Raw genomic sequence first — 72,089 nt, 5'->3', positions numbered from 1 at the left:
TAAGCACTGAGCCACGATGGGAACTCCAGGAAAGTTTTGATTTGAGGGAAAACAATAGGAATTGGACCAAGACCACAGATACCTCTCTTGAGGAATTTTGTTGCAAAAGTCTTTAGAGAAGTAGAACAATAGCAAAATGGGAGGTTGCATTTAAAGATTTTAATAAGAGAGGAGCCGTAGCAAATGGTAAAAGCTGTGGGGAATGACACAATGGAGAGGGAACATGGATGATGTGGAAGAGAGAGGGAAAAGCTGGAATAGTTTTTGTTTGTTTGTTTTTGTTTTTGTCTTTTTGCCTTTCTTGGGGCTGCACCTAAGTTCCCAGGCTGGGAGCCTAATCAGAGCTGCAGCTGCCAAGCCTATGTTGGAGCCACAGCATAGCAGGATCTGAGCTGCATCTGCAACCTACACCACAGTTCATGGCAGCACCGCATCCTTAACCCACTGAGCAAGGCCAGGGATCAAACCTGCAACCTCATGGCTCCTAGTCGGATTCATTAACCACTGAGCCACGACAGGAATCCTGGAATGGTTTTTGAGTGCAAGAGTAAAGGCTTATAATGAGTGAGGTAGGGGTTTGGTTAGATCTTTATTACTTTGGCTTAGAAAGAAGAGAAGAAACTTCTTATTTTGCCGTCTTAAGCCAGAGTTCTGTATCTATTTTCAAAGTGGTTTGGCATCTAGTTACTTTTATGTGGTTATTGCTCTTGCTTGATATTTTGATTTTGCTTGATAAGATAAATGGGCAATATTGTATTTTTACTCTTGTCAAGGAGGTATGCTATAGAGAAGAACAAGAAAGAATGTTTTAGTTCTGGGTTCAAAAATGAAACTAAACTTTATTAGTTACATGATTTGGTTTAATGCATAGATTGAAATTATGCTCTGAAAGCAGTAATTACTCTGCAAAGTTGTTCTGAGAATTCAGTACAATAATATGCAAAAGAACTGATTTCCAAAATGACTTTATTTTCACATTTTAAAATATTTTAAAAGAATTATCAAAATTTCTTTCTAAAATTATTTTAATATATTTGATTTATAATGTGTTAGTTTCAGGTGTATAGCAATGTGATTCAGTTATACACGTGTATATATAGTATGTATATAAATACATACTATATATATTCTTTTTTTATATTCTCTTCCATTATAGGTTATTTCAAGATACTGAGTATAGCTCTCTGTGCCATATAGTAGATCCTTGTTGGTTATCTATTTTATATATAGTACTATGTATATTTTAATCCTAAACTCTTAATTTATTCATACTCCTTCCTTTTTTTAACTGTAAGTTTGTTTCCTGTGAGTCTGTTAGTCTATTTATATCTTGTAAATAAATTGTTTTTTAGATTGTACATACAAGTGATATATATTTGTCTTTCTCTGTCCTACTTACTTCACTTAGTATGATAAAATTTAGGTCCATCCATGTTCCTACAAATGGCATTATTTCATTTTTATGGCTCGGTAACATTCCAATACATGTATATGTATGTGTATACATACATATATGTGAACACTGAGGTGCATGTATCTCTTTGAATTGTGTTTTCTCCAGATAAATACCCAAGAGTGGGATTACTGGATCATATGGTAGTTCTATTTTTAGTTTTTTAAGGATCCTCCATACTGTTCTCCATAGTGGTTTTACCAATTTACATTCTCAACAGAGTAGGAAGGTTCTCTTCATGCTCTCTCCAATATTTATTATTTGTAGACTTTTTTTTTTTTTTTTTTTTTTTTTTTTTTGTCTTTTCTAGGGCCACACATGTGGCATATGGAGGTTCCCAGGCTAGGAGTCTAATCGGAGCTGTAGCTGCCAGCCTACGCCAGAGCCACAGCTCACGGCAACGTGAATCCTTAACCCACTGAATGAGGCCAGTGATGGAACCCTCAACCTCATGGTTCCTAATTGGATTCGTTAACTGCTAAGCCACGACAGGAACTCCATATTATTTGTAGACATTGGGATGATGGCCATTCTGATCTGTGTGAGGTGATACCTCATTGTAATGTTGATTTGCATTTCTCTAACAATTAGTGATGTTAGAGGAATGCTCAAAATTTCTGTTCTCAAGGTTTTAAAAATATTTTTCTGTATTTTTCATGTTCTTAAGATGAATATGTACTATTTAAATTATATAAAATATTTGAAAATGAAAATGATCACTTTAAATTTTGCTGGGGAATGCATATTCGGTCACCATAAAATAAATAGTTAAAGTACTTCTAGAAGATGGCAGAAGTTCACTTTATCATAAGAAAATTACAAACCTTTTATTTCCTCAGCAACAGTTTCTTTGCATGGCTACACTGGGAAAAACCAAAATTATCATAGGCAATAACTCCCAGGCCAAGTAATTTCAGTCTTGGCAGCATCACTTGGTCATTGCCCTCTAGGGTCATAATTAACTTCTACTCTTACTGTGACATTGTTTATACACAGAGGTGTGTGTGTGTGTGTGTGTGTGTGTGTGTGTGTGTGTGTGTATGTGTGTGTGATGATCCTGAATAGGATCTGGTTGATTTTTTTGTGGAGATCATATTTGAATCTTTAGGAGATCTCTTAGTTCCCTTGGCAAAACAGGTAGGTGAGAGGGTAAAAATAGTAAGAAAATCAGAAAACAAAGGTTTTGATGTTCTAAGGATAGAGTTGGTTTTGATGAGATTAAATTTTTCTCAAATCAGATCCCATTACAGCAGTCTCTTTTATTGGGTTTCTCCCCCCCACTTCTGTCCAGTTTATCTATCACACTAACAAATAAATCATTTTCCTCAAACTTGGATCTCATCATTGATTCCTTCCTCCTAAGTCTTTGCACCCCTTTATTTATTAACTGTACTCAACCATCTCAAGTTAGCGACTGAGGTCAAGTAAAACTAGTCTCAACTTTCTCATCTTAGTTTTGACTGTTGTCTTAAACAATTTCCATTCTCCAGGCAACCTTCATTCTTTACCATTATCCCAGAGTGCCTTGAATTTACCTGTCATTTCTCATTTCGTACCATCTGCTTGAAATAATTCTTCAAACTCTCTCTGTATATAGTATAATATTTATTATTACAGAAGCTCTTCTCAATGCTACCTTTTCCACTTTGTCTTTTCTGATCACCACAGCTGTAGGCTTCTCCTACTTTACTCGGTGTTACTAAGTCTGTAACATTCATCTTACTGTGCCTTTTAGATTTATTTAAAAGGTTAGTTAGACATTGTCTTTCTAAGCAATGGGCACAGACTACCTATTCAATAAATAAATTTTCATTAATAAAACAATTAAATAAGAAGCCATGTTAGAACAAAAATGAAAGAACTAGGACTACATTGGCCTCAGTTGCTATTTACATCTGTGACTGATTTTTTGACATGTGTAAATTGTTTTTGTGTTTTCCACTTGTGTTGCCAACAGCTATGACTAAAGTATGCTAAATGGATCTTGAAAAAAAATGAGAGTTTGGGAGGAAAATTCTTATTTCCTGAGAGACAGGCATTTGTGGGTTTGCTTCCTCTTCCTAAACAAGTTTATATGAATTTTTATCTGGTTAAACACATCCTTTGAAAATTCTATGAAGCATCCCCTCCCTCATTCATATGAAAATGTTCAGTTTTATCTGAGGTGTAGTAGTTTTTAATGAGAATTTATCCATGGTTTTGGCTGTAAGGCAAGAAGTGTTGGGGAAGTGGCACAGACTGATTTACTACTTGTCAGAAAACAAACTTCTCACAGAACAAGCCCTGTGTCTCCACCTAGGAGTAAGATCGTTCTTGCAAAGTATTCCTAATGAAGACCTTCAAGCTGCCTGGACACCAGGAAACCTAACAGCACCAACTCTACTTAATTATCTTAGATTAATAAATTCTGAATTGAAGATTTTTTAGTATGTGGAACATAGAACTGGGATATATAGCTTATATGTCTTACAGAGGATATATGCTTACATATATAAGGACATTACCTTACAAATAGTCCTTGTTGTCTCTTAGGCACCACTTACTGTGCCCTTGCTATTAAGGTAGGTATGCACTAGGTATTTGTTAGGCATAGCATATCACCTAGTTCCCACCATACCCTGCAAGGAAGATATTGTTCTCTCCCTTTACAAATGAGAGAACAGGCTCGGAGAGGTTGAGTAACTTTTCCATACTCACATTACAAATGAGTAGTGGAGTTTGGGTTTGAAGACAGCCCTGATAGACTTCAAAATCCAAGCTACTTATAGCTCTGCTGTAAGCCTCTCAGTCAGGGTAGCAGTTGTGATTTATGTTTGCATTGCATTGTAAAACACGTCTTTACATTCATTATTATGTGTGATATTCACAGAAATTGTGTGAGCCTGGCTAGGCAGGTACTGAAGAAATTTGCCTTTTCAAACTGAATCTTTTGATTAGAGGTGGGGGTTGGATCTTTTATCTGAACTCTTCTGAGTTTTCTCCCTCAGTATGTCCTTGTATGTTCCCCCTTTTCTCTCTCTCTTCCTTTTATTATCATTATGCATATTTCTTCTAATTTCCTCTTTCTTTGTGTCTTTCTCTGTTTTCATTTGTTATTACTACTTTCTTTGATCCCTTTTCTTTCTACCTCTCAGAATATTGCCAAGCTTCATGAGATTGAGTGTCAGATGTAGAGAAAAGTTCCTCTTATCCCAAAGCAAGATGAGTTGTTCGGATGGGATGCCCCTGGATAGAGGCTGTTAGTTGTGGTTGCTGTCAATTTTGAGATGAGAGATGTTTTTCTTTGCATGTGGCATCTATATGAAAAGATGGTGTAGAGAGAGGAGTGCATTGGAGTTATGGCTTCTGAAGTGTGGAGGGTTTATTATCCAGACTATCATTCTGGAAGTATATACTCACTTTTGAACCTGGTTATAAAATTTCAAACCTGATATGCAAATGAAAGTTTTAAAGCATTATGGTTAATAGCAAAAGACTCCACAGATTACAGATGAAAGTGTTTAGCATTCATATATAAAAGGACAGATCGCATTCCTTCCTCTTGCTGAAATTCTTGACTTCATTAGATAATACTGGTCCTTCTTTTGAATTTTCATTGTCCCCCCCCAACTCCTTCAACAAATAAGTTTCTCTACTGTTTGTATGGCAATAAGCATATTGCTTTATATTTTACTTATTATATGTGCAGTTTATGTCTTTCCAGTGGATTAGTGAGTTTGTGACTTATGGAAGTTAGAAAAAAAAATCTCAGACCATTTATCACCTGAAACTGTCAAGAAAGGCTTTATGAAATAATGGAGATTTTTTTTTTTTTTTTTTTTTTTTTTTTTTTTTTTTTTTTTTAGGGCCACACCTGCAGCATGTGGAGGTTTCCAGGCTGGGGATTGGATTGGAGCTATAGCTGCCAGCCACAGCCACAGCCACAGCTCTCTCTCTCTCTCTCTGTGTGTGTGTGTGTGTGTGTATGTGTGTGTGTGAGTGTGAGACTGGGTCACTTTGCTGTATATATTGTTCATTGTATTCTCTTATGGTCTTTTGTATTTTTGCAGTATCCATTGAAATTTCTCCTTTTTCATTTCTTATTGTGTTTATTGGGGTTGTTTCTCTCCTCTTCTTGAGGAGAGTGAGTTTGGCCAGAAGTTTGTTCAATTTTTTTTACCTTTTCAAGGAACCAGCTCTTTGTTTTATTGATTTTCTTTTTCTGTTGTATTTTGAACCTTTTTTTTTTTATTGATTTCCTCTCCAATCTTTATGATTTCCTTCCTTCTGCTGACCTTAGGTTCTGTTTGTTCTTCTTTTTATAATTCATTTAGGTCATGGGTTAAGTTGTCAATTTGAGATTTTTCTTCTATTTTGAGGAAGCCCTGTATCACCATGAATGTCCCTCTAAGCACTGCTTTTGCAGCATCTCATAGATTTTGAATGCTTGTGTCTTCATAATCATTTGTCTTGAGATATTTTTTGATTTCCTCATTGATCCATTGGTTTTTTTAGTAGCATGTTGTTTAGTCTCCATGTAGTCAGGATTCTCTGATTTCTTTTCCTGTGATTGATTTCTAGTTTCATGCCATTTTGGTGAGAGAAGTTATTTGAAATAATTTCAAACTCTTACATTTGTTGAAGCTAGTTTTGTGCCTGGTATGTGTGAGTACCATGTAATTTTCAATATAAAAGTTTCTCAATTTCTTGGTTAAATTTATTCCTAGGTATTTTATTCTTTTTGATGCAATTATAAGTGTTATTTTAAAATTTTTATCTTTTTGATAGTTTGGTATTACTATATAGAAATGTGACAGATTTGCTGATTTTGTATCCTTCAAATTACTGAATCTATCTATTCTAATTATTTTTGATGGCTCCTATAGATTTTCTTTATATATAGTTTGATGCCACCTTCAAATAGTGGCAGTTTACTTCTTTCCTTCCAATTTGGATTCCTTGTAATTATTTTTTTCTTTTCTGATTGCTGTGGCTAGGATTTCCCACACTATGTTGAATAAATATTAAAATAGTAGGTATCCTTATCTTATTCCTGATCTTAGAGGAAAAGCATTCAGCTTTCACCATTGACTGTTATGTTAGCAGTGGGTTTGTCATATATGACCTTTATTATGTTGAGATATGTTCCCTCTGTGCTCACTGTTGATAGTTTTTATCATAAATGAATGTTGAATAATATGGTCTCTTGAGTTATGCTTCTGTCTTCATCATCAGCAGCATCATTATCATGAATATTTAGTAAGTGTGTGTGAATAATTGTATTATCAGGTAGTTGTCATATGTAATATAATAATGCAGTATAAATACAAGCCTACCTCATATTATTGTGCTTCACTTTATTGCAATTCACAGACACTGCATTTTTCACAAATTGAAGGCTTGTGGCAACAGTGCATTGAGCAAGTCTGACAATGCAATTTTCCCAACAGCATTTGCTCAGTGTATCTATGTTGTATTTTTGTAAATATCACAATATTTGAAACTCTTTAATTATTATAATATTTTTTATGGTTATTTATAATCAGTGATTTTTTAATGTTGGTACTATGACTTACTTAAGGCTCAGATGATGGTTAGCATTTTTTAGCAATAAAATTAAATTAAGTTTTATTAACTGTTTTTCTTTTTTGACAGAGTGCTATTACACACTTAATAGACTACAGTATACTGTAAACATAAATTTCATGTGCACTAGAAAACCAAAAAATTAATTTGTCTTGTTATTTTGTGATAGTCACTTTATAGCAGCTGTTTGCACCAAATCCACAATGTCATCAAGATGTGCCTGTAATTAATACCGCTAATATCGCTTATAATCACAATTTATTTCTCATTTTTTTTTAGTTCTATTATTTTAGCAGCAGCCCTGTTGGTTGGACCAATGGATGGATGGAATCACTCAGTTGTGTCTGAGTTTGTGTTTCTGGGACTCACTGATTCATGGGAGATCCAGCTTCTCCTCCTGGTGTTCTCCTCTGTGCTCTATTTGGCAAGCATGACTGGAAACATCCTCATTGTGTTTTCTGTGACCACTGATCCTCACTTACATTCCCCCATGTACTTCCTACTGGCCGGTCTCTCCTTCACTGACTTGGGTGCCTGCTCTGTCACCTCACCCAAGATGATCTACGACCTTTTCAGAAAGTGTAAAGTCATCTCCTTTGGAGGCTGCATTGCTCAGATCTTCTTCATCCATGTTGTTGGGGGTGTGGAGATGGTGCTGCTCATCGCCATGGCCTTTGACAGATATGTTGCCATATGTAAGCCTCTCCACTACCAGACCATCATGAGCCCACGAATGTGCCTTTTGTTTCTGGCTGCTGCCTGGGCCCTTGGTGTCAGCCACTCACTGTTCCAGTTAGCATTTGTTGTTAATTTACCCTTCTGTGGCCCTAATGTATTGGACAGCTTTTACTGTGACCTTCCTCGGCTCCTCAGACTGGCCTGTATGGATACTTACAGACTGCAGTTCATGGTCACTGTCAATAGTGGGTTTATCTGTGTCGGTTCCTTCTTCACACTCCTCATCTCCTACATCTTCATCCTGTTTACGGTTTGGAAACACTCCTCAGGTGGTTCATCCAAGGCTCTCTCCACTTTGTCAGCTCACGTCACTGTGGTACTTTTGTTCTTTGGTCCAACCCTGTTTGTCTATACCTGGCCACACCCAAATTCACAAATGGACTAGTTTCTTGCTCTCTCTGATGCAGTTCTCACTCCTTTTTTGAATCCAGTTATCTATACATTCAGGAATAAGGAGATGAAGGCAGCAGTGAAGAGAACTTTCAGACTATTAATGATTTTTTGAAAGATATCATAAATAATTTTGTAAGGACTTTATCCTGATCATCATATCACCTGTGTCTTAAAGTTTAGAATTAGCTTTTTTAGTGCATTAGCAGTTAATGTAAATGCTAACCACACTTTTTAAGAAAGATATTTCCACCTAAAAGAATGAAGGTTTAGATAGAACTTAATTCAAAACTTACTTATTTACTTTGGGTTGCATATATATGTAGTAATTATAGTCATTTTGTTCAAGCTAGTTTCTTTGCCTCCTCTTTCTCTTGACTGTAAGTTTTTATTGTTTCAATTTATCCATATATTTACTGATAATATGTCCTTCCAGGTAACTAAGATGCTCATTATTCACTTGATATTGATAATCTCCATATGTACCAATAATGGCTCTATTTCTCCTTCCTTTGGTTAGTTGGAAAATATTTATATTTCAACCAATTTCTTCAGGCTTATTTTACCAACTGTCTCTTTATAATTTTGAGGATATATTTATGTTTATCAGGAAAATTTTCTATTCAAATTCTTTCTCAAATAGTTAAAAACAATCTTATTCCAGACTAGAGGAATGCTAATATCTCCTGTTTCATTGAAGTCTGTCTTCCTGCCTCTTTTCTTCCTGCTTTTTCTCTTAGATAACTGTCCCATGATCACTCAATGTATTATATATTCATAATGTAGACCCTGCTGGGAAGAATTTTGAAAGCCTAAATTAATGATGTCAACTGGTTTCCTTTTTTTCACATATATATGCATAACCATGACCCAGTAATTTGTTCTTTCTTTTATCTATTCTCTAAAATTATTCTTTTGCTTTCTCTCTATTTTTGGCATTGTGTTTATTCTCTACCTGGATTTATTTCTAGAAATGCATGGAAGCACTTCAATATGTATAGTCAAGAGGAGTTATAACTGGAGAGAGATATGACTCAAATACACAAAATAAAAACTTTAAGAAATTTTGTAGTGCCTTGTAAAAATCATTGTGAATTTTCAGTGCTTGCCAAATGTCATAAGCCCAGTACCCTATTCTTTCCATTAGTTACATCTAAACAATCTAAAAAATATAAAAACTATGTTAGGGAAGAAAAACAAAATTACTGAGAAATTGCAGAAGGGAATCAAAACTTTAAGAAGCAGTCCAGAATTAGATATTCTTTTTAAAATTTTTTGTTTTTATCATTTCTCTGTATTTCTCATAACTTTTACATGGGAACAGGCCCCACATTCAAAGCTATGCTTTCATTATACAGGCATAAAAAATTTAAGAGAAAACTAAACCTCTGGCTAGGGAATTGGGGACAGTGTTCCCTGTAAGTTAGAGAATGTAAGAGACATACATATTTTTATTTTCTGTTTTCTTTGCCCTATTCCAGGGGACTCATTGTTGCAGAGGTATGGGAGTAAAACTTAACAAAAAAGAAGATGATAGAGGAGCCCTCTGATTGTTTAAAAAGTGTGAAGGAAATTCCCATAATTATTTTCTTTCTTTTTTTTTTGCCACATTATCCCAAAGACAGTTAATGAGTTACAGCTCAGTAGAATTCAGGCAGCTGAAACTCCAAAAGAAACCCCAGATTTCTAGTCGGATGATGCTGAAAAGGGGCCCTGCAAGTATAAGAATATGTAGAAGACTCTTGGAGATGAGAAACCTGGAGAAAAATTCCCTAATTTAGTGTTTGCAACAGCACACATCTGCGAGTGATTCTTAGCTGTGCATATGTGAAAAAGATGCAGAGAAGTATATAGGACCTTTTAGAAGTTATTTATTTCAACTACTACCAAAAATTGTAGACTACCTAATGAGTGTCACACATGTGGGGCAGACTCAAAGCAGCATAGCAAAGGCTTTGAAACACACTGATATTGGAACTGCTACTAACAGGAGGTGCAATAGAACTTGTGGTCAGAAACTTATTTGTTGCCTACTAAAAGAGGCAAACAGCAACAAAAAAATTCTCCAGAGGATCTGAACAGGCCAGAATTTCACAAAATAGTATTCAAAATACCTGAGATCTAAATCTTAAATTAATTGACATATAGCAATCAAGAAAGAGTGATCAATATTCAAGGGAAAATATAATTAATAGATGTCAACACCAATATTACCAAAATGCTGGAACTGGCAGACAGATACTTTAAAGCAAGCATTAATACTATGATTTATGAGGTAAAGTAATGATGCTTTAAATGAATAGAAATATAAATGATCTGAGCAGAGATATAAAACTATAAACAAGAGTTATATGGAAATTTTAGAACTTTGAAATACAATATTTGAAATGAAAATTTGTGGAGTGGGATCTACAGCAGATGAAAATGGCAAAAGAAAGAGATAGTGAGCTTGAAGATAAACCAATGGAAATAATCCACTCTGAAGAACAAAGATTAAACACATACACTCTAATGGACAGAGATTAAAAAGATTCAAAAGGAAATGAACAGATTCTCAGAGACCTGGGAACAAAATGAAAAGGTCTAACATTCCTTTCTTGAAGTCCTAGAGGAAGAGAAGACATAGATTAGTATAGAAAAAACTTTTGAGGAAGATGATTAAAACCTTTCCCAATATGTGGAAAGACAAATTTGCAAACTCAAAAAGCTCAGTAAAACCAAACAGGATATGCTAAAAAACAAAACAACAACAAAAAATGTCCTAATCATTATTATAAATTTTCACAAAACTTAATACCAAAAAAAAAATGTTGAAGGCAACCTGAGAAAAAAAGACACATTATGTAGAAGGTTAATGATACAAATGTTAACAGACTACTTAGAGAAAAACATAAAGGAAATCTCAGTGAAACTTCAGGAGGTATAGGAATGGTAAATCTCTGGATAAATACAAAGAGATTGCTTTTCTCCTCTTAAATACTGTAAAATACCTACATATGTCGAAAGTAAAGTTGTAACATTAAATCATGTGATTTTTCAGATATGGAAAATCCAGATCATGGAATTTGTAGATGTACTACATATGACAACCATAGCGTAAATTGAGGCAGGTATAGAGAACTCTATGTTAGGTCTTTTACATTGCGCTTCAACTAGTAAAATATTAAATTTGAGTAGACTATGAAAAATTAGAAATGTGCATTATAATCTCTAGAGAACCACTATACAGCAAGAGCAACAACAAAGAGTTGTAGCCAAAGTCAATACAAAATTTAAGTCAAATCTTTAACAATACTCAAAAAATCCAAAAAGGATGCAGGAAAGGATAAATTAAAAAAAAAAAAGAACCAAAGGGAAAACCAGAAAATAAATGATAAAATTATGATAAAATTATTTTAATAATTTCATTAAATATAGAGGTCAATTAAAGTATTATCAGATTATATGCTAACTATAAGAAACCCATTTTAAATATGACATATATATATGTTAAAAGTAACAGGATGAAAATATACCATGTAAATGCTAATCAAAAGAAAATGGGTTTGGAAAACAGTATGGAGCTACCTTATAAAACTATACATAGAGCTACCATATGACCCAGCACTCTTGGGCATATATCCAGACAAAACTTTCCTTGAAAAAGGCACATGCACCTGCATGTTCATTGCAGCACTATTCACAATAGCCAAGACATAGAAACAATCTAAATGTCCATTGACTGATGATTGGATTAAGAAGATGTGGTATGTATACACAGTGCAATACTACTCAGCCATACAAAAGAATCAAAATAACGCCATTTGCAGCAACATGGTTGGAACTAGAGACTCTCATACTGAGTGAAGTAGGTCAGAAAGCAAAAGACAAATACCATATGATATCACTTATATCTGGAATCTAATACACAGCACAAATGAACTTTTCATAGAAAAGAAAATCATGGACATGGAGAACAGTCTTGTGGTTGCCAAGGGGGAGGGGAGAGGGAGTGAATGGGATGGACTGGGAATTTGGGGTTAATAGTTGCAAACTATTGCCTTTGGAATGGATCCTGCTGTATAGCACTGGCAACTATATCTAGTCACTTATGATGGAGCATGATAATGTGAGAAAAAAAATGTATATGTATATGTGTGACTGGGTCACCTTGCTGTATAGTAGAAAATTGACAGAACACTGTAAACCAGCTATAATGGAAAAAATAAAAACCCTTATTAAAAAATGGGAGGGGTTATGTTAATAACTAACAAAATAGACTTCAGAACCAAAAAGTTATCAAGGAAAAATATGGGCATTGCATGATAATAAAATGGTCAAGACGATATAAAAATAGTGAATGTGCAAGTCACTAATTATACAGCTTCAAAATACATGAGATAAAACTTGGTAGAATTGAAAAGAAAAGTAGTCAAATCCACGCTCATACTTTGAGACTTAGATAATTCAGAGAGATTGATAGAAAAGTTATACAGAAAATGCACTTAGGACAAAGACCTACATAATGCAATCAACCAATTTGATCTAATAATTATTTGTAGAGCAAGCTACCCAACAACAGTAGATGGTATACATTTTTTTCAGTTGTACATGGAATATTTATTTTTATTTTTTTATTTTTTTTATTACAGCTGGTTTACAGTGTTCTGTCAGTTTTCTACTGTACAGCATGGTGACCCAGTTACACATACAAGTATACATTCTTTTTTTTCACATTATCATGCTTGTACATGGAACATTCTTAAAGATAGATTATATTCTAGAGCAGAAAGCAAATTTAACCAAAGTTAAAAGAATTGAAATAATTCTCTAATAATAACAGAATTAAACTGAAAATTAATAGACTGATATCTGAATAAGATCCCCAAATATTTGGAAATTAAATAAAAACATCAACTAATACATTGGTCAAAAAAAGGAAATTGAAAATATTTGAGTTGAATGAAAATGAAAATACAATATCAAAATGGTGGGATGCAACTACAGCTGTGGTTTAAAAAGTTTATACTATTAAATGCTAACATTGCAAAATAAAGATGTTAACTAATACTCTAATATTACATTTTTAAGAATTTATGGTAAATCAAATACAAATAAGTCAAAGGGAAGCAACAATGATAATAGAAAAATTATTAAATCACTGTGCTGTACACCTGAAACTTACATAATGTTTTAAATCAACTATACATCAATTAAAAAATCAGTACCTAAGAAATCAAAGTTTAAAAAGTTGAGTTTGGAGGATTTTTATCTATGTTTCCAGTTTAGAAATTCTCTCATACTCTGCTATGAGACATGCAAAATCAGGAAAGGAATAGACTTGTTTCTTAACCGAGGAGTGGAATGTATATTTAGTGTTTTGGGGAAATAACTGAGAGTACTCCTGTTATAGAAAAGCTATAAGAATCACCTCTCTGGAGTTCCCATTGTGGCTCAATGGTAACTAACCCGACTGGTATCCATGAGGTTGTGGGTTTTCCATTCCTGGCCTTGCTCAGTGAGTTAAGGATCTGACATTGCTGTGAGCTGTAGTGTAGGTGGCAGGACATTGCTGTGAGCTGTAGTGTAGGTGGCAGATGTGGCTCTGATCTGGTATTGCTGTGGCTGTGGTGCAGGCATTCAGCTAAGCTCCAATTTGACCCCTAGCCGGGGCAGTTCCATATGCTGTGGGTGTGGCCCTAAATTAAAAAAAAATTAAAAAAGAATCACCTCTCTGATTCTAATAAACCTGCCAATGTACAATATTTAATCACTTCTTCCCAAGAGCCCCCAAATCTCATCTTGTTGTGGCATTAGCTCAAAGTCCAATACTTTGCCATTTAAATAAGTTTATATGATATTCAAGTGTATATGATTCCTTAGATACAGCTCTTTTTAGTATGGTTTTTCTTGATCCAAAGATAAATTTTTAGCCATCGGTTCCCAAACACTAATAAAATGGCAAGACATAAGGGTAACTACAGTAGATAATTTTATTTAGGAAGTTTGGAACTACGTTTAGAAATGATAGAAACATAGTCATCACTGTAATGTTTTACTGGGTTTGTTGTTTGGTTAAGTGGGAACATCAAAATAAAAGTGGGCAAGGGAATTGACTATACAGATTAATCTGAGGAAGGGAGTGAGGAAGGATATCTGGGGAGTGCGAACAATAAAAAAAATGTGGTAGGACTATTGGACTGGGGGTCCTAGTAGTGGTGAGGAATTTTTAGATTTAAAGCATTAGATAGAGTGAGTGCATCTAAATCCATTACAAGTACTGTTGATTGTCTCTCCTAAACATATGGCAAACACCTATGTCCAAAACTCCTATACCTAGCCTAATCAACCACATTTCTTATCTTGACAAGGTGTTACTTTTAAGTGCTCTTACCTGCATCGTCTGTTCTCTTTCAAATCCATCTGTACACGGTAGCCTGGTGATATTCATAGATGTCAAGTCTGGTCAAATCACCTTCTTCGAGGAAGATTTTTATTCTTCCGTAATTTCTCATTCTCCTAGGAACAGTATTCTGCTAAATATTTCAGCGTTATCCTGTATAAGACATATATCCAGTATGGTTCCAGGATATTGTATATCCAATATGGTTCCAGGATCCAAAACTCCCAGTGCCCTCTCTGGCCTCATGGGGGGAGAATAAATATTTCCCTCTTCAGGGAATCTTTTGTCTTCCACTACTAGTTAACTTCTATTTATCATTTAGTTTTAGCTCTAGTATCACTTCCTCAGGAAAACCTTTCTTGATTTTCTTGCTTACATCAATTCCTTCTAATAATTTTCAATCTATTGCAGAGTAATTTTCATGCTTGCAATTGCACATTTGTGTGAATGTTTGATTAATATCTAACTCTCTAGTATATAAAACCCCAAGATGAGAGAACTGTGAATCACTGGCACTTGGCACACTCCTGACATACAGGGGCTCAATAAATATTAGTAGGATGAATGAATGAATAAATTTTCTGCATCATTTAAAATATTTTATTGCATTAAGATTTCTCTCTATATGTTTCATTTCTTTTGTGTGTCCATGCTTCCTTTTAATTTGAAGGTTTATAGTTACTTTTAGTTATTCATTGCATGCAACGTATTTAATGCTATAATTTCATTACCTCAAAGACAGTATCCATTAACTCCTCACTATGAAATAGAAATTACTATACTTTCCTTTAATCCTTTAGCCCCTTTATCTTTCCCTCTTCATGATTTAATTTTGATTTTATTATTCCTAATTCTTAAAATCATTACCTTTATGTTTTAAAATAATGCTGAATCATTCTTAATAATTGTTAATTCTCTCCTACTGTGAAAAATATGGAAACTAGAATATTACTGAAATAGTATTTCATTTTTTGTTATTAATATAATTACTCTTTTAAAATATATTTACTATTTTATTGAGATATAACTTACATGTAACTTTTTTACACTGCCATGTTTTGTAGCATTTGAATTCTGTTATTTAACCACAATCCCCTGAATTCTTTAAAATTAGACTTCATAACTCACTATTACCATGTTATCTTTGCTTTTTGCTTAGTAGAGTTTATTCTCTTGTCGTTTCTTCAGTAGCGCCTCATGGGAATTCTGTTTCCTAAGTTTTTTTGTTTGTTTTGTTTTTGTAGGCTGTTTATTTTGTGCATATGGAGTCTGGTAACTTCAGCTGAATCTGCCTTGATGTGGCCCATGTGCTAACATTTTTTTTTTCTCCTGGAACATGATAAGCCTTTTTGTCTGTATATTCTATGCTTCTTTCATTTCACGAGAAAGTTTTCTTTTATCTTGAGTGTTTTCCTTCACTAAATATTGTGAACTCTTCTTAAGGAACACTATTTTTTAAAATTTATTAGATGTTATTTTACTCTATATTTTCTCTAATTCTTTTAAACTCTGTTTTTCTATTTTAGAATATTTAAATTCTCACTTTTTTCTACTTTTTTTTTGTTGTTCTGGCTTTTTTGTCTCTTTTTTAGGGCCACACCCTGGCACATGGAGGTTCCCAGGCTAGTCATCTCATTGGAGCTGTAGCCGCTGGCTTCTGTCAGAGCCACAGCAACACATGATCCAAGCCGCATATGTGACCTACACCACAGCTCAAGGCAATGCTGGATCCTCAACCCACTAAGCGAGGCCAGGGATAAAACCCACATCCTTATGGATGCCAGTCGGGTTCATTAACTGCTGAGCCACGATGGACACTCTGACTTTTTTCTGCTTCTAGTGATCTTCATTTCTATCATACTTTCATTTTTTCATTTACTTTTTGAGTTTTTCCAGTTTATTTTTATCATTTCATATTTTCTGATTTATTTATTTTTACTCACATCTTCTAAATGTCATTTCAGAAAGAAGACATCTTTAAAAATTCATTGAAAAATTGCTAATAATTTATACTACATCATGGCATAACTTTCTGTTATGTGTATGCTAATAATACCTTATGTCATGTTCCCCTTTGTTTTGTATTGAAGTATATTCATAAAAGTCATCACCTGCTTTAATAAAATCATTGTGATATAATATATAATCATTATTATCAATATTTTATATACTAGATATTTGAAGGGATATCTTGAAGGAGGAGGTAGGGGTGATCAAGCCACATGATAGAAGGAAGCAGCTGAGCTTTAGAATGCTATCTTCAAAACACCTCTTGTCTGTTAGTATGACTCTCTCCTGGGCTTTTGGGCTAACTACTGGTCAGAGCATAGTCATATTTGTTAATTTTTGCTAGATATCTTATGATTTATCAATTCTTCTAATTATATAATGGGAATTTTCAGTCGTATGGTTGCTTCCCCCCTGCTCTTGCCTTGATTTTTCTTCCATTACATTATACACATGGCCTAATTATTTCAAAGGTGCTACATCTGCATTTTTCTCTTTAAGTTCCTTTCCCTATCACTTTCTGGTGAGGATTCACACACTCAGATATTTATGTTCAAAGTAAAGCTCACTGGTTTATTCTCAGTGTATCCACTCCTTTTTTTTTTTTTTTTTTTTTTTTTTTGTCTTTTTAGGGCCACACCCACGGCATATGGAAGTTCCCAGGCTAGGGGTCTAATCGAAGCTGTAGCCTCCAGCCTATGCCAGAGCCACAGCAATGCCAGGTCTGAGCCACAACTGTGACCTACCCCACAGCTCACAGCAACGCTGGATCCCCAACCCACTGAGTGAGGCCAGGGATCGAACCTGCAACCTCATGGTTCCTAGTTGGACTCATTTCCACTGCGCCATGATGGGAACTCCTCCACTCTTTTTTTGAGACTGCTGAGCTTCCTGACTAGCTCAAAATCTTTGGAGGCATGTATTTTCTTTTGGCGTTCATTCTTGTCCTATTTTAATTTTTATCTTACATAAGTTCTCCTTCACATATTATGGCTTGAAGTTGGAGATAGGCTATAGCTTACATTTATGTTTCTTCTCCTGATTTAAAAGAATAGAGAGGAAGAAGCATCTCAAGTTTGAAATCTTAGACTGGAAGTCTGAATTTATTTACATAATTGAGGTTGACCTACTGCTTTATTTTTTCTCCTGTACATGTATAAAATTTGGATTCTGGATCATATGTGCTTCATGAATGTGTTAGGTAATGTTGACTTTCCTATAATTTAAGGAAGAAAGAGAAAAAAAACTTGAGAAAGTCCTAAATTCATATATAAGCCAACCTTTTAAGATCTATGTGATTTAGATGCTTTGTCTGAAATTAGGTGGCAAAAACTACACCTGCCTCACAGTGGTTGTGAAGACCCAGTAGAAAAGGTATGAAAGTGTTATTTTTGAAGTTATTTAAATATCATTTTCTTATGTAGTCTCTCCACTTTTTCCCATGAAATACTGTATAGTTTTATCTCTATATATTCTTTATATTTTTAATATATTATGTGCTTAAGTTAGATATTACTATGGTAATCAACTACAATTTAGAAATGATTAAATGAGTAAACATTTTAAAGGCCACCTTTAAAATGTTGCTCTGGAATTCACCTTCAATTATCATAAAATAAATAGGTCAAGTAGCTCTAAAATATGGTCAGTTGCCTCTTTGTAATAAGAAAATTAAATATCTCTCATTTCTCATTAACAGTTTCTCTGCTTGGATGCAGTGGGAAAACCAAAACAATCATAGGTGTTAATTCCCCAGGCCAAGTGATTTCAGTCTCACAGTCCCAGATCTTGGTGGCCTCACTTGGTCACTAACCCCTGGGGCTATTATTAGTTGCTGCTCTGACTGTTTTAGCTATTTGTGTATGTCTGCAATGATCCTTCATAGGATCTGGTTGATTTTGGGGAAACTGTATCTGTCTGAGTCTTTAATGATACTTTCTTTTAGTTCCTTTGGTAAAACAGGTAGGTGGGAAGAACAAAAATAAAATCTGTAGTGATTAAATTACTGAGCCAAGGTTTTTATGTTCCAGGAAGGCAAAAATTCAGTTTTCCTCACCTCACTGGGATGTTAGCCTTTTCTGTGGCAGTTTTCTTCTGGCACTAGAAAAGGAGAATGGAGCATGGATCAAGTCCATGAAGAAAAATCACTTGTATGGGCAGTTGAGGCTATGAGTAAGGGAAAGTGTACATCATCCCTTCAAAGAATGGGAATAAAGCTGTAGCCAAATAGCAAGGAAGACCCAGGAACACTCAGAGTTTATTGTATGATTATTCATCTTCTTTTCCAAGTATTCCATGTGTTTGGCCTTGTTTTAAAATTTTTATTTTTTTCTTCTCCTGTATTTTTCTTTTGGGCCTGTGGGATATGGTCAGTCTAGCCACGTGGTTGGTCTATCCACTGCCTAGAAACCTTTCAACCCTTTGTAACCTTCTCACCTGCTATTTCACTCCTCAGCCCTCATCATCCTAATGGTCGAAGTTCCTTTTGGTTGATTTCAAGCTACTGAATATTGTTGGTGTTTGTTACCATAGAGTGGCGTGTAGGTTATTTGAAAACTTTGTCAATCCAGCCCCTAATGGGGGCTTTTCATTCATTTGTTCTTTGACAGCTCTATCACATTCATTATATTATTCCTTCTTAAATGAACACATTTGATATTTACAATGTGTGCTTATGATACACCAGTCCAAATCACCCATTTGCAAAGTAAAACATTTATGTCAATTGGTATCTCAACTTTCATATATTTCTTCTACTTTACTCTATCATCCCTCTTTTTCATTGTCACATTGCTCTACTCCCTCCCTTTATTCTCTGTTTTCATCCTCCATTCTTGATTCATTCTCTCTTTTGGCCTCTGGCCAGGGATTGGCTGTCCCCTTACCTCTGTGATTGCTCTGCCTATTTCATTGATTCCTATGCTTCCTTTTACACTATTACGTGACATTCTACATGGGTGGATCTCTGCTTTTTTTCTTTTCTTTTTATCCTCTATAGCCTGTCCTTCATAGAATTAACTATTATACATTCATTTATTACTCTTATATGGATTATTACTCAGTTATGTATTGAATCTATACTTTTTTCCATGTTTCCTTTCCTGTGTTTCAATCTGGATATCTCACTTGTACCTGAAACTCCAGTTGCTTGATATGATTGTGATAATCAGTTTTCTTCATTCCCACAAATTCCAGATCGAACTATCTTCTTTTTAAAAATTAACCCACCATTGTCCTATTCATACACAAATCTTTGACTTTACTCTTCTTCATGCTCACTCCACTTTTAATCACTCACCAATTCCTGTGGGTTTTTACTTCTCAATATTTCTGTCCTCTGAAACTGTGTAGTCCTGGTGCATCTGCATGTGCAGTTCTAGTCCCAGATTTGCTTTAATTCATCATTCTCTTAAGAGGATTCCTTATCCCATTTTTCTGTCCTCCAGTCGAAGTATCATGTTTATAAATAGAGCATCTTCATTTATAACTGGCCTCATCATCAATTCTTTGCACCCACTCCTTCATTGACTCCCTACACTTATTTAATAATTCTTGAATATCTCAGATTATTTCTCATTGTCAGGCACAAACTGATCTCTACCGATCTTTGTTCTTTTCTCCAAAACATCACCTTTGCTATAGACAATCTGTATGCTTCACTATTAACCCAAATGAATACTAAACTTATCTGTTTTTAATATTTTACAATCTGCTTGCAATGACAAACTTTGTGTATTGAAATATTTACCATCTCTTAAAGCTATACAGAAATGCCCCATTTGATATGCTGCATTTTCCCATTCTTCTCATATATTAGAGGATCTATTCCACTTCTGTGACCTGCACTTCATAATGCTTTGTGTGTACGTAATATAGGGATTGACTTTGGACAATGTTAGTCTTTCATGAAATCTGGCACATAGAAAGCAAATCCATATTAAATTAAGAAAATGAATAAGTGAGAAGAGAATGGGAGTAGAACATAACTAAGACTTTGGTTTTGGATAACCACCTGATTTTATAATGTGCCTAAGCTACCTCTGTTTTCTCCACTTATATAATTTAATTGGAAGTAAAAATTAATAATTCTATCTACCTTATGAAAATGGAAGTTTAGAGAAAATTCTGATATCCTGAATATCTGGTATTATGTAGTTTGTCTTCCTTAGCTCAGCAGATCAATATGTATTTGTGCCAGATCAATACGTATCTGATGGGCACAGCCTTCAGAAATCCCTTTAAGCACCTGCCATGGCCCTTTCTTCCATCTTGCCTCTCTCTTACCTTTAAAGACAAGGGAAATATCCAATGTTGTCTAAGGTTGTCAGGAAAAACAAATTTTTAATGGGGGGAATTAAAACTAATGGCTTTGGATTATGGGGATGGCAATAGTGGAGGGAACACAGCTTGATCAGAACACAAAGCCTCTTTTTTGCATCCCTTAGGTAGTCTTTGATTAATATCTTTACTTAGGAGAAAAATTATTTAGAAAACATACTTCAGTGATTGGATAGAAGTGTTTACTTAAAACAAGGTCAAGTTTCAATATTTTAGAATAATGAAAAAGATTCAGAATGTCAGGAATAATTTTCTATACTTGAAAGCCACTTGTGTAAATAATTTTGACTATTTATAGGTATCATTTATTGTGCCATTCTACACACTAGGTACTGAGGTAGGTATGTTTACATATATTACATCATTTATTTCTCACAACACCCAGTGAAGATGGTATTATTATCTCCTTGATAATAATGAGAAAACAGGCTCAGAGAAGTCAAGTAACTTTGTTATGCTCACACAGCAAGTGAGCATAACAAAGCCTCAATTAAAAATAAATAAAGAAATAACAGGCCTGATTGATGTCAAATCCCAGGCTATTAACCATACTACATATGAGAGAAAGTCTGTGAATTTTTGTATTTTTAGGATTGAAAGAGGTAGGAAAATTTGGAAATGATTTCTGGACTTTCGAATGTAAGCAGATAGCCATGTGATAACTTCATCATGGAGAAGAACCACACCTTTGGAATTAAGTGCACTGTGATCCTCAGTAGCAGAAGCTGACTGGACAGAGAACCCTCTTGGGGTGGTAGAATACACAGAAAACATACATGGGTAGAATTTCATGTGCTGTTTGTCTGTTGTACTGTACACCTTCTGCTTAGTATATGTTAGACTCCTCAAGTCATAATAACAGTTAAAATTTTACAGTGAATTACATGTGTATATCATTGTACACTATAAAAAGCAAACTTTCCATTCATTTTCATGTGTGATTTTTCTCAGAAAGTCTGTGAGCCTGACAGGACAGGTAATAGAAACACCTGCCTTCCTCTAATGCAACCCAGTGTCAGAGTCAGAAGCAGCCCCAAGTCAGTGAATTAAAGGTGAGAGAGAGAGTGTGATGTTTTCTTTAACTTACCTGGGTTCTCAGAAATAGAGGCTATGATATTTCATGCTCTCTGAAACTTGATCTACTTTTTCTCTTTTAATGCTTTTTTGTTGGTCAGTGTGCATATCTTATGTAATTTCTCCTCTACTCAATCTTTTTGATGTTGTTTTTTATCTTATTTCATTTATTTATTTTTTTGGCCATGCCCACAGTATATGGAAGTATATGGGCCAGGGGTCAAACCTGTGCCACAGCCGCAACCCAAGGTGCTGCAGTGACAATGCTGGATCCTTAATCTGCTGCGCAACAAGAGAACTCCGTCTTTCCAATATTTTGAAACTTCATGCTTTCTCCTTTCTCTCTGTTTTATTTTTCCTGTGCATCTCAGATTATTCCATAGACTTTTCAGGAAAATAAGTTGAATGCTGGCTGCAGATTTAAAAATGATATGCTAGCTACTCAGTGAGAAATATGTTGTAAAACCTAAAGTGCCTTCTCCCTGGGAGATTGTTAGTCATGGGTACTCTTAAGTTTTTAAATGAGGACTTTTCCCTTATGTATGTTAAAAATATTCAAAAAGATGATGAGAAAATCAAGAATAAATAAAGATCCTTGATCTGTAGGCATGGTGTTAATATAGGCTGGGGTTAATAATCCAACCTCTCAACCAAGAACTATCCTCTGACTGTCTCTACGTATCTGGAAATATAATATGGGCTGTATATACATGAATGATGATAGTTAATACTAAAAGGAACTTTCATGTTATATAATTCAATATAATATACTACTGTGTGTAGTATCCTTCTTTCTTCCTATTTAGTTTTCACTAATTCTTAAAGAGCCAGATCAATACCTATGCCCTTGGGGCGGACTTCCTCACCTGCTGTTTCTGATACTATTCATCTTCTATCTTTGAATGTCTGTAACACATTTCCCTCCCTAAACTTACCAAGCATTTATCCTCCTATTCTCTTGACATGTATTGTATCCTGCTTTAGATTATATTTGTTATGTGTGCAATTTATGGGTTTTTTTTCAACTCTTGTCTAGTCTCTTTGATTTATAGGAGTTAGCAAAAGAATCATTATGAAGGAAAATTGTCAATAAAAGCTAAAAGAATTAATTGAGATTTTAATTAACCCTTGAGGATAATCAAATTTAGAAAGACCAGAAGAATGGATTTCATCATCTTAAGTTTTTTACAGTTGCAGTTACCAGTTTCATAGCCAGCAAAATATGAAGACTCAATACACAAATAATAATAGCAGTGGATAACAGCTTTCTTAAACATAATTAGCTATTAAATTAGTCAAATAACCTTTAATAAAGCACTTGTTTTATGTAATATTTATTTATTATTAGGCTAATATATAATTTAGTGTTATTAATGGACACTATATGAACATTTCTGGTTAGTTTTTATTTTCAATAGGAAAAATCACTGTTTCATGTATATTTTTCTTTTTACTTGACTATTTTCTCTAGGATTTGTCTTTTTTTTTTTTTTTAACAAGGGGTATGACTTTTAATCTTAACTTCCCCATGGTGACAACAGATCTTATCTTTTTAAATTTCATCATGTATTTAATAAGGACAATTCAAATTTACATAGATCTGGGGTTTTAAAAAAAAAGATTAGAGAATTTTTAGGTATCTAATATTTTCAGCTTTGGAAGAAAAAAGAAAAAGAGTGTTTTGCCCCAAGTGTGCTTTTCCTCTAGTTACATTATTTCTTTTCCAGTGGGATCTGTGTTTCTGGAATAAGAATCAAGAGACCTAGGTTCTGGTCCCAAGTCTTCCAGTTGTATGAGCTTGGATGGGGTGTCCTGTTTTTCACGTGAATGATGATCAACTTGGACAAAATGGTCTTATATAATTCCATGAAAATTTTTCATCTAATCACATGAACACCTACGATTAGGTGCTTTTCCTCACCAAGGCCTTGGACATTTTCAACAGCTAATGAGTTTTCTGGTTCCTCCGTTGCCTTCCTGTGCATGTTTATCCCATCAGTCCTCTCTCATGCTGGTTCTCCCTGCCCTAATGAGCAGCATAGATGACTGTTTCTTGGCCTCTCCTCCAGGCCCCAGGTTCCTGGTAGTAGAAAGTGTACACCTTGAGACTGAGGACTACTGGCTTAGGATGTGACGCTGTAATCACCTTATGTAGATGAGAATAGAGAGAGATTCATGCCAGTGGTGATGCCCCAGAATTGGGGTCAGAACATTGCAATGGCTTCTTAGTTTTGTACTGTGGGATGAATGAGGGCATCAGCCAGTTGAGAAGGTCTGGAGTTGTATCTCAAAAAATGAAGGACATCTGTATACCTATTCTACTGCATTTCATCAACCCCTAAAGTAATTAATCTCTATTAAAGCTTTCAGGGACTACTTCTACTGTAAGGAATGATTGAAGTGGGTATCCGGACACAGAGAAACACAACCCCATAGTCTTCTCACTTTCCACTTCACATATAAACACAATATGTATTAAAGGACTAAATCTGCAGTGTCACATTTTGCATATTATGATTTTAGATGAAGGAATCTCATCTGCCCTCCTAAAATGTGACTTATTAATGTTTGATATTCCTCTTATTTTATAATTAAGTCAAACGTTTAAATTACAAATTGCCTTGAAGATAAAGTATCTGAATGTCTTTCAAAGTCAAAGTAAGAAGGATAACATCAACTATCAAAACAGGTTATCATGCAGGCAGTACTGAGTATTTTAAAGGCTGGGGGGAACATCAGTGAACATAAAAGGGAGGCTGAGACACTGATGAACTAAAACTCAGTATCTCAGCTATTCCAAATACTAACCTCAAAACTCATGTGTATGGACAGAAAAAAAATGTTTTCAGAGACATTTCACATCATCAGTGGCTATTTTAGGCCTTAGCAGAAATTGGAGAAATCTCCCAAATACACATATTAGGCCTAGAGAAGGCCTTTCAAGACTGAGTGATGTAGATTCCATATGAAAGCCTTACTCAATGTTGAGTCCAGTTTGGGGATTTGTAGTTATAAAACATTAAGTGGAAACTAGAGGCACCCAGATTAGCTGTGAACATGATAAAAATATGATGGAAAATAGTGGTTGTTCTATTTCTCATGAGAGTCCACATACTTCCCCCTATTCTACTATCCTTATAGGAGCTCCAGTTTTACATAATCCAGTTTCTTTTTTCAGCATCAATCTATAGCCTATCCTAATTCAGTATCAATTCATGTTGCATCCAGGTGACGATCCATCTTTCGATCATGTTTTCCTCTCATCACTACCTTCTTTCAGTGGATTGTGAGAGCAAACTGGAGAGGAGAAGTGGGTTATGAGAACATGCATAAAAGGAAGATGTAATATTTTGGAAATGAGGGATAGTCAATATCAGAAGTGATTTAAACAACCGATGAGTGTCATGTACACTCATGTATCTTTTGTCCTTGCCTCTTCTGTTAATTTGAGAGCAGAAAACTGTAGTGAGAGTACTGGGGATAGGTTTGAAGTATGCTGCAGCTCACACGTTGTGATGATATTAAGTTGATTTTTGTTTTTTTGTTTGCATATTTGAGGAACTGAATAATTATATATTTTTCATTCATAATGAGAACATTGAGACATCAGTAATTCTATGACACATTATCATCCCCATAATCACAATTTCATCCTCATTTTCACAATTTAATAATTTCAGTGGCAGCCCTATTGGCTGGATCAATGGATGGATGGAATCACTCAGTTGTGTCTGAGTTTGTGTTTCTGGGACTCACTGATTCATGGGAGATCCAGCTTCTCCTCCTGGTGTTCTCCTCTGTGCTCTATTTGGCAAGCATGACTGGAAACATCCTCATTGTGTTTTCTGTGACCACTGATCCTCACTTACATTCCCCCATGTACTTCCTACTGGCCGGTCTCTCCTTCACTGACTTGGGTGCCTGCTCTGTCACCTCACCCAAGATGATCTACGACCTTTTCAGAAAGTGTAAAGTCATCTCCTTTGGAGGCTGCATTGCTCAGATCTTCTTCATCCATGTTGTTGGGGGTGTGGAGATGGTGCTGCTCATCGCCATGGCCTTTGACAGATATGTTGCCATATGTAAGCCTCTCCACTACCAGACCATCATGAGCCCACGAATGTGCCTTTTGTTTCTGGCTGCTGCCTGGGCCCTTGGTGTCAGCCACTCACTGTTCCAGTTAGCATTTGTTGTTAATTTACCCTTCTGTGGCCCTAATGTATTGGACAGCTTTTACTGTGACCTTCCTCGGCTCGTCAGACTGGCCTGTATGGATACTTACAGACTGCAGTTCATGGTCACTGTCAATAGTGGGTTTATCTGTGTCGGTTCCTTCTTCACACTCCTCATCTCCTACATCTTCATCCTGTTTACGGTTTGGAAACATTCCTCAGGTGGTTCATCCAAGGCTCTCTCCACTTTGTCAGCTCACGTCACTGTGGTACTTTTGTTCTTTGGTCCAACCCTGTTTGTCTATACCTGGCCACACCCAAATTCACAAATGGACAAGTTTCTTGCTCTCTCTGATACAGTTCTCACTCCTTTTTTGAATCCAGTTATCTATACATTCAGGAATAAAGAGATGAAAGCAGCAATGAAGAGAGTATGCAAACAGCTAGTGATGTATAGGAAGATTTCACAAATGTTATGTTAAAGCCTTCTCTCTAACTATAGTGTAGATTTATGTTTCTATCTTTCATATTTAAGGTCAAGAATTTTGAAGCATTTAATTTTTTGTATTTTCATACTTGTAACAATTCTAAACTGATACATATATTTATTCCTGTGAAGAGTGAGCCATGAAACATTATAATGGTGTGTCTACATAAGTCCCACTTAATTACTTTTAGCATTGTTTTAAATTTTGGGTGAACAAGACTTGACTTTTTTTAATGTACAGTTGTTTATTGCTAATAAATAAAACATATTATACTTTTGTTTATTGACATTGTGTCCTGCAAACTTGGATGCTTCTACTATCCAAAACATTACTTCTACTAATTTTTTTATAGATTAAATAGGGTTTTCTTCATAGATTATCATTTGTTCCTGCTGTGGTGCAATGGGATCATCAGCATCTTGGCAACTCTGGGATGCAGGTTTGATTCCTAGTCTGGCACAGTGGTTTAAGGATCTGGCATTGCCACATCTGTGACAAGTTGCAACTATGCCTCGGATCTGATCCCTGCCTGGGAACTCCATATGCGGTGGTACAGCTGAAAAGAGGAAAAAAAAAAAAATCAATGTATATGCATATAACATCAGAACACTTAAATATATAAAGCATATATAGACAGATCTAAAGCAGAAAATAGCAGTACAGGATTTCAGTATCTTATCTCAACGTTGGCTGGATCATTCAGACATAAATCAATAAGAAAATAGTGGATTTGAACAACATCATAGACCAAATGGATTGAACAGACATTTACAGAAAAATTTCATCCAAGTATAGCACAATAAACATTTTTCTCAAGTAAACCCTGGAAATTATCCAGGTCAGATCATATGCTAAATTTCAAAGTAAAAAACCTAATAATTTGAAATCAATTTAAGCATCTTTTCTGACCACTATAGTATGAAACTAGAAATCTATAGCAGAAGGAAATTTTCCATTAATATGTAGAAATTAAAAAACACACTCATGAACAACAAGTTGGCCAAAGAAAAGAACCATAATGAAATAACAATTAATCGAAAGGAACATTAAATCATAAATGGAGACAAATGAAAAAGGAAGAAAGAAACATGACAAAATTAGCGGAAGGCAGGAAATAACTGAGATTACAGTAGAAAGAAATGACCATTCAGCAGAAAAAGAGTAGAAAAAAATTTTTAACAACTGAACTTATTTTTGGCTTTTTAGGGCCATATCTGTGCCATATAGAGGTTCCCAGACCAGGGTTTGAATTAGAGCTACATGTGCTGGCCTGTGCCATAGCAACACGGGATCTGAACCATGTCTGCAACCTACACCACAGCTCACGGCAATGCCAGATCCTTAACCTACTGAAGGAGTCCAGGGATCGAACCTGCACCCTGATGGATACTAATCAGGTTCATTATCGCTGAGCCACAGGGGAACTCCTGAACTGATTTTTTGAAAAGATTAACAAAATTGGCAAAGTATTAACTGGACTTAGCAAGAAGAAAAGACTAAAGTAAATAAAATTATAAACGAAAGAGTAGTTATTACAAATGATACCACAGAAATACAAAGGATCTTCATTATTACTATAAAAAATTATATGCTAACATATTGGATGAACTACAAGACATGGAAAAATTCATAGATACATATGACCTACCAAGAATAAATCGTAACTATCAAGAAAATCTGAACAGACAAATAATAACAGAAGAGATTAAATCAGCAATCACAAATTTTCAAAACTGGAAAAGCCTAGGACCAGATGACTCTACCAGTCAATTCTGTTAAATATTTAAAGAATTAATATCAATCCTCGAAATTTTCCAAAAGGCTGAAGAGGAGTAAACACTCCCAAACTTATATTATGAGGGCAGCATTATCCTGGTACCACAGCTAAACTTTGACACTATAAGAAAAGAAAATCCCAGGCCAATATCCCCAATAAACATGGATGTAAAATTTTTCAAAAAAATTGTGTGAGTGAAATTTGCTACGAGCATGAATAGAACTGAGGTGTTCTCACTACACATATAAAAAGTTAGTTATGGGAGAATATATTAATAGCTTGAACATGGTAATCATTTCACAATGTATATGGATATCAAAACATCATGTTTTACAACTTAATTATGTGGTTTTTAAAATTTCAATTATACCTCAACAATACTGAAAACTGGGAAATATGACGAATCATGAAATAGGGAAAGTTAAAAAAAAATCATTTAACGTCATTAATCATTAGGGAATTGTAAAATAAAACAAGAGTGAGTGAGATACCCACTACCCACCTATTACAATGCCTAAAATCCAAAACCAAATGCTTGAGAGGATGTGAAGCAACAGAAGCTCTCATTTTTTTCCTGCCCAGTGTATATAATAGTATACCACTTTGGAAAAGAGCTGGACATTTTCTCACCAAACTAAATATACTTTTAACATACCATTCTGCAATTATGCTCCTTGGTATTTTCCCAAATGGGTTGAAACTTATATCCATACAAAAACATGCACATGAGTGTTTATGGAAACTTTATTCATCATGGCCCAAACTTGAAGCTACCAAGATGTCCTTCATTGGGTAGGTGCATTAATAAACTGGAGCATATCCACACAATGGAGTATTATTAAAGCTAAAAAAGAAATGAGCTATCAAGCCATAAAAAGATATGGAAGAACCTGAAAGGCATATTAGTAAGTGAAATAAGCCAATCTGAAAACACTGTATACTATGCAATTCCAACTACATTACATTTTAGAAAAGGTAACACTATGGAGATAAAATAACAGTAGTTTGGGGGAAAGAGAGAGGGTTTAATAGGTGATGTACAGGAAATTTTTAAGACAGTGAAACTATTCTGTATAATATGTGTTGATACATGACATTATACATATGTCCAAACTTATAGAATATACAACACCAAGAGTAAGCCCTAATGTAGACTATGCACTTTGCTGATAATAGTGTGTCAGTATTCTTCAATGATTGTAAAAAAAGCATAGCACAAGACATTGGTGGTGGAGCTGTGTCCCTGCATTTGTGCATGGATGTGTGTGTGTTGAGGGATTATATGCATATGCATATTCTGCCAACTTTTGATGTGAACCTAAAACTGTTGTAAAAAATTAAGTCTATTAATTTAAAAACACAAATAAAAAACTTAGTTGGTAAATAGTGCTCAAGTTCATGGTAGGTAGTATTGCTAGAAGTCTGAACAGGTACAGAGGTAGTTCAAGCAGGCTTATAGTATTTTCTGGACCATATAAACCAAGTGCTACAGTTTTCAAGCAGGCTCAAGTAGTTGTAGAGCTTTCTCTTGTTCTAGACTTTATTCCAAACTGGAAATATTTTGCATTACTTGGTTCTTAAATTGGAAAGCCATGCATATATTACCTCTAACATATTAAGTAACACAGAGAATCATGCCTCTTTCTTAGGGTTAGATGCAATGGAATAAGATATCACTGCTTGTCTACATTGTACAAGGGTGTCTTAACCTGAACTATGTCTAGTCACTTATGATGGAGCATGATAACTGGAGAAAAAAAAATGTGTACATGTATGTGTAACTGGGTCACCATGCTATACAGTAGGAAAAAATTGGGGAAATAACAATAAAAATAAAATTTCCACTGACAGCTCTCTGAATATTTTTGAGATTTATTTTCCACTCTATGACATATATGTATGTCTTACCAAGGTATCTAGATTGGTTACTACTTTCTGCTTAGGAAGTCCAACTGACATATTAACAATATGATCAATTATCATGATGTTTTTTGGAATAGAGGAATGAAATTCCATGTAGATTAGATTATAACATAAGACTTGGAACACTGGTTTTCCCTGAAATAGGATGGTGAAGGTGTATTAGGCTATAGCTATTGAAAGAAAATTGCTTATGATGATCCTTGCTAATAAGCATAGAGAAAAAAATGCCAGATAATGGCTGTACACTAGGAATCATGACAATTAATTGTTTCTGGAACAGAAGCTGCAGTTAAGTCACCACTTGATTAATTGCTCTTTTCCAAGATCCATTTATCTTCTTTATAGGCAAAAAGATGATTTGAATAAGGATATGGAAGGAATCACCAGCTCTGTATCAAATCCATGATTGTATCACTAATCTTGGAATGTGTTCCAAGAATTTGGTGATGTTTCTAGTTTACTCTTTTGGTATGTAGAGATAGTTTTAGTGGCTTATATTAGGCCACTGATACATTAGTAATTCATATGCTTGTATCAGAGGACCAACACAAAGATTCTTCCATAAAGTATGTTTGAACTCTGAATTCTAGAATTCCTGAAATAACCACATAGTGGGTTGAGAATCACTGGTCTGTCCCTGAGACAGCTCCAAGCAAAATTCCATCCACCATTTGATCTCCATCAGACTTTCTGTCAGAAAGTGGGCCACAGAAGTATTTCAAATCTCCAGAATTAGTGTAAGTCCAGAGCTAGGGTCTGGTAATTCTCAAAGGGTCTGGTTATTTCTCCTTACATAGTGTTTAATCATTTTGATGAATGATCATAGCTTTAAGGAAAGCTATGAGAAATATTTATAGTATACTTTTTTTTTTTTTCCTATACTAAGCTTCTTCTTCAAGGAGACCCAGTCTCCTTTTTATCCCTGTGGGCTTTGTATTTATAACTGACACCATTTTGGAAATTTGGTGAGATGCCATGAATCTCTAGTGTTCTCATTTAAGTCACATTTGTGTTCACCAGACACAGAAATTTTCTACTCATACAAATCAAGTCAGATTTTAATTGTTTACTTATCTGTTTAAGCTCTAGAGATACCGTGGTTTATTATCCAGTGCCAAAGATGTCATTAGGTCATACTGTTGTAATTGCTGCTTCACTTCTGTTGCTTATTATAGAACCCCTATTCATTTTATGTCTGGTAATGATAAATGCTGGCACTTGACCACTGCCACTGCAGTATCTCATCATCCCCAATGAATTTTTCCAAAGAAGACACACAGATGGCCAACAGATTCATACAAATGTGCTCAACATTAGTAATTAGGAAAAAGCAAATCAAAACTAAAGTGAGCTATTGCCTTACATCTATTAGAATAGTTATCATTAAAAGGATAAGAAGAAGGAAGAGGAGCAGGATGGTGGAAGAGTAAGAAATCGCACACTTCTCCCACAAACACATCAAAAAAACACATCTACCTGTAAAACTACTTGCACAGAACATCAACTGAATGCTGCAGAAGAACTTAAACCTCCAAAAAGGCCAGAAACTCTTGAGATAACTGAGTAGAACAAAAGAAAAAAAAAGAGAAAAGGAATCAGGACAGGACTAGCATTCCCAAGAGGGAGCTGTGAAGGAGAAAAAGGAACCCACATCCTGGGAAGCCACCTAAATGATGAAAGATTGGCTGAGTTGGAGGGACCTCAAAGTTGCTGAGAAAAGTGCAGCAGCTGGACTAAGAACAGCAAAGCAGAGTGAGAGCTGCACCGACCATCTGACCCTCCAGCCAGGGCACCACAGCCTGAGATACTCAGGCGGGGGCTGGGCACTGAGACTCAGGCTCTGGAGGTCAGTCCTGGGGAGAGAACTGGAGATGGCATGAGGGGCTAAGGAGCAGTGTGCCACGGGTTAAGGAGGGAATGTCATGGCAGAGGGAACCTGGGAGAAAGTCTGGACCTGTAGGAGAGGCAAGGTTACATTGTTGGTGAGGAGAGAGGAGGAGGCACGGGCCGCCATAGGAAACTCTCTGCTCCAGAGCATGTGCATGCCTGCAGGCTCAGAGGGCAGGGCAGCTCTGGCTCTGTGGAGGCTATGGGCTTTGAGAAGTCTCTTGGTCATTAGGGGAGATTAGGCTCTTCTTGTGCAGGCTACTGGTGGCCAGGCACCTATTGTGTGGGTTAAGGGCATCAGGGGGCCAAGTACAATGTGGTGCCTCTTGCACAATCTATAGGTGGCAGGGACAACTGCAGTGGTGGTCTCAGAGGCCAGAGGAAGGCCTGACCTGCCACCAACTGGGGGCCTGTGGGCTCCACCAGTGACCCCAGTCACTTCAGGGGTTGGTAAAAAAGAAAAAGAGATTGCACTGCAACCGAGCACCATATGCTATTGCTCTCACTCCCCTAGGAACACAGCCACCCTGCAGCTGCCACTGCCAAACTCTCTGGGCAACACCCAGACACTTGATCACTGTTCCTTCCCAAGATCCTACAACTAGGAACAACTGGTGCAGTACCTCCTGTATGGGCAAGTGGGACAGGGTGCTTCTTGCATGGTCTGCAGGTGGCAGGGGCAAACCGCCTCAGTTATCCCTGGTTCCAGAGGTGGGCGTGGCCCATTGCCATCACTGATACCTGAACAAAAACCACTTGCAGCCCCATTCATCTAAAGGGCACCACAGAGGAGGGCATTGTGACTGAACACCACGTGCTGGTGCTCTTGCATCCTCGGGAACACACCTGCCTGCTGCTGCCACTGCTAAACATTCTGGGTAGTACCTACATGCCTGATCTATGTCACTTCCCAGGATCCTACAACTAGGAGCACCATGCACAGCACCTCATATGTGGGGTAAGTAAGACTGGTTGATTCATGCATAGTCTACAGGTGGTGGGGAGAAACCACCACAGTTATCACTGACTCTAGAGATGGTCATGCCTGCTCCCAGTAGGGGTCCCTGAACAGGCACCACTGTGTCTCCAATCACCTCAGAGTAGGGCATTGCAATCAAACACAAGCTGTTGTTGCTCTCATTCCCCTGGGAACTCATGCACTCTGCTGTTGCTACTGCCAAATGCTCTGGTCACCTTGAAGATCTGCCTAGAGCTTATTACCACTTCCCAGGGCCCTGCAACTAGGAGTAGCCTGTGCCACCTTCCTGCAGGTCCTTGCTGCTATTGAGACTGCAATGAACAGGCACTGACTGCTGGCCCTACCCATTGCCACCTTCTGCCTGAAAACACACTGGGCATTCTGGGAACAACAGCCTGCTCACACCAAAGAAAGAGACAGAAAATATTCAAACTCCCACACCAAAAATAAATAGTAACCCCCCAAAAAATACAAAGGGGTATTCTTGCATAGAAGTAACCTTACAAGACCACAATTTGGCTTCCCTAAACTCACAGAAAAAGAAAAACACAAGCAAGATGAAGAAGCACAGAAACCATTCCCAGTCAAAGAAACAGGAGAATTCACCTAAAGCAGTCAACAATGAAACAGACTTCCTCAGTCTGACAGACTTTGAATTCAAAAGGGAGGTATTGAAAATACTGAAGGAATTAAGAAAGGATATTAACAGTAATGCAGATTCCCTCAGAAAGGAACTAGAAAATATAAGGAGGAGCCAAGACAAACTAGAAAATTCATTTGCAGAGATACAAACTGAGCTTAAGGCAATAAAGATCAAAATGAATAATACAGAGGAACAAATTAGTGACATGGAAGATAAAATAATGGAAACCACCCAATCAGGACAGCAGATAGAAAACCAAATGAGAAAACATGAAGGCAATATAAGAGACCTATGGGATAATATAAAGCAGGCCAATCTATGCATAATGGGAATTCCAGAAGGAGAAGAAAAATAAAAGGGGATTGAAAATATATTTGAAGAAATTGTGGCTGAAAACTTTCCAAATCTAAAGCATACTGATATCAAGATACAGGAAGCACAGAAGGCCCTAAACAAGTTGAACCCAAACAGGCCCACACCAAGACATATTATAATAAAAATGGCAAAAGTTATTAGATAAAGAGAGCATTCTAAAGGCAGCAAGAGAAAAGCAAAGTGTCAATTATAAGGGAACCCCATAAAGCTATCAGATGATTTCAATACAGAAACACTACAGGCCAGAAGGGAGTGGAAAGATATATTTAAAGTGCTGAAAGGAAAAAATCTGCAACCTAGAATACCCTATTCAGTAAGAATATCATTTAAAATAGAAGGGGAAATACAGAATTTCTTCAACAAACAAAAGCTAAAAGAGTACAGCAATACTAAACCCATTCTAAAAGTAATACTGAAAGGGCTTCTCTAAATTAAAAAAAAACAAGAAAAAAAGAGAGAAATAGAAAAGAGAAAAGAAGAATTAGGATGGAGGAAACCATAATTGGAAAGCAATCACTTAAATAAGCCAGAATACAGATGTAAACATGAAGATGTTTAACAAAAAAGACATCAGAATCATATGATGTGAGGAAGGAAAGTAAGAAAACATAGATTCCTTTTTTTATTTTAATGATGTCTCTGAGCCTATATGACTATCAGGCAAAAGCAAGCAGGTATAGGACGGGCTTAACGTGCTTAAAAAACAGGGCAACAACAAATCAAAACCGAACATTACATTCACAAAAACTGAAAAGTACTCAAGCATAAAATACATGGGAAACCATCCAACCCAAAAAAGAAAGGAAGAAAAGAGAAACATAGAATCAACTGGAAAACAAGGTTTAAAAGGGCAACAAATACATTCCTATCAATAATCACCTTAAATGTCAATGGACTAAATGCTCCAATCAAAAGACACAGAGTGGCAGATTGGATAAAAAAGCAAAAACCTTCAATCTGCTGCCTTCAAGAAACTCACCTTAGAGCATAGAACATATATAGATTGAAAGTGAGGGAATGGGAAAAGATATTTCATGCCAATGGACAAGACAGGAAAGCAGAAGTTGCAATATTCATATCAGACAAAATAGATTTTAAAATGAAGGCCATTAAGAAGGACAAAGAAGGACACGATTTAATGGTGAAAGGATCCATTCAAGAAGAGAATATTATAATTGTCAATATATATGCCCCTAATTAGGAGTACCCAGATACCTACAATAAATACTAACAGACATAAAAGGAGAAATCAATGGGAATACAATCATAGTAGGAGACCTCACTCACATCAATGGACAGATCCTCTAGACATAAAATCAATAAGCCAACAGATCCTAAAGGACACAATATAAAAGTTAGACTTAATTGACATTTTCAGGACATTACATCCAAAAAAAAAATCCGAATATACATTCTTTCAAGTGCACATGGAACAATCTCAAGAATTGATCACATACTAGGGCAGAAAGCTAACCTCAAAATTTTAAGAACATAGAAATTATTTCAAGTATCTTCTCTGACCACAATGGCATGAAACTAGAAATCAACCACAGAAAAAGAAAACTACATGGAGACTAAACAACATGCTATTCAAAAACCAATGGGTCAATGAGGAAATCAAGAAGGAAATTAAAAAATACCTCAAGACAAATGATAATGAAGACACAACCACTCAAACTCTAAGGGATGCTGCAAAAGCAGTGCTTAGAGGGAAATTCATAGAAATATAGCCCTTCCTCAAAAAAGAAGAAAGATCTAAAATTGACAACATAAATCATCACCTAAATTAATTAGAAAAAAAGAACAAACAAAACCTAAAGTCAGCAGAAGGAAGGAATTCATAAAAATCAAAGAAGAAATCAATTAAATAGAGATTAAAAAATAGAAGAAATCAATAAAACCAACACCTGGTTCTTTGAAAAAGTAAACAAAATTGACACACCTCTGGCTAGACTCACCAATAAGAAGAGAGAAAAAACCCAAATAAACAAAATAAGAAATGAAAAGGGAGAAGTCACAACTGAAACTACAGAAATACAAAAAACCATGAGAGAATACTATGAACAATTATATGCCAACAAATTTGACAACCTAGAAGAAATGAACAACTTTCTAGAGACTTATAGCCTGCCAAAACTGAATCAAGAAGAATAGATCAACTGAACAGACTAATCCCTAGAAATTAAATTGAATATGTCATAAAAACACTCCCTACAAATAAGAATCCAGGACCAGATGGCTTCACAGGCGAATTCTAACAAACATACAAAGAAGAACTTATACCCATCCTCCTTGAACATTTCCAAAAGGTCGAAGAAGAAGGAACACTCCCAAAAACATTCCATGATGGCACCACCACCCTAATTCCAAAGCCAGACAAAGATACCACCAAAAAGAAAACTTCTGGCCAATATCCTTGATGAATATTGATGTAAAAATTCTCAACAACATTTTAGCCATCCAAATCCAACAACATATCAAAAAGATCATACACCATGACCAGGTGGGATTCATCCCAGGTGCACAAGGACGGTTCAACATATGCAAATCAATCAACGTCATACACCACATTAACAAAAGAAAAGTCAAACACCACAGGACCATCTCAATAGATGCAGAAAAAGCATTTGACAAAGTCCAACATCCCTTCATGATCAAAACTCTTACCAAAGTGGGTAAAGAGGGAACATACCTTAACATAATCAAAGCCACTTATGACAAACCCACAGCAGATATTGCACTCAATGGAGAAAAGCAGAAACCTTCCCCCTAGAATCTGGAATAAGAAAAGGATGCCTACTCTCACCACTGTTATTCAACATAGTACTGGACGTCCTAGCCACAGCAATCAGACAAACAAAAGAAATAAAAGGCATCCAGATAGCAAGAGAAGAGGTAAAACTGTCACTGTATGCAGATGACATGATGCTGAGCACAGGAAACCCTAAGGACTCAACCCCAAAACTACTTGAACTGATCAACAAATTCAGCAAAGTAGCAGGATATAAGATTAACATTCAGAAATCACTTGCATTTCTGTACACTAACCATGAAATATTAGAAAAGGAGTACAGAAATACAATACCTTTTAAAATTGCACCCCAAAAAAATCAAACACCTGGGAATACACCTGCCCAAGGAGGTAAAGGCCTTATATGCTGAGAACTATACAACATTAATCAAGGAAATTAAAGAAGAAGTAAAGAAATGGAAAGATATTCCATGCTTCTGTGTTGGAAAGATTAATATTGTAAAAATGGCCATACTACCCAAAGCGATCTACAGATTCAATGCAATCCCTATCAAACTACCCATGACAGTTTTCACAGAACTAGAACAAACCATCCAGAAATTTATATGGAACCACAGGACTACCATATGACACAGTAATTCCTCTCTTGGGCATACATCTGGACAAAACTTTGCTTGAGAAAGGCCCCTGTACCCGCATGTTCATTGCAGCTCTATTCACAATAGTCAAGACACGGAAACAATCCAATGTCCATTGACAGATGATTGGATTAGAATTATATATATATATATATATACACACACAATGGAATACTACTCAGCCATAAAAAGAACGAAATAATGCCATTTGCAGCAACATGAATGGAACTAGAGACTCTCACCCTGAGTGAAGTAAGTCAGAAAGAGAAAGACAAATAGCATATGACATCACATATCTGGAATCTAATATACAGCACAAAGTAAACTTTCCACAGAAAGGAAAATCATGGACTTGGAGAATAGACATGTGGTTGCCAAGGGGAGGGGAAGGGAATGGGATGGATTGGGAGCTGGGGGTTGATAGATGCAAACTGTTGCCTTTGGAATGGATTAGCAATGGGATCTTGCAGTGTAGCACTGGGAACTCTGCCTAGCCACTTATGATAGAGCCTGATAATGTGAGAAAATAGAATGTGTACATGCATGTGTATCTGAGTCACCATGCTGTACAGTAGAAAAAAGTTGTACTGGGGACATAACTATTAACAAATACTTTAAAAAATAAAAAAATGGCAAGAGATAATGAGTGTTTAGAGAACGTAGAGGAAAAGGAAACATTTGTGCTTTGTTGGTGAGAATGTCAACTGATGAAGCCACTTTGGAAAGCATTATGGAGGTTTCTCAAAAAATTAAAAATAGAACTCTCTTGTGATCTGGCAATTCTATTCCTGGGTCTATATTAAAAAATGAAACTTCGAAACAGTTCAAAAATATATATGCACCTCTGTATTCTTGTAGCATTATTTACAATAGCTGAGACATGGAAACCTGACTATCTGTGATGGATAAATGCTAAGAAAATATCACCCACAAACACACATGAATATTATTTAGCCAAAGAAAGTAAATCTTGCTATTCGAGATATCAATTTTGCTAAGTGAACTACGTCAGATAGACAAATATAAATATTGTATAATCTCATTTATTTGTAGAATCTAAAAACAAACTCTCCAATCAAAATTCAAAGCAACCACCAAAAACTCTAAACCCAGAACAAACTTATAGATACAGAAAACAAATTGGTGTTTCCCCAAAGTAGGAGGCAGGCCAAATACGGCAAAGTCATCAAAAGTACGAACTTCTAGTTGTAGAATAAATAATTCCTGGGTATATTAAACAGCGTGGTAACTATAGTTAATAATACTCTATGTTTGAAAGTTGTTAAGATGATAAGTCTCAAAAATTCTCATCAAAAGAAAAATAATTGTAACTATATGCATGATGAATGTTAACCAGGTAATGTGGTGATCTTTTTTCAACACATACAAATATGTAATCATCATGTTGTATAGTTGCAACTAATATATGTCAATTATATCTTTAAAAGGAATGTGTTCTCTAAGTTTGTTTGCTGTTATCTGGAATTCTGTCTGATCAGATTAGATTTAAAAGTATTGATGATCCTGCTGTAAGCAATAGAGGAGATACTGATGGTCCTTAGCATACTTTGGCAAAACAATTATATCAGTTATCACCTGTAGACACTTGTAATCAAGTGTACATAGAGCACAAAGCTTTGGATGATCAAGTAATTGCAGTCACAGAATATTTTAGTAAAAGTAAGGAGTATAATGAGTTAATAGGTGACCTGGATATATTGGGAAAAGAAAATTATGATTTTTAAGGCTTTAAATTCCCATCTCAAGACCAAGTGAAGGACTTGTTCTAAAATAAACTTATGTTTTGTAATTACAGGGTCATATCATCATGTAAGGAATATATTTTAATATGTGGGTTGCTGAAGTATAAGGCAAATTAAATTCACAACCTCATGCTGTCTCTTAAATTTGTAGGATGACAGGGAAGGGGTAAAACCTTGAAAATTAAGATGGGGAATATTGGTAGATTCCAATAAAACTAGGAAAACCGTTCCTAATTTCTCCACATCTTTATTTACTATTAGAAGTGATTTTATTTCCTTAACCTGAAGGAATATGTCTCTGCTTATCTGAAGAAGTTGTAATTACCTCTCCTGAGTTGGTTACCATACAGGGGGCTGCCAATAATCCTCAGTACCTGACACAACTTATTTTGCTTCTAGTCCTAAAACTAGGCTTATCCTCCAGAAAGCGCCAGTGAACAACAGGGCAAAGTGAGATTCTTAGAAAGATGCAATATATACCAAAAAGTTACAATATTTTACATATTTATATCTGTAGAAATACATATCATATGCATGGGAATGGATCCTGAATGGATCAGGATGAAAAAAGTATAATTTTGATCAGGTTAATTTAATGATATTATTATGTTATGTAATGATTCTGTATTCAGATGTTACCTCAGAGTCACTGTAGCAGTATATTTGGTTGACTACAAACTTAGATGCAAAGTTAGCAGACATAAATGAGGTTTATTGTCAGAACCTCCTTTGTCTACTTCAGAAGAAGGTATTCAGAGGCTTAGGGAGATTGCAGTGCTTTGTTGATTCAGTTTTCCTTCTGGGTAATTTTTGTTCAATTATTATTTGCTTTCCTTCTTATTCAAGGGATATCTTTTGGTTTCATGATCAAAAAAAAAAAAAATCTTAGGTGAAGGAAAAGGAAATTTACAGAAAGAGATACCAACCCCAAGTGACCCATTAACCACTTTCCCCTTAATTACCCTGGGAAAACCAAAATAATTCTAGGAGACAATTCCCATAACATGCTGATTTTTGTATGGCAATGCCAAGTCTCTGAAGTTGCACTTGGTCACTACCCAAGCACAATTAATACTGTTAATTAACTCCTTTACAGTGGCAGCATTTTGTGTAACTCTGCACAGGGGAGAATTATGCAACAGGTGGAAACTTTCTGAGTTGTTCTGACTCCCTGAAGATGCAGTTGCTTTATGCCCTGCAACAGAGGAACACAATTTCCTTTGCCTATTGTGATTCAGTGTAAAAATATGCATGTACTGATTGGTGTAGCCCCTATCAAGGGAAGTTGAATGTAGGACTCCAGAGAAAGGTTGGAGGTTTTGTGCTGTCATGCATTTACCATACTTGGACTTTGATTTTATTATTTTTAAATTGCAAAATAAAACACAATCCAGAAATTTCACAAAAATAAATTTATTGTTTAATTAATTTTTATTAAGTAATTGTTATCCAAATCAAGATGTAGAACTCAGCTATCCCATCCCAGAGATCTTCTCTATGATTTGTCCAAATCACGACCACCTTTCCCCTCAAAAGTAACCATGATTCTGTTAGACTTCCTTATTTTTTTTAACAGTTTATATTTTAAATGTGCATCACACATTCTATAGTTTGTTTTGCCCATTTTTTTTTCAGTCAACATAGCTTTCAATTATCTTCTAATTCAGTTTTCCCTCCAGCATTTTTCTCTTCCTTATAATTTACTGCTTCAAAAAATTGGATCTTTTGACACTATTTCCCACACTCTGAATTTTGTTGATTGCATACTTGCAGTGCAGTTCAACATCTCCCAGATCTTTTAATTTTATCCAAAAGCAGCTGGATCCAGAGGTTTCCCCCAAAATACTTATTTTTTTTTGGTAAAATTATAGGTAATATTATATTCTTGCATGAGGAGGCATAATTATGGTTTACCCCTCTGTTATTAGCAACTGTAATGCCCCAATGTGTTTGTGTATGTGTTTATGTGTGTGTGTGTGTGTAGACACACTATATACATTAAAATATTGAGAGGAGGAGAGAGAAAATTACATTGATGATACTAATTCTTTCTAACCCAGTAGGCTTCTTTTTACCTTCTCCTATTCTGTATCTCTCTCCTTTCATTCTCTCACTGAGAACAAAATAAATAAATTCACTCATTTGCTTATTCCTACAATGCACACAAAATTGTTTCAGAATTACTATATTCATACTACAATAAAAAGTAACTGTTAGAGAAATTTCCTTGTAGTTATTTTTTCAGTGAATAGTATTTAGTAAAATTATTATCTTCAGAAGTTATTTAGGATAAAAGAAGGAACAGTCTAAAAAAATTTTAATAAGACTAGTTCATATTTTTCTCCTTCACTTTGGCTAAGCCAGTTATTTGAAACATATTTGGGTTCATTTTTTCCTCTTTGCATTCAGTTTTATAGTCTTATAACAATTTAGCTTTGTCAGGTTAATTTTAATTTTTGAATATGTAAAAGATTAACAGGAATGAAATGCAAAGTTATGTTTTCTTGGAGAAGTGTCCTGTTCTCTTATATCCCTTCTACCACATTCTCTCCCGACTTTCATAGATAACATCTGTTATTCAATTCTGGAACATGTTTGCTACATTTGTTTTTTTTTTAAAACAAATTAATATATTTTAAAAAATACGTACACTCTTTTTTTTCATACCATCTTCCATCATGTTCCAGCTCAAGAGATTGGGCATAGTTCCCTTAACTGTACAGTAGGTTCCCCATTGCTTATCCATTCCAAATGTAACAATTTGCATCTACTGACTCCAAAATCCTTGTCCATCCCACTCCCTCCCCACTCCCTTTGGCAACCACAAGTCTGTTCTCCATGGCCGTGATCTGTTCTGTGTTTTAGATAAGATGATTTATGACATATTTAGATTCCACATGTAAGTGATGTCATATGGTATTTGTTTTTCTCTTTTTGACTTACTTCACGTAGTATGAGAATCTCTAGTTGCATTCATGTTGCTGCAAATAGCATTATTTTGTTCTTTTTATGGCTGAGTAGTATTCCACTTTATGTATGTACCACATCTTCTTAACTCATTCATCTGTCAATGGACATTTAGGTGTTTCTATTTTTGGCTATTGTGAATAGTGCTTCGATGCACATGGGGATGCATGTATCTTTTTAAATGAACATTTTTGTCTAGATATATGCCCAGGAATGGGATTGTTGAATCATATAGTAGTTCTGTATTTAGTTTTCTGAGGTACCTCCATAGTGCTTTCCGCAGTGATTATATCAATTTACATTCCCATCAACAGTGAAACAGGGTTCACTTTTCTCTACACCCTCTCCAGCATTTGTTATTTGTTGAATTGTTAATGATGGCCATTCTGACTGGTGTGAGATGGTACCTCATTGTAGTTTTGATTTGCATTTCTCTAATAATTAGTGATGTTGAGCATTTTTTTTGCATGTGACTGCTGGCTATCCATATTTCTTCTTTGGAGAAATGTCTATTTAGGTCTTCTGCCCATTTTTCAACCAATTGAATTGCTTGGTTTTTTTGTTGTTGAGTTATGTGAGTTGTTGGTTTATTTTAGAGATTAGTCCCTTGTCTGTTGAATCATTCGGAAAGATTTTCTCCCATTATGTGGGTTGTTTTTTTGTTTTTTAATGGTTTACTTTGCGGTGCAAAAGCTTTAGGTTTAATTAGGTCCTGTCATTTTATTTTTCCTTTTATTGACCTCATTCTAAGAGGTGGATCAAAGAAGATGTTGCTGTGATTTATGTCAAGAAGTGTTCTGCCTGTGTTTTCCTCTAGGAGTTTCATAGTATCTGATCTTGTATTTATGTCTTTAATCCATTTTGAGTTTATTTTTGTGTATGATGTTAGAGAGTGTTCCAACTTCATTCTTTCACATATAGCTGTCCAGTTTTCCCAGCACAACTTTTTTCCACTGTATGATCTTGCCTCTTTTGTCATAGGTTAGTTGACCACAGGTGCTTGGGTTTATTTCTGGGCTTTCTATCCTGTTCCATTGATCTATATTTCTGTTTTTGTGCCAGCACCATATTGTTTTGATAACTGTAGCTTTGTAGTATGACCTGAAGTCAGAGAGTCTGATTCCTCCATTTCCATTTTTCTTTTTCAATATTTCTTTGATTATTTGGGGTCTTTTGTGTTTCCATACAAATTTTAAAATATTTTGTTCTAGCTCTGTGAAGAATGTCCTTGGCAATTTGATAGGGGTTCCTAATAAATTTTCTTATTTTTGTTATTTCTTACTCAAAATTTGAGTACTATACATAGTCCTTAGCAGTTTGTGTTTTTCGCTTAGGAAATTCTTCCTTTTTGGTTCATGGAACTCTTCTCAATTTTTTTTAGTTTTGTAGTATTCCTTTGTGTATATGTTTCAGAGCACACAAACCTGTTATCTCCAATACTTGCAGATTTATGTATTTACACCGTCTTACAATCATGATAATACTGCGTATGTATTTATATAGCTTTGGTGGTAAATCTCCAGGGTAAATCCTAATAGTAGGCATGTTGAGTTAAGGACTAAAACATAACACAGTTTTGTTAGACATTACCAAATTCTCCTCCATAGGGGTGAAACTATTTTGCATTTCCATATGAACCTTAGCATTTCTTGATAAGAGCCTTGGTGGTTTTCCAACCTGACGTGTCAGAAATGGCATCTTACTATGGTTTTAGTTTTCCAGTATCTTAGTTTGGTTGAAGTTAAAAAATTGTTTTATATGTTTAGGGGATGTATTTTCAGGGTTTATATCTTTTCATTTTTCCACTGACATTTTACCTAGTGTAAAATCCATCATTTTAAGATGTGAGCAATTTAGTGGCATTTAGTATGTTTACAGTGTTTTACAACTATTGTCTCTTTAGTTACAAAACATTTTCATTATGCCCTGTAAAAAACACATGCCATTAAGCAGTTACTCTCCATTCCCTTTTTCTTCCTAGATCCTAGAAACGGCCAATTTGGTTTCTGGGTCCTTTATGTTTAATTAGGTCCCATTTATTTTTGCTTTTATTTCTTTTGACTTAGGAAATAGATAAAAAAAATTGCTGATTTGTCAGAGTGTTTGGCCTATGTTCTCATCTAGGAGTTTTATGGTTTCAGGTTTTACATTAGGTCTTTAACCCACTTTGAGGTTATTTTTGTGTATAATGCAAATAAATGGTCAAATCTCATTTTTTTACATGTAGCTGTCCCGTTTTCTGTGCAATATGTATTGAATAGACTGTATATTCCCCATTGTATATTCTTGCCTTATTTGTCATAGATCAATTAAATGTAGGCACATGAGTTTATATCTGAGCTCACCACTTTGTTCCATTGATTTATGTGTCTGGTTTTGTGCCAGTACTGTGATTTTTTTAATTGGAATATAGTTGATTTACAGTGTGTTAATTTCTGCTATACAGCAGAGTGATTCAATTATATAGAAATACTTCTAAAAATATTCTTTCCATTATGGTATATCATAGGACATTGATTATAGATCTCTATCTATTTCAGTAAAACCTTGATGTTTATCCCCTCCACTTACAATTGCTTACATCTGCTAACCCCAACCTCCCACTTAATCCTTTCCCCATACCCCTTCTCTTTGACAGTCACAAGTCTGTTCTCTTTATCCGTGAGTCTGTTTTTGTTTTGTAGGTATGTTCTTTGGTGTCACATTTTAGATCACAAATATAAGTGATAGCATATGATATTTGTCTTTCTCTGACTTCATTTAATATGATAATCTCTAGGTCAATCCATGTCGCTGTAAATGGCATAATTTCATTTTTATGGCTGAGTAATGTTCTATTACATCATTTTATATATGACATATTCTTTATCCATTCATCTCTTGATGGACATTTAGGTTTTCATATCTTGGGTGTTGTGAATGGTGCTGCTATGACTTGATCTTAGCAGAAATGGTTTCAATGTTTATTTATTTTTTGTTGTTGTTTGGTGACTTCTAGACTATTTTTGTACCTTCTTTTTACTTTGTTATGTTTGTTCTCTGCAGTCTCCGTACTTTAAGCATATGTTTAGCTAAGGATGTTTTGGATACCAAGAGCCACGAAAAAAAAAAAAAAATTAAGAAAGACAAAAGAAAATAATAAAAGGAGGAAAAAGGAAAACAAACAAACCCTTCCAGTCTTTGCTGGTTGATCATGTGCCAGGGCACTTCTTCAACATTTAGATTACATAAAACTGCCTTAGCCTTCATTTTCTGTTTGTGTGAGAAAGTAGCCAGAGCTAAGAGTTTAGCCAGGCATTTTCTTGGTTTGTGTTTTGCCCTAACATGTATATGACTTTCTAAATTCCCAAAAAGTGGGTGGTTTTGAATACCTTCATTTAAAAAAAAAAATGTCTCCCAGTTTTTCCTTCCAGGCTTTCAGTGATGTATCGTTGGCCTCATTTGTAACCTTTGTCCCAGATGGCTGTGGGTTTTTCATTTGCCTTGCAATATTTTTGATGAATACGTGCCCTTTTCCACCTGGAGTGTTTTTTGAGAGATGAAACAAAATCAAAAGTCTTACATAATTTCCTCAGGTGGGTCTCAGACAGATTAGAACAAAGAAACACAATTCTTTGAGAATAAGGGCTGCCCTGCTACCTCTGGAGCTGACAGCTGGGATATCAGATAGGAAAAATGCTCTATCATCTTCAAGACTGATGCTGAGCTAGAAAGGGGTGTGATGAAAAGACAAAGAAAAATGCCACCAAGTTATTCCATCATTTTTAGGTTGCTTTTTTCTTCATTTAGTGCCTACTTATTTGCTATAAGCTTCTGACTATTTTCCAGCCTTCTGAAAAAGTTGATTCTGATAGTCTTTCCTTGACTTTTCAGTGTTTCTGTAAAGTAATGGCTACATATTTTGCCATTTGCTCTGTCATTGCTGTTTATTTTTAATCTATTAGATGTCCGATCTCTTTCAATTTTAAGAGTTCTTTGTATATTTAGTAATATCATTTTATTATCTATGATAAATGTCGTATATACTTGCTGCCAATTTTCTTTTCTGTTTTGAATTTATACTTTTAATTTGTGTTACAGTTTGTTATTACTTTATCATTAAAAATATCTCATCTGTGTTTAGTGTTATATTTATAAATGTTTCCCTTATACTGATGCTTTTTAGGAATTCACTCATATTTTGTACTTGTGCTTATATATTTTTATGTTTCACATTTATGCTTAGATAAATTAGCAGTTTATTCTTTTATATGGTATGAGAAAGAAAGTCTAATTCACTAATATTTATGTTTAGAATTTTGACCTTGATATTCACAAGTAATATCTGTCTGTAATATTTATTTCTATACTATTTTTATTTAATTTGGGTACAGTTTTATACAGTTTCATGAAAAAATTGAGAGTAATTTTCATTTTTCAATTCTTTGGAATAAGTTTCTTTCAGTGGACTATCATATGTATAAATGTTTGGTAGAATTCTCTGTGAAACCATTTAAACTTTGTGTGTGTGTGTTATTTCCCTGTATTTCTGTATTATTTTTATGGAAATTATTGTTTTAAGTGTTATATTTTTGTTGCAGTCAGTAGTAGTGAAATGTATTTTCCTGGAATATAATCCATTTCATATAGTTTTTGAATTGATTTATATAAATGTGTACAGCATCTTTAATAACTTTTTTGATTAGCAAACATTTTCTCTTACTATGTAGTTTTGTGCTCTATCTCTTCTTTTCCTTTATTAAATTTTTAATGGATTGTCTAATTTTTAGTTTTCTTTTTTTTAAAAAAAGAATTTTTATTTACTATTTGATGTGCTTTTTTGGGTTCGTTCTTTTGGAAACAATCTAAATGTCCATCAATGGAAGAATGGATTAGAAAATGTGGTATGTGCACACAATGGAACATTATTCAACTACAAACAAGAAAACTTTGTCAGTTTTGATTGTGGGTTTGGCAGTCATACGGTGTGAATCCAAAGCAATCACAGTAACACAGAAGCTAAGATAAACAGCAGGTTTTATTGTTGTTGTTATTGTTCTTTTTTGTTTGTGTGTTTCTTTGTTTTTAGAAGGAGAAGAAAACTTTTCTGGAGCATTTATGAAAGACAAAAATCATTGATGTTCTCTCCTCTCCACCATGACTTCCCAGGGGCTGTTTTGTTATTTTTTTCTGTTGCTGTTGATATGTCTCATTTACTGACTGAAACTGTATGCATTAAAAATAAGAGTCTTCTCCTATTTTCATCAAGACCTTTTGTTCAGGAGGATAGTATGCAAGAATGACAAAATATGTTTACAGAAAAAAAATTTTATGTAACTTAACCAGAAATTTCCTCATGTTTAAGAATTGATTAGCATAAAACTTGGAGTTTTTAAAAGATTTCAAAATGAATTCACTTAATTCATTAAGTTTTGCTGTTTCTTAGCCATTCTAATCATCCATCTTTTAGCACTTCCTAATGGACATTCTCTTTAGAGAGATGATATGTTGTCCACAACTTTTGTACTTTTACTTGCAGTCTTTTAAGTTTCCCTTTTTCCTCTCTATATCCATAACTCGTAGTGATGATGGATGCATCAATAGTATCTCAGAATTTGTTGTTTCTCTACTCATAGGTGATTTGAAATTTGTGGTATTCTATGTCTCTTGGTAATGATAAGGCTGGTACATGTGACTTTGTAATTATTTTTCATTTCATAGCTTTTGTGGATGGTATTCATAGGCATTTGAATTCATGTGGCTGCTATTACATAAAGATTGGCTAGAATCTTAAAGTTGTGAAGACTTGCTTATGGCATTTACATTTTTAATTTGTCTTTAATTTTAGGATATGGTGTGTGGTCAAATCCAATTAATTTTTTAATATGGAAAACTTTTCTATCTTTTTTATTATCATTTGATTTTATCTCTACACAATGTATTGAACATTGTCATAGTTTCACATGAGTTAGTTTCTGAGGTCTCCATTCAATTTCAATAAATTAAAATTTCAATTTTCAAATTGTCTATCTTTGTACCACACTGTCCTAAGAAGTTCTATTCTGTGTAAATTTTTGTGTGGACATGTTTCCTTTTCTCTTGACAATATACCTAAGAATGGGATTCTTGGGCCTACGGTAACTCTGTGTTTAACATTTTGAGAAAGCTGACAGATTGTTTTCTAATGGAGGTATACCACTTTACATTCTCTCCAATGTATAAGGGTTAAATTGTCTCCTCACCCTTGCCAATACTAGTTGTAATATGTATTTTTGATTATAGCATTTCCTAGTGTGTATGTGAATTGGTGTCTCATTTGGGTTTTGATTGCATTTCCCTACTGGCTAATGATGTTGGGCATGTTTTAATTTGTTTATTCATCACTTAAATATCTTTTTTGAAGAATCACATTTTTTCCCCCACTGTACAGCATGGGGATCAAGTTATCGTTACATATATAAATTTTTTTCCCCACCCTTTGTTCTGTTGCAACATGAGTATCTAGACAAAGTGCTCAATGCTATTCAGCAGGATCTCCTTGTAAATTTATTCTAAGTTGTATCTGATAACCCCAAGCTCCTGATCCCTCCCACTCCCTTCCTCTCCCGTCTGGCAGCCACAAGTCTATTTTCCAAGTCCATGATTTTCTTTTCTGTAGAAAGGTTCTTTTGTGCCCTATATTAGATTCCAATTATAAGTGACATCATATGGTATTTGTCTTTGTCTTTCTGACTCATTTCACTCAGTATGAGAGTCTCTAGTTCCATCCATGTTGCTGCAAATGGCATTATGTCATTCTTTTTTATGGCTGAGTAGTATTCCATTGTGTCCATATACCACTTCTTCCAAATCCAATCATCTGTCAATGGACATTTGGGTTGTGTCCATGTCCTGGTTATTGTGAATAGGGCTGCAATGAACATGCGGGTGCATGTGTCTCTTTTAAGTAGAGTTTTGTCCGGATATATGCCCAAGAGTGGGATTGCGGGGTCATATTGAAGTTCTATGTATAGGTTTCTAAGGTATCTCCAAACTGTTCTCCATAGTGGCTGTACCAGCTTACATTCCCACCAACAATGCAGGAGGGTTCCCTTTTCTCCACACCCCCTCTAGCACTTGCTATTTGTGGACTTATGAATGATGGCCATTCTGACTGGTGTGAGGTGGTATCTCATGGTAGTTTTGATTTGCATTTCTCTTATAATCAATGATGTTGAGCATTTTTTCATGTGTTTGTTGGCCATCTGTATATCTTCTTTGGAGAAATGTCTATTCAGGTCTTTTGCCCATTTGTCCATTGCTTGATTGGCTTTTTTGCCACTGAGATGTATAAGTTGCTTATATACTCTAGAGATTAAGCCCTTGTCCATTGCATCATTTGAAACTGTTTTCTCCCATTGTGTAAGTTGTCTTTTTGTTTCCGTTTTGGTTTCCTTTGCTGTGCAAAAGCTTTTCAGTTTGATGAGGTCCCATTGGTTTATTTTTGCTCTTATTTCTAATGCTTTGGGAGACTGACCTGAGAAAATATTCATGATGTTGATGTCAGAGAGTGTTTTACCTATGTTCTCTTCTAGGAGTTTGATGGTGTCCTGTCATATATTTAAGTCTTTCAGCCATTTTGAGTTTATTTTTGTACATGGTGTGAGGGCATATTCTAATGTCATTGCTTTGCATGCAGCTGTCCAGGTTTCCAAGCAATGCTTGCTGAATAGACTTTCTTTTTCCCATTTTATGTTCTTGCCTCCCTTGTCAAAGATTAATTGACCATAGGTGTCAGGGTTTATTTCCGGGTTCTTTATTCTGTTCCATTGGTCTGTCTGTCTGTTTTGAAGCCATTCATGATAAACCCACAGCAAATATAATACTCAATGGGGAAAAACTGAAAGCCTTCTCACTCAAATATGGAACAAGACAGGGATGCCCACTCTCACCACTGCTCTTCAATATCGTTTTGGAAGTCCTAGCCACAGCAGTTAGGCAAATAAAAGATATAAAAGGCATCCATATAGCAAGAGAAGAGAGAAAACTCTCACTGTATGCAGAGGACATGATACTCTACATAGAAAACCCTAAGGACTCCACCCAAAAACTGCTTGAACTGATTCATAAATTCAGCAAAGTAGCAGGATATAAGATTAACATTCAGAAGTCAGTTGCATTTCTGTATACCAGCAAAGACACATTAGAAAAGGAATACAAACATACAATACCTTTTAAAATTGCACCTCACTAAATCAAATACCTAGGAATACACCTGACCAAGGAGGTAAAGGACTTATATGCCAAGAACTATAAAACTATAATCAAAGAAATCAAAGAAGATGTAGCGAAATGGAAAGATATTCCATGTTCATGGATTGGAAAAATGAATATTGTAAAAATGGCCATACTCCCCAAAGCAATCTACAGATTCAATGCAATCCCTGTCAAATTACCCATGACAGTTTTCACAGAACTATAACAAACAATCCAAACATTTATATGGAACAACAAAAGACCCAGAATTGCCAAAGCAATCCTGAGAAACAAAGCAGGAGGCATAACTCTCCCAGACTTCAAGAAATATTACAAAGCCACAGTCATCAAAACAGTGGAGAATCAGTTTTTAATGACTTTTGTCCATTTTAACAGTTATTGTTTTTAATTATTGATTTATAAGAGTTCTTTACATATTTTGATATGAGGCTCTTATCAGTAGAAAATTAAGATACGTTTTTTCATCATGTATGTTGTCATCTTCTTTTCTTGACATTGTCTTTTGAAGCAAACAAGTATTTCCTTGTGATGAAATCCAATTTCTTTTTCTCACTCTGTCTTTCTTTGTTTCTTTTTTTGTAGCTCATGCTTTTGGTATTACATCTAGGAAAGCCTTTCATAATTCTAGTTCATAAAGATTTATTCCTAGTTTTTTCTCAGTGTTTTATGGTTTTAGTTCTTATACTTATGTCTCTTCTGGGAATTACTTTTATGTATTATGTAGTGAAGAGGGTCCAACTTCATTATTTTGCGGAAACTTAAGAACATTTCTATATTAGGTTATTAAGTGGCTTATGGTCAAATTTATGCTTAACAAATATATAAGATCCCCAAATCAACATCTTAGGGGATTTTAATTGTGAGTAATGGAAGAGTAACTTGTATTAAATTAAAATTTCCACAAATATAAACTCTTGGACAAAATATAAAAATCAACTATTTTAAGACACTGGAAAGTAACTCAAATCAGGTAGATACTGGGTAAAGTTAGACCTTGTAAGAAGAGTTTACATAGCTTTTTGCCTGAGCGAAATCCCTCATTTATACAGAATATGGTAAACTAAAAGTCAAGGAGGAAATTGAATTCTCAAAGACTTGAAGAATCAGATGACAGAGTTTGGGGACTGCAAGAGTGGCTGAAAAATGGGGAGTTTTCACTCAATAAATGAGGTAGCCTCAGTAACAGTAGTCCCAAATTTTGTTTATAATCTTCTCCCAAATCGTGGCCCTTCCATAAACTGCACATAAATGGGGTAGATTGTGAAATTACTAGTGAAAAGTAGAAGCTGATAGGCTAACTTGTTGAGCAGTTTGAGTAATACAGACTGAATTTGGAAGATAAGTCCAGCCGCTTTAACAACATGCTAGAGCAAAAATCAGTACTCTTCAGAGGAAAATAATGGAATCTAGACTCTGAACAATGCATTATTCATGATGTTTAGTTTATATAAAAATTAGACAGGAGTCAGGACCAACATGGTGGAGGAGTGGGACATGGAGCTTATCTTCTGCCACAATCACATAAAACACCACCACCACCACCAACAACAAAACTTCTAGTGAATGGTGCTAGAAGACCTCAGACTTCCAAAAAGGGCCAGAAAATCTCCACATTACTGGGTAGAACAAAAGGAGAAAAAAAGATGTTTATATCTATGTCTATATCTATATCTCTGTATATATAGAGAGTGCATGTGTGCGAAGAGAAAAAATGAATCAGAACAGGACCAGCACTCCTGAAAGGGAGATGTGAAAGAGGAAAGGAATCTGTGCACTGGGAGGCCACCTGACAGGGGAGAAGCTGGAACAGAGGGAGAGTCTCCAAGTATGAGTAAAAAGCACAGTAGCAGAAGAGGGCAAAGCAGAGAGAGAGCCACACAAATGATGGGTTCCACTACCTAGTTCACCCCAGCCTGACAGTTGGGTGGGGGCTGGTCCCTGAGACTCAGGCTTCGTAGGTCACGCCCAGGGAGAGGACTGGGGTTGGCTGTGTGGAAACAACCTTGGCGGGGGGAGGTGGTTGGTGAGCCATGCAACACAGTCAACAGATAGCAAGATAGCATATATAGCAGACCCTAAGGACTCCACACAAAAACTATTCCATCTGATCATTGAATTCAGCAAAGTAGCAGGGTGCAAGATTGGCATTCAGAAGTGGGTTACATTTCTGTATAGTAGCAATGAAATATTAGAAAAGGAATATAAAAATTGCCTTTTAAAATCACATCTCCAAAAATAAAATACCTAGGGATAAACCAGACCAAGAAGGTAAAAGACATATGCTGAGAACTATAACACATTAATCAAGGAAATTAAAGAGGATTCAAAGAAATGGAAAGATATCCTATGTTCCTGGATTGGAAGAATTAACATCGTTAAGATGGCCATACTACCCAAAGAAATCTATACATTTAATGTAATCCCTATGCAATTACCCAGGATGTTTTTCACAGAACTAGAACAAATAATCCCCAAATTTATATGGAACCATAAAAGGCCCAGAATTGTCAAAGCAATCCTGAGGTGGTGGGGGGAACAAAGCAGGAGACATAACTCTCTCAGACTTCAGACAATACTAGGAAACTACAGTAGTCAATATAGTGTGGCATTGGTACAAAAACAGACATGATGACAATGGAACAGAATAGAAAACCCAGAAATAAATCCAGTACCTATGGTCCATTAATCTTTGACAAAGGAGGCTATGAAGTGAGAAAGAGAATCCCTTCAGCAATCAGTGTTGGGAATACTGGACGGCTGCATAAAAATCTGTGAAACTAGAACACACCTTCACACCATGCACAAACTCACCTCAAAATGGCTTAAAGACTTAAACATAAGACATAATGTGGTAAAACTCCTAGAAGAAAATATAGGCGAAACATTTTATGACATTAACAATACAAATGTTTTCTTAGGTTAGTATCCCAGGGCACTAGAAATAAAAACAAAAATAAACCAATGGTACCTAATCAAACTTACAAGCTTCTGCATAGCAAAGAAAAACATTAACAAAAACCCCAAAATACAGCCTAGGGAATGGGAGAAAATAGTTTCAATTGATGCAACTGACAAAGGATTAATCTCCAAAATATGCAAACAACTCATACTACTCAATGATAAAAAAACAAACAAACAATCCACTTGAAAAATGGGCTTAAATAGATATTTATCCAAAGAAGACATATGGATTGGGCAGTAGGCACAGGAAAGGATGCTCAGCATTACTATTTATTAGAGAAATGCAAATCAAAACTACAATGAGGTACCAACTAACACCAGTCAATGGCCATCATTAACAAGTCTACAAATAACAAATTCTGGAGAGAGTGAGGAGAAAAGGGAATCTTCTTGCAGTCTTGGTGGGAATGGAAATTGGTACATCCACTGTGGATAACAGTATGAAGATTCCTTAGAAAACTAAATATAGAAATACTATATCCAGCAATCCCTGTCCTAGGTATATATTGGGACAAAACTTTTATTCAAATAGATACATACACACCTATGTTCATTGGTGCACTATTCACAATAGCCAAGTCATGGAAAGAACCTAAATATCCATCAAGAGATGAATAGATTAAGAAAGTGCTCTACATATTTAACAATGGAATACTACTCAGCCATAAAAAAGAACAAAATAATGCCATTTGCAGCAACATGAATTCAACTAGAGAGTCTCATACTATGTAAAGTAAGTCAGAAAAAGAAAGACAAATACCATATGATACCACTTATATATGGAATCTAATATAGGGCACAGATGAACTTTCCACAGAAAAGAAAATCATGGACTTGGAGAATAGACTTATGGTTGCCAAGGGGGAGGGGAAGGAGAGGGAGGGAGCTGGATGGATTGGGAACTTGGAGTTAATAGATGCAGACTATTGCCTTTGGAACAGATAAGCAATGAGATCCTGCTGTACAGCACTGGGAATTCTGCCTAGTCACTTATGATGGAGCGTGATAATGGGAGAAAAAAGAAACTATACATGTATGTGTGATTGGGTCACCATGCTGTACAGCAGAAAATTGACAAAACACTATAAACAAGCTATAAAGAAAAAAATAAAAATCATTATAAAAATATAGAGCAATAGAAATTATCTTATCTGAATAAGTAAAGAAGAAAATTTAAAAAATATGAAGTAAGCCTAAGCGAAGTTTGGGACAATATAAGCAGTATAACATATGTGTAATTAGAATCTCTGAAGGAAAAGAGAAGGAATGGAGCAAGAAATTATTTCCTAAGTTAATGCATTCAAATCTCCCAATTTGATATCAATAATATGACCTAACATATGTAAACAACTCAGTGAAATCCAAGTGTGGAGATATATGTGTATATATATATGTGTTTATATATATACCACACCTAAGCATATAATATTCAAATTATTGATGACCAAAAGTAAAAGAATATTTCTGAAAAGAAACAGGAGAAAAATAACTTTTTAATTGTGTGATATGAAACATAAGAATGGTGGTTCATGTCTTGTTAGAAATAATAGAGGCCACAAGGTAACTTCATAATGGTGAAAAGATAAAAAATAGCTGTCCTTGTAATTTTATGTCTGCCAATAATATCTTTTATAAATAAAGGTGAAGTTAAAGTCATTCTCAGACATAAAAGAATTTTTTTAATTGCCAGCAAATCAACTCTATAAAAAATGCTAAAGGAGATTTTATATTAAAAGGAAGTGATATCAAATGGAAACACATCTTTAGAAAGGAATGAAGAGCAACAGAAATGGTGAATATGTGAGTGATTATGAAAGACTATATATATTTTTCTCTTAATTTCTTTAAAATATGTCTCACTGTAAAGCAAAAATTGTAATGTCCTATTGTGGGGTTTATAATGTATTTACATGTGATATATGTGACAGAACCACAGTATAATTAGATATTTTAAAAAGTATCTTTAGTAATTGATACAAGTAAACAAAATTCAGAAAAAAACATAGATGATTTAAACAGAGACATCTTTCAACTTGATGTATTTGGCAGTTATATCCAACAGGAGAATTCACACTCTTTGCAATAGCACCTGCAATGTTCACTAAAATAAGTCAGAAAATTAACCTAAAAAACTTCAAGTATTGCACTTCAGAGTGGTTTTCTGATCACAGTATAATTAAATCAGAAATCAACAACCAAAAGATATGCAAATAAGAACAAGTATTTTAAAATTAAGCATCATATTTCTGAATACTTTTAAGGAAGAACTTAGAAGATTGGAAAGTATTTTAAACCTAATTAGCATAAAATTAAAATATGTCAACATTTGTTATGCAACTCAAGCATTTCCTGAAATTCTTGATTTAGTGTTGTGATTACAAAAAACTTTTTAAATGAATATTCTATTTCTTACTTCAGAAGCTAGAAAAGACAAGAAAATCAAATCCAGATAAACAGAAGTAAATAAATATTACAGATAAGAGAAGAAATCAATAAAATAGAAAATAGACAAAGTATGATGAGTTTACATATTAGTCTAAGTTCTCCAAAAAATAGATCAACATGTGTGTGTGTGTTGCTGTGTATGTGTGTTTATTTTAGGGAATTAGCTCACATAATTCTGGCAAGTGTAAAATTCAGCAGACTAGAGGAGCCAGGGAAGTGTTGAAGTTGCAATTTGAGTCTAAAGGCACTTTGGTAGAAGAATTCTCTATTCCTCAGGTGTCAGTAATTTTTCTCTTAAGGCTGTTAACTGGATAAGCCAACCCAAGTTATAAGAGTAGTCGTCTTTATTCACAATCACTTAAATTGATTTAAGCGTTATCCTCATCTAGAAAATACTTTCACAGAAAGATTTAGACTAGTGTTTAAGCAGATGTCTATGTATTGCGGACTAGACAAATTGCCACATTAACATCATAATTAATTACAACCTCTGGCTAGACGTACCAAGAAGAGGAGAGAAAGAAGCCAAATAAAATCAGAAATGAAAAAGAAAGCACAGTGCATACTGCATAAATGCAAAAAACCATGAGGGAATACTATGAACAATTATATGCCAACAAATTTGACAACCTAGAAGAAATGAACAACTTTCTAGAGACTTATAGCCTGCCAAAACTGAATCAAGAAGAAATAGATCAACTGAACAGACTAATCCCTAGAAATTAAATTGAATATGTCATAAAAACACTCCCTACAAATAAGAATCCAGGACCAGATGGCTTCACAGGTGAATTCTAACAAACATACAAAGAAGAACTTATACCCATCCTCCTTGAACATTTCCAAAAGGTCGAAGAAGAAGGAACACTCCCAAAAACATTCCATGATGGCACCATCACCCTAATTCCAAAACCAGACAAAGATACCACCAAAAAGAAAACTTCTGGCCAATATCCTTGATGAATATTGATGTAAAAATTCTCAACAACATTTTAGCCATCCAAATCCAACAACATATCAAAAAGATCATACACCATGACCAGGTGGGATTCATCCCAGGTGCACAAGGACGGTTCAACATATGCAAATCAATCAACGTCATACACCACATTAACAAAAGAAAAGTCAAACACCACAGGACCATCTCAATAGATGCAGAAAAAGCATTTGACAAAGTCCAACATCCCTTCATGATCAAAACTCTTACCAAAGTGGGTAAAGAGGGAACATACCTTAACATAATCAAAGCCACTTATGACAAACCCACAGCAGATATTACACTCAATGGAGAAAAGCAGAAAGCCTTCCCCCTAGAATCTGGAATAAGAAAAGGATGCCTACTCTCACCACTGTTATTCAACATAGTACTGGACGTCCTAGCCACAGCAATCAGACAAACAAAAGAAATAAAAGGCATCCAGATAGCAAGAGAAGAGGTAAAACTGTCACTGTATGCAGATGACATGATGCTGTGCACAGGAAACCCTAAGGACTCAACCCCAAAACTACTTGAACTGATCAACAAATTCAGCAAAGTAGCAGGATATAAGATTAACATTCAGAAATCACTTGCATTTCTGTACACTAACCATGAAATATTAGAAAAGGAGTACAGAAATACAATACCTTTTAAAATTACACCCCCCAAAAATCAAACACCTGGGAATACACCTGCCCAAGGAGGTAAAGGCCTTATATGCTGAGAACTATACAACATTAATCAAGGAAATTAAAGAAGAAGTAAAGAAATGGAAAGATATTCCATGCTCCTGTGTTGGAAAGATTAATATTGTAAAAATGGCCATACTACCCAAAGCGATCTACAGATTCAATGCAATCCCTGTCAAATTACCCATGACAGTTTTCACAGAACTAGAACAAACCATCCAGAAATTTATATGGAACCACAGAAGATCCAGAATTGCCAAAGCAATTCTGAGGAACCAAAACCAAGCAGGAGGCATCACTCTCCCAGACTTCAGGCAATATTACAAAGCCACAGTCATCAAGACAGTGTGGTACTGGTACCAAAACAGACATACAGACCAATGGAACAGAAGAGAGAACCCAGAAATAAACCCAGACAGCTATGGTCAATTAATCTTTGACAAGGGAGTCAAGAACATAAAACGGGAAAAAAAGACAGTCTTTTCAGCAAATGGTGCTGGGACACCTGGACAGCTGCATGCAAATCAATGAAACTAGGACACACCCTCACACCGTGCACCAAAATAAACTCAAAATGGCTGAAAGACTTAAGTATAAGACAAGACACCATCAAACTCCTGGAAGAGAACATAGGCAAAACATTTTCTGACATCAACCTTACAAATGTTTTCCCAGGTCAGTCTTCCAAAGCCACAGAAATAAAAGCGAAAATAAACCAATGGGACGCAATCAAACTGACAAGCTTTGGCATGGCCCAGAAAACCAAAAAGAAAACAAAAAGACAACTTACAGAATGGGAGAGAATAGTTTCAAATGATGCAACAGACAAGGGCCTAATCTCTAAAATATGCAAGCAACTTATACAGCTCAACAGCAAAAAAGCCAACAACCCAATGGAAAAATGGGCAAAGGACCTGAGTAGACATTTCTCCAAGGAAGATATACAGATGGCCAACAAGCACATGAAAAAATGTGCAACATCCCTGATTATTAGAGAAATGCAAATCAAAAACTACCATGATATAGCACCTCACACCAGTCAGAATGGCCATCATTAATAAGTCCTCAAATAACAAACGCTGGAGGGGTTGCGGAGAAAAGGGAACCCTCTTGCACTGTTGGTGGGAATGTAAGCTGGTACAACCACTATGGAGATCAGTATGGAGGTACCCTAGATATCCATGCATAGGACTACCATATGACACAGTAATTCCTCTCTTGGGCATACATCTGGACAAAACTTTGCTTGAAAAAGGCCCATGTACCCGCATGTTCATTGCAGCACTATTCACAATAGTCAAGACACGGAAACAACCCAAATGTCCATTGACAGATGATTGGATTAGAATAATGTGGTACCTATACACAATGGAATACTACTCGTCCATAAACGAGAATGAAATAATGCCATTTGCAGCAACATGAATGGAACTAGAGACTCTCATCCTGAGTGAAGTAAGTCAGAAAGAGAAAGACAAATAGCATTTGACATCACATATCTGGAATCTAATATACAGCACAAAGCAAACTTTCCACAGAAAGGAAAATCATGGACTTGGAGAATAGACTTGTGGTTGCCAAGGGGGAGGGGGTGGGAGTGCAATGAATGGGGAGCTGGGGGTTGATAGATACAAACTATTATCTTTGGAATGGATTAGCAATGGGAGCCTGCAGTGTAGCATTGGGAAGTATGTCTAGTCACTTATGATGGAGCCTGATAATGTGACAAAAAGAATGTGTACATGTATGTATAACTGGGTCACCATGCTGTATAGTAGAAAGAAAATTGTATTTGGGAAGTAACAATAAAAAAAAATTAATTGAGTCAAAAATTGAGTTTTATTTGTGGCTTGACATGAAATATCTTTTTATTTCCATATTATAGACAACTCACGCACACCAGAATGCATGCAGACACACACACAGATACCATTAAATCAACTGTTTTGGTTTGAACTGCACTTTTAGAGATTGCTGCTTTTAATTTAATTTAAAATTATGTGAACACATACATGATTTCAAAGTCAAAAGTACAAAATAGGACATATTCAGAATAGTTTAGCATTTATTCCTGTCTCTTACTTGCTTTCCTTCTTCCTTCTAAGAAAACATTTAAAATTTTTTTGTTTCTCATGATGTATATATTTATAATTATATATACATATAAGTCTAAATATATGTATATCAATTTTAACACAAAAATTAGCATGCTAGTGTCATTCTTCCCACCTTAGTGTTTTCACTTTACACATACCATATAGATTCCTCCAGGGCAGTATTTAGAGGTACTCTTCAACATTTTAGTAGTTGCTTTATGTTCTACCGTGTATAATTTATGCAGTTAATTTAGGTAGTTCTTACTGATTGTCATTTGAATAATTTCTGCTCTTTTGCTATTAAAAACAATGCTTCAACAAGTAACCTTGTACCTTGGTTATTTGGTATTTTCACAAATGTATCCTTAAGGTAGAATTAGGATTTCTGTGTCAAAAGCTAGTAATATTATAATATTTGTGGATATTATCTTGCTGTGATGTTATATTATTTTTTATACTCATAAATAATACCTATGAGGAGTTCCCCTCCTAGCTCAGCAGTTAAGGAACCCGAGTAGCATCCATGAGGACGTGGGTTTGATCCCTGGCCTCGCTCAAGGGGTTAAGGATCTGGCATTGCTATGGGCTGTGATGTAGGTCACAGTTGAGGCTCCGATCCTGCGTTGCTGTGGCTGTGTCATAGGCCAGTGGCTACAGCTCCGATTCAACCCCTAGCCTGGGAACCTCCATATGCCACGTGGTGCAGCCCTAAAGAGACAAAAAGACAAATAAATAAATAAAAAATAAAATAATGCATGTGAGCTCCCCTTCTGTACAACTTAACCAATAGGCCTTCTTTAATATTGATGTCAGATATTTGATGCTTGAGAAGTCAAAACTGCTATTTCAGCTTAGTTTTACTCTTCATAATATCTTAACATGACAGATTAAACATTTTTTTATATTTGAATTTTATTTTTATCTTCTTGTATATGAACTGTAAATTCATACATTTTTCCAATTTTTCTATGTACATTGGTGTCTTTTTAGAAGTTTTTTTTTTAACTATAGCTCTATTCTTTGTGATGTGAGTTGTAAATCATTCCTCTAGAATCTGTTTCATCTTTTTTACTTTCTCAGTTTTAGCATGCATTTAAAATATTAATTTTTTGTATTCAATATTATCAGTGTTTATCATTCATAAACTAAGATATAAACTTATATTTTCTTATAATAGATGTATAGTTTTTAAAAATTATTCTTTTATTCACTTAGAAATTGTCCTGGCACATGGTGTAGTGAATAGATACTATATATCTTTTCCTGTATTTCTATCCAGTTATTCCACCAACACATTAATAGGCCCTTTTCCCACTGATTTATTATCTCATGTACTAATTTTCTTATGTGTTTTTAACTTATTTATGGGGTTGTTGTTCTTTTTTCCTCCTGCAGTAAACAGTTTTAACTCTCTTATTTTCTGATCCTCTTTATCTGTTGCTTCAAGCCACATCTTAAAACATTATATTCGTTTTTTACTTAAAATATTTAATCTCCAGTTTTAACCTGGTTGGGTAATTCTATCTAGAGAGGAGAGTTATTTATTAGCATCATTTTTCAAGCTTTTTTCAACTGTATTTTCTTCTACTTCTACCTCGAATTTTTGGCATGTTTTCTTAGGATGGTGGAATATACTGCATGATTACACACTTCAGACTTGCAGATAAATATACAGATTTCCATTACAATTGTTAATATTTTATTGTGTCATATTCCTCAAGAACATTGGGATAAAAGTCGAGAACTCTTGCTTGTTGACATATAGGTTTTATATAGTAATAATAGTACTTATATTTATTAAGTCCTGAAAATATGCCATAAAATTCATTATTTATCTGATTAAAATCTATTATCTCATTATCCCTCATAAGATAAGTATTATTATCTCTCTTCTCCACATGTAGAAACTGAATCTTAGGAAAGCTAATGTACTTAAAGTTATGATTAGTTGAGGTGTAAGTAGAGTTGAACACATCTCTTTGACTTCAAAGCTTATATTCATAAAAGCTAACAATAAAAAATGACAGGGATGGATCCAAATGAAACATTTTGTACCAATAAGTTGAGAGACTCAAATCTCTCTAAATATTTTTTAATGCTTATGGGCTATTGTTGTATACTGCAAGATGTCATGTTGCCTACAAGGCAAATTTTATGTTGGCAGACTCACTCTTCCTGTCACTCTTGATAATATATTCATGGATTATGGGTTGTTACAGTGACAGTAGTGGGGCTGTTATAAATGGGAGGAGTTTCTTTTTTAAACCTCTTAAAAGTTGACATATATATCTCCTTATTACCAAGCGTGTTTTTTTTTTTTTTTGAGTTAGGTTTATTGCAGTTGCTTCCATCATGTTTTTAATGAAAATGAACCAAATACAAATTTAAGAAACAATCATAAGTTAACCTAGTTTCTATTACCCTTAGAAACATTCAGGAAGGCACAGGAGTATAGGAATACTAAGATATTTATGCATTTCATTGTTCTAAGAATTAGTGAGATCATATTTTGTAAGTATAATATTAACTGCATCTGAATTCAAAAATAGAACAATTACAGAATTCCCACTGTGGTGCAATGGGTTAAAAATCCAACTGTGATGGCTCAGGTTGCTACAGAGGCATAGGTTTGATCCTGGACCCAGCACAGTTGGTCAAAGTATCCAGCGTTGCTACAGCCATGGCTCATATTCAGTGCCTGGCCTGGGAACTTTCATAAGTTATGTGGCCATAAAAGGAAAAAAAAAATAATGATTACAGGATTATCAAAGAATACATTGAGGCTGTGTATGTGAATGTGCTTCGACAGTTGCTAAGGAATAGGAAAATAGAAGGTATAATTTTCATGAAATTTACTAAGTAATTTACTCACTTCAATATATATGGTGTCATTATCCTAGATTAGTCTTAACAGTTATAGGAGATCTAAGGCTTTATCCTCGAGTTCATATTCCATTTTCTGAGCCGTTTCATTGCAGTCTTCATGTCTTTGTTCCTCAGTGTGTATATAATTGGGTTTAAGAGAGGAGTGACCACAGAACAAAACACAGCAAGGAATTTATCTAATGACTTAATGGGGAATGGCCAGGCATAAATGAAGATACATGGTCCAAAGAACAAAAGAACTACTGTGATATGAGCAGTCAAAGTAGACAGGGCCTTGGATGACTTCTGTGAAGGGAGATGCTGGATGGTCACTAGGATGACAGTGTACGAGATGATTAGGAGAACAAAAGAACACACAGTGAGCACACCACTGTTAGCAATGACCATGATATCCAACCTATAGGTGTCTGTACAAGCAAGCCTGATGACCCTAGGAAGGTCGCAGTAAAAGCTATCAACCTCATTGGGACCACAGAAAGGTAAGTTCACTGCAAAGGCCAGCTGGCTCACTGAGTGGAGGAAGCCAGTTCCCCATGCAGCAGCAACAATGCCAACACATACATTGCTAGACATAATTGTGGTGTAGCGAAGGGGTTTACAGATGGCCACATATCTGTCAAAGGCCATGGCTATAAGGGTCACCAGCTCACTCCCACCAAAGAAGTGAAGGAGAAATATCTGAGCAAGGCAGCCCTTGAAAGAGATAACCTTGCATTTACTGAAAAAGTCAGCAATCATCTTGGGGGCTGAGACTGAAGACAGGCACAGATCAATGAGTGAGAGGTTGGCCAACAGGAAATACATGGGGGAGTGAAGGTGAGAATCAGAAGCCACAGTTAGGACAATAAGAAGGTTTCCAAATACAATTCCTACATAGAATACCAAAAAGAACACAAATAGAAAAGTCTGGAGTTCCTGAGAATTGGAGAGTCCCAGAAAAATGAACTCAGTCACCATGGAGTGATTTGTTCCACTTATTGATTCATGCCAGGAAATAGTTTCTGTAGTTACCTTAGAGAAGGGAGTGAGAAGAAGTCAGAATCACTGCATTTAAATTCAAAGCCTCATTTTGTGTCATTCTGCTCACACTCACAATGACATTCTATGGTTTGTTATGTAAAGGCTTTCAGAGTGCACACCATTTTATCCCACATTCCACATCCAAATGCAGCATTTTATCCCACACTCATTCCCTGAATACAGTTTATAGTCCAGTTATCCAGGTCATAGTGTTTCCACTTATGTTAGGCTTATGCCTCATAAAATATTTTCTTCATGTTACCCTCTCCACCAGATTTGTCTATATCATCACCCTGCATTTATATCCTTTTTCCTTGAACTTCATCACAGTTCATATTCTGTGGACCATATTTTAGCTCTTAAATACATACAAAATTGTATGATATTCATATTTACAAAGCTTTTTATGCTATACATTTTTGAGAAGGTATTTTAGTGGCTTAGTTGTCCATTACCATAATTTTGTGTACAGTTATTGGAAACTTTTCTATCAAATTAAAACAAATCCTCATTCACAGTTTTGCTGAGGGAGGTACTTGCAGTCTGTGGGTTATGTATGTATCTGTGGATCTTGAATTCATCCTTTTTAATACTTATTTTTACCATTTTTAAAACATGAATACCATTATACTCCTTCTTGTGGTTATTATGAATTTCAAATTAAGTAGTAAATATAAAGTATTTTGTGCAGTTTTTGCTATTTAGTAATTGCACATAGATTTATATAATTATTGGTAGTAAAATTTATCACTTCTGATTCATAGAAGAACCCTGGCTCCTCCAGTCATTTAAAAATTTACTTGTATTCTAATAAATAGCAATCATAGCAAGATTTCTCTTTCCTGTATTCCTCTGTTCCCTACTATTCTAATAATCTATAAGTATTGAATGTGGGGCACAATTCCAATATATTTTTCATAATCTGTCAGAAGCTTGGATAGCAGCATAAGAGCTAAGATAGATGTAGAGATTCAGGTTTGTGGAAGTTTAAATTTCTGAGGAGTCTAAAGAGAAGTTATAAGAATTTATATCTGATAGAATTTATAGCTAAGAATGGCAATATGAAAATGCCTAGAAGATAAAGTCAAAATAAAATGAATTAGAGGTGAAAAATATAACAAAAATTATATTTAAAAAATGACAGAAAGAGGTTAAAAGGAAAAGAAGAAAAAGTGAAGGAAAATGTTTGAGAGCAACGTGAAGGAGCTTTAATAGGAGATGAAATTGAAAAAGGAATCTGGAATGCCTCTTATAGGATTAGTGTATTATTACGTAGACATTGAAGAACTATGGGGGAATTATGAATAATTGTTTAATATACTTCTAACAAATGGTAAATAGTTAATACATAATACCCATTATTAAGGTAGTAATATCAGGACATGTCTCAACATGAAGTGGGAATTTAAACAAGAGGATAATGCCAGTATGTTTATTCTGAGTGATTGTGAGCATTGACGTGGCTTTAATTCTGATAATAAGAAGAAGAACTAGTACGGCAATATGTACTATACAGAGAACTTTTAGAAACAAGGATAACATTTGAAGAAGGTAAAGGGTGATGATAATGACATGTAGAGATATTGTTGGGATATCTTTATAAGTTGATATCTGCTATGTCACAGCCTGAAAAGTGGTTGTTGGACATAAGCTGAGAAGGCTGTTACCTTGTATACTGAGGAGAGCAAGTGAGTACTCACTCCGTTCAGAAGTTTTGAAGTAAGTGAAGTAGAAAATGGATTGGTATCCTGAAGGAGAAGCATGGCCACGAGAATACTTGTAGGATGAAGTATAGGAGTTAAAAGGCAAGTAAAGCGTAAAAGAGAGGAGTGGAAATTGATGGGTGTCAGGGAGAGAAGAAGCAATAGAGTGTTACTCATCAAATTTCTTGGGGGAGTAGTATTATTACTCTTCAGTACTTACCTAATTAGTTATCCCATGGCCCTTGGATATTATATTTTTTCTTCCTTATCCATCTCTTAGCCCTATCCATGTTAAATATCCATATAAAACTCCATGTTACTCTTTTTAACGTCCTATAAATATTTAGCAATTCTGACTTTATTTCTGAGTATAAAAAGAAATCTAATAGTAAAACAAGTCATAAACACTCATTTTAGTCCCCCTCTGCTTATTAGCACAGTAATAAATATAGTAATCATCAACAATAAAGAGAATGGGATTCCTATTGTGAGACCATTTCTGACATGCCTCGTTGGTGGGCATGTTTCTTTAGAATCAAGGAATGCAATTTAGAATTGAACCTGGATATCTACTGATGTGAAACCATTTCATTTTATTTAAAGAGAACAAACTTGATAGTTCTCTTTCTATAGGTTATATAATAAGGATAATGAATTTCCAAAAGATTCTCATTTGTAGCAAAGTGATTTTCTACCATGGTAACAAGTAAGAATTCAGATATGGTATTCTTTAGCAAAAGGAATTCCTTGCTTGCTTAGTTAAGACATCTCATTTCCTAAGTATATGCTACTGAGGATAAAATGATAACGTGGAGTCCTCAGAGTGGGACCGTTTGCTACGTAAGCACAGGGTCCCCTTTCTAAGCTTATCTCTGACTCTTCAAAAATTATTTAAGAAATAATTAGAAGAATTGTATTGCTTCTAAGTTACACATTAGGTTTATTGAATAAATCCTACACGTTGGTGTAATCAAAATCTTACACATTGGTGGTAGCAACCAGGAGCAGTCAGCTAAAATTGAACCAAAAACACCTTCTCCATGCACACTAGATTTAGCTTAGGAAGTCAACCATTAGACTGCTATATGTTTGTCTTAAACATCTTTTCCCCCTTTTTAAAGATAAACACCTTAAGGCTATAAATTTCACTGAGATTAAAGTCATGAGATTTGAAGGGTCTAGCAAAAATCCACTGTGTGAACTTGGGTATGTCATTCAAAATCTCTGGCCTCTAGGTTTCCTGTTTTAAAAATTAGTTCCTTGTATATTGTATGAAAAGCTCTCAAAACAAAAACAAAAACAAACTTCTAAGAGTTGGAATTGTACCTTTATGTGAAAGAAAAGCCCCCAAACCAGGTTTCACTGCAGTTGTAGGAAGGAGGGTAATAACGTAGAAAAGAGAACACCAGATTTGGAGAAATATGGGGAAAAGGACCACCAAAAAAAGGACCATCTGGAGAAGAGCCTTATACTTATAATGCTTGTATAACACTAAGTTGTATAACACAAGAGGGACTATCCTTGTTAATATTATTCGTATTAACTCTTCTAAGTATTTAAGCCAACCTCATGATTGTTCCATTTTTCCTGAAAATACACATGCTATTGATAGAAGCATCTCATTGTCCATAAAATGCTATCTATGACTTGGTTAGTTTTGCTAATATATTTCACTTTCACATTCCACCTACCTCCTTCATTACTGGAAAAGACTATAGCAATTTTCAGAGCAAAGAAATGTGCTGATTTTCCTTTTTTTCCCAACTTTCTCATGAAGTGTAAAATTTCAAAGAGAATAAAATCTATATACATTGCCCTGCTTAGTAAATCATTTGGTTAATTTAGAGCCATTTATGAACATGATCAGAGGCAGGCAAGGAGATCTTGGAAGTAGCCTGAACTTGAGCTACTGAGATCAACTCTTATAGTCTCACAAGTTTTCCCATGAGGAAATACACAAAACCTTTCTGAGTTAAGGGCTATTGTCACAGCTTGTGGGCTCACATAGGTATTTGTATGGCCTTCACTGAATTTAAAGGTAAATGATAAAGAATCATAGTAAAACAAGATAAAGCTGTGAAATTAAAATCCATACATGTTAAAACAGTAAACAATAATGCTTTAGATTTTGTAAAAAGGGGATAGCTAAGAATTTGTGGAGAAAATATAGCAAAAATACTTTGACCAATAATCAGAAAGTCCCACTTCTGATCACTTATCATTTTATTGAGCAGCTTCAATTACCATACAGTGGTTAAAACTAAGGTGAATTACCACAATTAATGTCCCTTGAATTAGACATAGAAAGACACCCAAGCAATCTCTCAGTTATGCTCTTTAATCAACAGATCTTCCAGATTTTACCTGGAAGGTGTCAATCATCTTCTTTGTCCTAAGCACCTAGTTTAAGAATGAGCACATCAAATAAGAGCTGATTGGATTATCCTCCTCTAGGAAATAAATCCCTTCAAATACTTCTAAAATTGTAGATTTTTTTTTTTTTTCTTTTCTAGGGCCACTTCCCATGGTATATGGAGGTTCCCAGGCTAGGGGTCTAATTGGAACTGTAGCCGCTGGCCTACACCAGAGTCACAGCAATGCAGGATCCAAGCCGTGTCTGCAACCTACACCACAGCTCACAGCAATATCAGATCCTTAACCCACTGAGCAAGGCCAGGGATTGAACCCACAACCTCACGGTTCCTAGTCAGATTCATTAACCACTGAGCCACGACGGGAACTCCTAAAATTGTAGATTTTTTAAAGACTGAATCAAGGAGTATTTTGAACAATATTGAAAAAATGGAACATAGGCAAATTTTGCTTTATAGAAGGTTTTAGAGTCTATTTATAAAAATAACATTGTGCAAAACACATTAACAATCAAATCCTGAAAACAGTTCTTAAGATTTTAACATAGTGATAGTGTTGATCTTCCTATTTGTCTAACTTAAAGTACAATTAGGATGGACATTGTTTCCTCCTCCATTTTAATGTCTGCTGGTTTATATAAACCCATATTCTATCCATTGGATTCACATAATTCCCATAAGAAATATTAATTAATTTCTATTTATACTTACTATCAGTTGATGGTACTGAAGTTAAATTACATGTATATACATATATACATTTATTTGTAAATATAAAATATCCATGTGAAAATCAAATGTAGCCTTGGTGGTAACTACAATTTAGATTTGTAGTTTAGGTAGAAATGTAACATTTTATTCTTATGATTAACAAAAATTGCTGCAACTCTATGTAATTAAATTCCTTGATTCAATACTTCCTTTTCCACAGACTTGTCAAAGGCAATAATGAAAATGTACACATTTTATAGTGTTCATAGTGGTCATGAGGGTCGGGATGGACCATGACATTCGTCTTTTGCTCTTATCAATGAAATCTGTTATGTCATCTCCCTAGAACTTATGACCTGTCGACTTAGCCTTCTCATTTCTACTTTCATATCTCTGTTCCTTAAAGTGTATATGGCAGGATTTAAAACTGGGGTGACAGCAAAGTCCACAATGGCCAAAAATGTATCCAATGACTTAGTAGGGAAAGGCCACACATAGAGAAACATGCAAGGAAGGAAAAACAAAAACACCACAGTGATGTGAGTTGACAGAGTGAAGAACGCTTTGGATAAATCCTTTGAAGAATGTTGTCGGACAGTGACCAGAATAAAGATGTATGATACAACTAAGAGAAAGAAGGTGCCCGTAGATAGGAAGCCACTGTTGGCTGTGACCACAAATTCTAGTCCATAATTATCTATGCATGCAAGTTTAATAACCCGAGGAAAATCACAGTAAAAGCTCCCCACATTATTAGGTCCACAGAAAGGTAAATTTATGACAAAGGCAAACTGAAAGACAGCATGAGTCACTCCAGTTATCCAAGCAGCCACTACCAAAAGCATGCACATTTGGGGATTCATTATAGTTAGATAATGGAGAGGCTTGCAGATTGCTGTGTATCTGTCATATGCTATGGCTATGAGCAGAACCATCTCAACTCCTCCTGTAACATGGATAAAGAACATTTGTATCATGCAGTTGTGGAAGGAAATGGTCTTACAATCACTGAAAAGATCAGAGATCATCCTAGGAACTGTGGTAGACGAAAGGCCCAGGTCGATGAGTGACAGGTTGGCCAGCAGAATATACATGGGGGAGTGTAAATGAGAATCGGAAATCACTGTGAACACAATAAAGAGGTTTCCCAGGATAATTCCCACATAAAATGTAGAGAATAAGAGAAAAAGTAAAAACTGCATTCCTAAGGATTGTGTAAGTCCCACTAACACAAATTCAGTTACCACAGAACTATTTGTTTGGTCCATTGAATTGTAAAGAAAGGAAGACTCTCAAGTGATCTGAAACAAAAGAAAGAAGGAATCAGCTTGGAGGTACTGAAAATGTTATGTTAAATGTTGATAATTTAAAATTGTACTTTTACTTAATTGATAATAGACTATATACAAAATAATGTGAACCTATGGTATAAATCATTTAGTACAGCAAAACTGCACTCAGAGGCAATATATTGCTTTAAATTCTCCTTTTTATTCAAATGCTTGAAATAATCAGACAGCTTATGGAGTCTGAAAAGAATGTACAACATAAACTCAAAAAATTCAAGTAAAAAGTAATTTAAAACAAAAATATTCAATTTCAGAAAGTTGGAAGAGTGTATATGACCAGTATAAAGTGGTTTAAAAAATAAAAAATAGACAACCTTTTAAAAATATAATCAGGAAAAATTAAATTAAAGTTAGAAATGGGTATAGAAATGAAGAATAATAAAGATACCTCTGAAAGCTGTTTCCAGCATGTGCTTAAAACAGTCTACCCCAAACCACCACAAAAATCATACTTGAATTTGAAACACTATAGAAAGACAAAAAGTTGATGTGTTCATAGTATAAAAAGAGAGTTCAAATGATTTAATAAAACCTCTAAGGCCTAATATATAGTGATAATAAATAATAATGATAATAGACAATGGACAAATGATAGGAAGAGAGAATTCAGAAATGTACACTATATAAGTGTGTGTGTGTGTGTGTGTATAAGACGAAATATAATACTATAATTTTCCTATTAAATAGTAAAAATTTTACAATTGTTTTTATCAAAAACCAACAAAGTCTCATTGAAATAGGCACCTTCATACATTGATGGAGAAAATACAGACTGTTTCAAAGGTAAAGAAAATATTTTGAAATCATGTATCAAGAATCTTGAATACTGTCTGGTACAATAATACTCCTTATGGTTCTTTTTGTTCAGGAAAAGATTTTTTTTTTTTTTGCGTGAAATGTTCATCACACTTTACAGCTGGTAAAACTTTGACCAATTTAAATGTCAAACATTAGGTTTAATTCTGTTATAAATATGCATATATATATAGTGATACAGTTATTACAATTAGTGTTAATAGAAATGTATAATAACATTAGGAAAAATTTTCTTTGTAATATTAAGGCATAAAAGTAAGCAGTTTGTATAATACATAATTTGAAAACCAATAGTTGATTTTGATTTTTTAGAGCTTTAAGAAAATCCTCTAGATTTTGAAATATATTTTTCAGTACACATGTTAGATTTCTTGATAAAAAAATCAAAGAACATGAAGAGTTAGGGATTGGCTAATTAAAATGTTTGAAAACAAAGATTCACTCATAATTACTGAAGACTAACAGAGCAATTAAAGGACTCAACATTTTTCTCATCCAATCAGCCATTTTCATGAACTGTCAGAATTTGATTCTTAGATATTATTAAAAGGAGGACATAGCTAAATAATTATAGTGTCCTGATTAAGCCTAAAGAAAGAGGAAGACTGAAGATGGATTCAAAAGGAGCAGGAGAATAAAAGGGAGGCAGGGGAGGGAATTAAAAAGAATACAAAAGGAAAAATAAGAATAAAATGATTAAAAGAGGCACTGGTGGAACATTGTACACCTTTGCTTAGGTGGCCTCTCATGGTTTAAGTCAACATATATCAATACATTATGAACACTTAAGAGTGCTCTATTTATGTAGCTATGGTTTGGTAGAATGGAATGGGTAGCTGGCCATGGTGGTTCAGCTGACAGGTGACTAACCTCTAAAAAATTAGGAAATAATCACTCTAAAATATCCCTTAACCTCCAGTCAATATTTTACTTTCCCTAGTTCTAACATTTATAGCTTTTCATACATTGTGTAGGGACTCTTTTTGCTTTGTCCAGCACTGTAACCCTTGACAGAAACAGGCTGACACATAGAAAAAGCTCAAGGAATATTTGAAGAATGAATTGTCTAGACATAAGTACTAAATTGTCCCTATAAGAATCAAAATATAGTCCTCACAAATATGTAGAGGAATTGAATTTCATAATACCTTTCCACAATCTTGTGCTTCCTGATGATAACCCAGTTACATATGTACAAATGCAAGTATTTAGATAAGTAAAAAAGGTCCCACCTTTTCTGCTATAAACATCTGGAATTAGTATGTACCGTTGTTGAGGAAGTCCTCCTGTCCATGAGCTTGCTTGAAGAAAAAGACTACACACTTGGTTTCTCTGCTCTCTTAGGAAACACAGGTGACTTGTGTGAAACCCCAGGAGCTTTTCAGAAGCCAAGTCCCTGTAGAATTTCCCATCTTTCCTGTTGGAGATTTAAAATCTATCCATTATTCAGTGCCTGGAGAGACACATCTTTAAATTAGATTTTATATATATATATATATATATATATATGTATATA

At 35.0% G+C, this 72,089-nt stretch overlaps 4 protein-coding genes across 4 annotated transcripts in view; 2 read left to right on the top strand and 2 right to left on the bottom strand.

Moving 5' to 3' along the window:
- Nucleotides 1-9,194, top strand: part of LOC110261611 (olfactory receptor 4F3/4F16/4F29-like) — a 16,503-nt gene extending 7,309 nt beyond the window's left edge. The window contains exon 2 of the mRNA XM_021099327.1: nt 7,298-9,194. Coding sequence (XP_020954986.1) covers nt 7,335-8,141 — 807 coding nt within the window. The 5' untranslated portion in view covers nt 7,298-7,334 and the 3' untranslated portion in view covers nt 8,142-9,194. The remainder of the gene's footprint in view (nt 1-7,297) is intronic.
- LOC100156766 (olfactory receptor 4F3/4F16/4F29) lies at nt 25,526-26,601 on the top strand. The gene has a single exon (XM_001927926.2). The coding sequence runs from the start codon at nt 25,651-25,653 to the stop codon at nt 26,599-26,601; it is 951 nt and encodes a 316-aa protein (XP_001927961.2). The 5' UTR covers nt 25,526-25,650.
- LOC100157950 (olfactory receptor 4F4-like) lies at nt 62,642-63,610 on the bottom strand. The gene has a single exon (XM_001927921.7). The coding sequence runs from the start codon at nt 63,557-63,559 to the stop codon at nt 62,642-62,644; it is 918 nt and encodes a 305-aa protein (XP_001927956.4). The 5' UTR covers nt 63,560-63,610.
- Nucleotides 68,738-69,690, bottom strand: LOC100152708 (olfactory receptor 4F6-like). The gene has a single exon (XM_001927913.2). The coding sequence runs from the start codon at nt 69,674-69,676 to the stop codon at nt 68,738-68,740; it is 939 nt and encodes a 312-aa protein (XP_001927948.1). The 5' UTR covers nt 69,677-69,690.

The sequence above is a fragment of the Sus scrofa genome, chromosome 7, assembly GCF_000003025.6.
Source record: "Sus scrofa isolate TJ Tabasco breed Duroc chromosome 7, Sscrofa11.1, whole genome shotgun sequence".
In the NCBI taxonomy this organism is placed as follows: Eukaryota; Metazoa; Chordata; class Mammalia; order Artiodactyla; family Suidae; genus Sus; species Sus scrofa.
The sequence above is the reverse complement of the archived record's forward strand: the minus strand, read 5'-3'. Positions and strand labels throughout refer to the sequence as shown.

Bases quoted from the DNA above. Each gene is read 5' to 3' on its own strand.
- LOC100157950 (XM_001927921.7), bottom strand. From the start codon at position 63,559: ATGGTGACTGAGTTCATTTTTCTGGGACTCTCCAATTCTCAGGAACTC.
- LOC100152708 (XM_001927913.2), bottom strand. From the start codon at position 69,676: ATGGACCAAACAAATAGTTCTGTGGTAACTGAATTTGTGTTAGTGGGA.
- LOC100156766 (XM_001927926.2), top strand. From the start codon at position 25,651: ATGGATGGATGGAATCACTCAGTTGTGTCTGAGTTTGTGTTTCTGGGA.